The sequence below is a fragment of the Psammomys obesus genome, unplaced genomic scaffold (genome assembly GCF_907164565.1).
Source record: "Psammomys obesus unplaced genomic scaffold, mPsaObe1.curated_primary_1811, whole genome shotgun sequence".
Classification (NCBI taxonomy): Eukaryota; Metazoa; Chordata; class Mammalia; order Rodentia; family Muridae; genus Psammomys; species Psammomys obesus.
In genome coordinates, this window is record NW_026585504.1 from 29,602,734 (window position 1) to 29,674,048 (window position 71,315).

Genomic DNA, 71,315 nt, shown 5'->3' on the forward strand with positions numbered 1-71,315 from the left:
GTACATGTTAACAAGATCTTTTCATGTTATGCTGGAGCTTGTTAACATTTAAGGCTGTCTTTTTGGCTGCTAAGCCCTCAAACCAGTTGGTATATGCCTTCAGAGACCCTACCTCCCTACCTGAAGAGGTTTCCTATTGTATTGGTACCCTCTGGGTATCTTATAGATGCAAAAACACATACAAAAGACATGTGAGTGTGCCTAAAGGAACAAAGATGGGAAGCCAGTGTGCACAGGGTGAAGGGTCAGGCACAACTGTGAAACCCTGGGGGAGTTTTATGGTTGGGCAAGGCATATTATGATATTTAACGAAGTTATTAAGGAAAAAAAATCTCACATCAGGCTATGCCTTAAATGTTACAACAATGTTTAAAGAGTTTAAACAGTCAGAATAGCCAGAAGCTGGAAACAACCCAGATGCCCCTCAACTGAAGAATGGATGCAGAAATTGTGGTACATCTATACAATGGAATATTACTCAGCAATGAAAAATAAGGAAATCATGAAATTTGCAGGTAAATGGTGGGACCTGGAAAGGATCATCCTGAGTGAGTTGTCCCAGAAGCAAAAAGACACACACGGTATATACTCACTCATATAGACATACAACATAGGACAAACCCACTAAAATCTATGCATCTAAAGAAACCAAGCAAGAGAGAGGACCCTAACTAAAATGTTCAATCCCCACCTGAAAGGCAAAGAGGATAGACATCAGAAGAAGAAGAAACAGGAAACAACCTAGAAACCTGCTACAGAGGGCCTCTGAAAGCCAGAAGAAGAAAACAGGAAACAAACTAGGAACCTACCACAGAGGGCCTCTGAAAGCCTCTGCCCTGCAGACTATCAAAGCAGATACTGAGCCTGATGGCCAACTGTCGGGCAGAGTGAATGGAATTTTATGTAAGAAGTGGGAAATAGTAAGAGCTGGAGAGGACAGGAACTCCACAAGGAGAGCAAAAGAACAAGAAAATTTGAACAAGGGAACTTCCCAGAGACTCATACTCCAACCAAGGACTATTCATGGAGGTAACCTAGAACCCCTGCACAGATGTAACCCATGGCAGTTTAGTGTCCAAGTGGGTTACCTAGTAATGGGAAGAGGGACTGCCTCTGACATAATCTGATTGGCCTGCTCTTTGATCACCTCCCCCTGAGGGGGGAGCAGCCCTACCAGGCCACAGAAGAGGACAATGCAGCCACTTTTGACGAGAACTGATAAACTAAGATCAGAAAGGAGAGGAGAACCTCCCCTATCAGTGGACTTGGGGAGGGGCATGCATGCAGAAACAGGAGGGAGGGTGGGATCGGGAGGGGAGGAGGGAGGGGCTTATGGGGGGATACAAAAATGAATAAAATGTAATTAATAAAAAAACAAGAGTTTAAACAGAGATAGCCTGAGTGGAAGGAAAAGATACTCCCAGAAGTAATAAGGTTATTGAATGAAAACCCAGTGTCAGGGGTAAGTTACCTCCCTATAAGCTGTGGGCCGGGAATGTCTCTAAAACCCCCGACCCAATAAAAGCTAGTGCCACAGCTGTCCGTTGCCCGCCAGAACTAGATGCTAAAATCTCTGTTACTGAAGTCACCACACACTCTGGTTGGAGCACATAAAGAAATCAGAAACAGAATTCCCCCTTCCTGTCAAAGGGGCTACGGGGACTATAAAGATATTCACTGAGCGATAAAGGCCACTAGCATACATTATTAAATTTTCCATCTATAAAGAGGGCCTGTTAATGTCAACCGAGTGCCAAGCAAGATAGGTCCACTGGTGTAACAGTGGTACGACTGTGATGGATGCAATTGTTTCCTAATTGGATTTAAGGCGCATGTCACAGACAGGAACTCACATTTAATATTGTGAGACAAACAAAAGCTCCTGGTTGGGAAGATCATCAGCACGAGTGGGGAAACCACTGCCTTTTGTTTCGTTAATTAGCTCTAATATGCCTATCTGCCTGTCAAATTGCTTTCTAAATACTTGTGTCTGTGACTATAGGTTATTACTGATGTTGGCCTTGGTTAAAGAAGCTTCTTTTTGCAGTGGATGATGATTACTTCGGACTCATAAAGTACAAAAATAGAAACGATAAGCGAATAGAAGTGTAGTCACGTAGCTTAGCACCCCTCCAAGGCTCGGGAAACGTCTTGAAAGAAGTGGGTTAGAAGAATGTTAGGACCAGAAGAAGCAGCTGAGCGCGGTGGAAGTCTGACCTGGAAGCAGCATGGCTGCTGCTGTCTCGGCCCAGGAGAAAGGTGATGAGGTGGCTCGGGAGGCGGGTGGGGCTTCTCCCGGAGGACACACGTGTGGTTAACAATTGTTGGGAGTAGGTATCAGTGGTATATTTGCCATAAGACTCCCAGGATTCTGTAACTGATGGCTCATTTGCGTTTCTTTCAGCCCACTTAAACGTATTGATTTACTAGCTAGACTGGGTCAGATCATTTCTTTGGTGTGTCATTAGTGCCTTATCGAAGGCAAATACATGTCTGTTCACATTGCCCCCACGGAAAGTCGTATAGCATCTGGTCGCCTCAGTCACTAGAAAATACTGACAGCTACAAATCAAGGGAGAAAAGCAGAGGCTACTTTGAGGCAAGGTAAACTGGGCCAGAGGCCTGGTCTTACCTATAAGTCCATCACAGCCTGCTCATCACCCAGTGAACTCAGGGTATATTTATCCAAAGGGCAATCACAAGAAGAGGTCAGCTCCACACAGCTGCTTCCGGGGTGGAGGCAAATGCTGGTTCTTCTAGGTGCTTGCTGTCGTCTTTCTTGCTATAACATTATCATGAAGTGGTTCTCTGCTTCTCTCCCTTGCTAGGATGGAGGTTTGTTAGGGTGCAAGATAGAAGGGTCGTTGTCCCTTTGTCGAATGGCAAAGGCCACTATAGGCTACTATATCAGAAGTAAGGGCAAGAGACATCTCGGAAGGCTTCAGACCTTCATTGTGTAGGTGAGTGTGTTCATGTTCGTGCGTGCACACAAATGTGCTAAGAACTCAGATATGTCTTACAAAAATGGAGGCTGCCCGCTATAGAGAAGACAACTCTATCCTTGGTGACACGTCCACCAACAGCTTCCCCCAGTCAATTCTACGTAGAGCTCTCTGGGAAAGCCATGCTGCTCTCCAAAAGTGATCGCTGGCCCTGAACCTTTCAAATGTGTTTCTCAGCTTTTCTCTTCTCTCGGTGCCTGGCTAACATCATACGCTTGTCAGTTTTGAGTTCTGGTATGTGGTATAAAATACTGAATGAACATAGTGAGCAAACGGGCTCTAGGCCTGAATATAAGAGAGAGGACATTTTGCCCAGTCATGCCTGATGTGTCTAGGAATGTGATAGGTGTCTCCAGTGCTCTGGAAAGTGAGTGAGCAGGGCAGCTGTGACATTCTCTACACAGTCCTACTGCTGTGGTGGGGGAGGGGGTGTCCAGCGAGTCCAAGAGCATCGGAGGATACAGAGCAGTGTGTGAATTAAGAGACGGCCACGGGCATTTAGGCTAAAGTCTCCACTGTGCCACATATGCAAGCTGAATGACCTTGCATGAGGATGAGGTGCTTCTCAGGACCTCGCTTTCTTCATCGGCAAAGTGGAGATTGTCCGTAGGGAGAGCATGCGCAGGCTACGATGGTGCCGACGGGGCCAGGAGTTGGGTAGTGGATGTGCGCAATTGTCCCCCTTGCGTCCCTTAGGCACCCTGTATACAAGCCCTGCGGGTGGGGCTGGCAGGGCAGGTCCAGGTTCGCCCAGGGGTCGGCCTTGTCAGACCTCCCTGACGTCCACACCTCATTCCTCATCCGTCTCAGCTTTCTTCCTGGTCGCGTCTTCCTCTTTCTACCCCTCCGCCTTTCCCCAGGAGTCCGCCTGTCCGCTCAGTGGACCTTGGAGTCCCTCATGTCAGTCCATCCTTCTCCACCACTGTCAGCTTCGCCAATGCTCCAGGGATGACGCAAGAGAGGAAACACACTTGTCCCAACCATCACCCCCCTCCCCGACATTTATCTCGGCCCTGTCTCTCTGGGCCACCCTTCAACCCTCCCTGCTCCCTGAAAATCGCTCTGTGTCTCTTCAACGCACATTCACAGTCTGGTCTGCTTCTGTTGCTTCTGTCTGTCTACAAGCTCTGCCCAAGGCCTCCTGATAACTGCCTGATTTTCAGCCTGTACACACCGACCCTGTCCTGCAGAGCCCTAAATTCAGGAGCACCCATTGTCTGTCCCTCCCTAGCTCCTGCAACCCACCCCTATTTGGAATCTGTGGAGAATCTGAGCCCCAAAACTGCTGTCCCAGGCCGCCTGTGAGTTATCCTGCAGTGTTCCAGCCCTTTGAGACTCGCCTCCCTGTTTTCTGTCTCACCGTGAAATCCATCTAAGAACAGAATCAGGACTTTGACAGGAAAACAGAAAAGCCCAGAGCCTTCCACCAAAGCAGCTATTTTCTCAGTATAGCTTCAGTGATGATGGGCATTCCACCAGGTTTGAGACCATCATAAAAAATTGTTTTTGTTCTATGTGGTTTCGAGTGTTTGTACTGTGCATGTGAAGGCCGGGGTCAATGCTGAGTGTCCGCCTATGTGGCTCTCCACCTTACTTTTTGAGACATGGTCTCTCGTTGAACCCAGCGCTCATCAATTGGCCTATTTAACCTGCCACAGAGCTCTGGAATCCACCTACCTCTGCCGCTGGTACTAAGTTGGAAGGTGTGCTGCTACCCCTGGCTTTTTATATGGACTCTGGAGATCCGAGTTCAGATCCTCATGTGTATACAACTGGCATTTTACCAAACCATCGCCTTCTAAATGTGCTTTTATTTATTAACTTCTACATGATTCGATCAAGTGACTATTTATACAGATTTCAGCCATTTGATAAGTGATCACTAAAAGAAAAGCCGTCCGTGAAAAGAGCAAGAGGCCTTCATATTGTCTTCAAGATCTGTTTTTCCTATAGTTCATTTGCATTCATCTCAGAATGCAAGCTACAAGCTACTCTGCCTGCTCAGATACTTCAAAGAAAAATGCCTCCTTGGAGTAGCTACTTCAGAAAGGTGGGTTCAGGTATCAGTTCTAAAGCACAGTTCTAAAGCACCCATTCTCCTCTCTTAGCTAGTGAGAACTCTTTCTGGTGAAAGCGACTCTCTTCTGTACCAGGATCTCTCAAACCTGGGGACCACTGGCATGCAGGGATGGAAAAACCTTTGGCAGAGAGGGCGAGTGTCCTGGCCATGATAGACTGTTTAGCTGCATCTCTAGTATGAGCACCTCTATCATAACCACCCGAGGCTAGTAAGCTTCTAGAAGGGCAAAGCCATTCCCTGTTTGAAAGGCTTTGTGCTGGCTAGTCTTAGGAAAACTTGACACACAAACCAGAGGTTCTGTAATCTTAATGATGGAACTGCAAATTGAGAAAAAAAAATGCCTCCGTAAGATCCAGCTGTAAGGCATTTCTTAATCAGGGATTGATGTGGGAGGGCCTGGCCCATTGCGGGGTGCCATCCCTGGGCTGGTGGTCCTGGGTTCTATAGGAAAGCAGGCTGACCAAGCCATGTGAAGCAAGTCAGTAAGCAGCACTCCTCCCTGCCCTGTTTGAGTTCCTGCTGTGACTTCCTTCAGTGATAAACGGCGATATGGAAGTGTAAGCCAAAAAAATTTTTTCCTCTCCAACTTCCTTTTGGGTCATGGTGTTTCATTGTAGCAATAGAACCCCTAAGACATCCCTGGTTCTAAACCCGTGTGCATGTGCACACACCCTCAAGGGCACACTGGCTGGCCTGAGTTTGATAAGGGTGCTGTAGTCACTGCAATGAGAACGGCCCCATGGGCTCTTATGTTTGAACAGTCACCAACTGGCTGAACTGCCTGGGAAGGATTAGGAGCTGTGGCCTAACTGAAGGAAGTATGTCATGGGGGCACACTTTGAGGCTTCATGAGCTTCCTGCCATGCCTTCTCTTGTGGTTTTGAGACATGAGCTTTTAGCTTTTCTTACCTTTCAGGCCTTTTCTTTCCCATCATGGACTCTAACCCTCTGGAAAATGTAAGTTGAATTAAATACTTTCTTTTGTAAGTTACCTAGGTCATGTCTTATCAAAACAATACATAAGTAACTAATACAGAGGTTGGTACCAAGGAGTTGGCCATTCCTGTGACAGACTGGACATGTGGGTTTTGGATGAATATGAAATATGAATATGGAACAGGGTGGGTCTGTCGAATAGTTGAGACAAGGTGACAGGGTCTGAAGAGTAACCTCCTCATGGAATGTATTTCCTGGGCTAGTGTGCATAGTTCCTCTGGTGCCTTCTGCATGATCCTCCTGACCCTCAATCCCATGGACTATCAAAGCAGAACCCTGGCCATTCCCAAAGGTTAGCATAGTTAAATGTCATCTTAGTGTTTGAGTGTCACCTTTGAGTCCCTTTCAGCAGATACTTGTTGAGCCCGGCCGATAGGTTCCTTGACACATGCCGGCTGTGGCTGTCCACTACCCACCATGGCAGGAATTATCCGGGATGGAGTCAGAACAAAGATGTTCAGGCCTTCTGCCAGCACCTCTGTAACAGAGCCTGTACCTCAGCAAACGCTTCAGGTGGTTTCTATGCGCATTAAATCTGGGAAAACATGACATGAGTAACACAGGGAAGGGGAAAGGCTCCCCCCCCACGTTAGAAGTTCACATTATGGTTGGGAAGATTGACAGAAACTAAAACAACGGGGCAGAATGTGGGTTTTCATCACCAAGCACATTTTGGTGGGAAATGGGTATTAACGACCAAGTCATTCCTCCGCTATGCATGGGTGAGACTCAATGTCCTCACCTATAACACAGGGACATGTTTCCTATCCGCCTGATAGGATTGCCCTGAAGACTGAAACAGAGCACAAGAAAGCACCACAATGGCACTAGGCACCATTTAGTGATAACGGATTCTTGAGGCTAGAGAAATTCAGAGATGAGAGAGCACAGGACACTTAAAATGGTGTCGAAAGATCCCAAGTACGGAGCCAGGTACTAGAGCGAAAACAAGGTGGGAACCTGCGCCCTTTGGCCAGTCTCCAGGCCTGACCACAGCGAGCGAGCACCTACCCACCACCACCCACCAGCTGCCTCCTGACAGCCTGCAGAATGTCCACACCATGGGTCTCAGAAACACAGGGTCAATGGGTGCTCTGCAAAGGACACGAAACAGATGCGGTCGCCGTGGAGAGGCTGGCAAGAAGCCCAGCGGTCGCAAATAATCGCTGTGGTTCAAGGCACAGGAGGAAGGACATTTTGTCATTTTGCAGGCCTGACCTGTGGGCATGGCCAGACCCTGCAAACCAAGCCAAGGATGGGGGTTCATGGGCAACAGTTTCAGAAGACTCTCATAAGCCTTTTTATACACTAGATTTTGTTCTCTTTAATTGTCCTGTGCTTGTGCCAGGGAGGGGGCTATTGCTTTTTCATACATTAAAACAAAACAAAACTGCAGAGGTAGGATTTGAACCTAGACTGTTCGTCTTTCCAAAGCCCACACTCTTCCTTGTAGGCTGCCCTGCTGCAGACTTTGAATCTCTGGCCTTTCTCTAAGCAGAGGGAACAATGTGGTTGGACTTTTGTTGTGAAACCCCAGCTCTCTGACTCACTGATGTCTGCCATGCTTGTCCTGAGCTTCTCCAGAGAAATGCTGTCTTCTGGCAGGAAAAGATAAAAACGGCTGATACACATGAGTCACCGCAATCACTATAATTAACAGTGATTCAAGAGCCAGATGCCGAAGGAAAAGAGACTCCAGACCCCGCTTTTAGGCCTTCCTGACTTTGAGCTGCACTCTGCAGCTAGGCTCCTTTGTGTAAATGAAGACACAGTACCTGGATTTCATGCAAGCTCTAAGGTACTGGAGCCAAGGGAGGCTGAACAAATTGCTGTCCTTATGATGGAAAACCGTATACCAGGACCAGAGAGTTGACAGGCCGTGAAGAGTGTGTGGGTCTCTGCTAGCGCGCTCAACTGCCCTCTAAAGGCTAAGCTTTCCCACCTGCTGAGATGAGTCACAGTAGCTACAGCTGTAAAATACAGCTGTACCAGGGGTTCAACTACTGCCCCCCCTGATCCCGGGAAGGTATCAGTGAGCTTTTCAAAAAGGCCAGACATCAGAAGAAATCGATTAAAACAAGCCTTGAACCACAATACACACCACACTACGAGCGAGCCCCCAGGACGTCACACAAGGGCAATCTCTCCATGGTGCAGGTGTAAGGTTGCTCCAGACCGTTCCCAGAGCCCAACAAAAGAAGTCAACTGTGGTCAGGAACCCGGACGGGCTGTGCCTAGCGGCTATCAGTGTTGATAGGCATGATTCCCTGTTTAGAAGAGTTTCAACTGGCCTTGAGATTTGAACACAATACAACCAACAGACTCCTGCATTATCTTTTTGAATAGACTTTAATTGACAGCCAAGTGAAAAACAAACAAACAAACAAACTGCAGGTTACATTTTTAGCATTATCATCAATACACTGTAAGATTGAACATCCACACAGTGATGTAGCTAATATCATACACCTCCTAATTTTAGTTGACAAAGAGCACATCATATATATATATATTTACATAGTATTTCAAGCAACAGTAAATAATAAACCCTTTAAAAAAACAAAACAACACACACACCTTTAAACAATGAATTTCCTCACAATAATATATCTTTCCCCCCTCCCACAATACTTGCAGATTCAAAGATACTTAAGTTACTTAAGAACAGTCTTACCAGTGAAGATCCTGGACCAGCCCCTAGTTTCTCTTAAAGTCATTTTAATTTTTACAACTTGAAGCCACATAGCCAGTGTGGTCTGTACACTCTGAAGACACCCCAGATGACGGAAATGAATTCTTCCACTTCCTCTGAATGAGAAGGAAAGCACAACTCTGAAGACGTATCTAATTACAACTGAAAAGTAAGTCAAGAACATTTTAAACAATCTCTGCTCTTACAGTATCATTTCTTAAGAGCACAGTGCTAATGTTAACAGTGAATCGCTGAACAGGAAGGCTCCTTCAGGTTTCCACACAGGGCTTCTGGTTACTTCTAATCCACTATGCAGTTACCTGAAACCTATGAGCTTTGACAGTCGCCTGGTAGAATTACACCCTGCCTTCCATGTTTGCAGTCTGACCTCTGGAGGCCTGCACCATACTTTTGCCCCTGGTGCCTTTCTCTCGGATTTCTTTCTTTCTAGGGCTGTTAGTAAATGAGAACCATGACAAAAGTTTCCATTAGCAGACACATACACATGCTCTGACCTATAAATATCCCGCCAAGGAAAATGGAACAATCGCTTCGATCCTGGTGAAAATGAGCATAAAGGGGAAGGGGAAGGTAGGGAGACGTTACCAACAACGGCTCTTCTAGCAGTAGAAAACTCAGACCGAATGGCAGTGTGCTTTAAAGACACGGTGAGCCCCTTTTCCAGGCCTGGGAGTTAACTGAGAGCGGGCAGAGCACAGACTCCCGCCAGCAAACCTGATGGGCTGGGCTGTCGTCAAACAGGGGCGCTGCCTCAGAAGTTGGATGACGGTCCGCCGACGCGTCCTTCCGTGGGTGATCGGGAGCAGTATCAAAAGCAGATTCGGAAGAGTCTTCACCTTCGGCCTGGGATGCCGAGCTGTCCCTGGGTTGGGCCCCTCAAAGCGCCAGCTGGAGCTTGGTCATGTTTCTCTGGTGCATGTTGTGATGGCGGACCAACTCGTCTGACCGCGCGAACTTTTTCTGACAACTGTGCCACCGACAGCTGAAGGGCTTTTCACCTGTTGACACAATTGCCTGTCAGAGACCCTCGCAGCAGAGCGCCCGGCCACAGGTTCAACTATCAAAGGCCCGAGTTAAATCACCACAACCCGCCCCAGACTCCCCTGGGCCATTCCCTAAGCTAACCAACTGACTCTTCGCCGGCCGCCTGGAAGTGGCAATGCCTTTTGCGAGGGTTTAAAGACCAGAAGCACTGTAAACAAAGTAAAACGGGAAACGGTGGAAATGGGAGAGAAGTCTGGTTGGTGGGAATCTCTAAGGAACTCAAGAACTCAGGGATTCTGGGAAACTTCTGTTTCATCTCTAAGGATGCTCGGAGGCCCTGCCAATGGGTCCCTGCTGTTCTGTAAGTGGGATCTGAGCTGCAGGGGCCTCTGAACCACACCACCCTGCACGCTGCTGGCTGGTGGCTGGCCAGCAGTAGATCTGGGACTGCGGCTTTAGTCTCTATAGAGAGATGAGTAAAATAAATCATGGATACCAATTTGAATCCCATTTGCTTCTTTTTAGTGCAAAGTGTGACTCAGAAATGAGCTGTGTGAAAGGGTCATTCCCAGTTGCAGCAACCCTTCTGGTGATCCATCTCGGGGGCTCTTACTCTCCTTAAAGCCAATAAATACCTTGCGTGTAATGCCTAACACACAGGCGTTACCTGCAGAAGTATGTCTGTTGCCGTGTGTGTCCCTCAAAACAGCCTCACGAAGAAACGTTATCCTCACTCTACAGATGAGGATGTATGGCTGCTGCGGCCAGGTCCAGGCAGGATTCAAACCCAGGCACGGCTAATCCCAAAGCCTACACTTGGCCTATCACATCCCCAGGGCTCGCCGAGGAAAATACCACAGGAGCCAAGCCCTGTGCCACCTGGAGGACCTTCCCAGGGGATTAATAGCCTCATTGAGAAATGTCGGACTGAAAGACAACATGTCAAAGATACCCAAAGAAGGAGAATAAGACTCTTATCTCTCCAACACTGGGACACAGGTGCTTTGACGTATCTTAAGGCATATCCTGCCTGTGCTAAGGACCAGGGACTTTCTGAGAAACTTAAAGTGTCATGGATCTCTGTCTCCTACTCACTGTCCATCTGCTTTTCCTAACCCGGCTCCTGCCTGCCACTCCCACCTCCTCGTGGACACTTCTCACTTCTTTCTCCTATCAGTCCTCCCAGTGACACCCAGCCTGGCTGACCCTGGCTGACTCTTCAGTTCCCTGGCTTCCTGGGGTGGCTACATGAACTCATACTCTTTCTCCAATAGAAAGACTAGGGATGGGATGGGGTCGGAGCCATCACCACTGAGGGCAACATCCAATTGCTTTTTGGCTCGGGCAAATCCCCTAATCACCACCATCACTCATCTGTTAAATGAGGATTAAAAATGCCCACCCTTCTCTTCTTCCATTGATGCTCTAAGGATGGGGAGCTAACCTAAGAGACAGCCCTGCCTCCTGCTATTTTCACCATGAAGCTCATTAGCCTTATCGGCAAGCAGAAGGCTTCAGCAGCCACTGGCTGTGTCAATCCCCCGATTCTCCTCTCTGTGCTAGTATAAAGGAAATATATCCGTGAGTTTATGTTAATCTGGCAGAAATCTAGACTCCTCACAGAGCTTTACTCTAAGGAAGCAAGGAGTACACTCTTCAGTCTGGGGTGAAACATGTTTTACTCTCGGCAAAACAAGAGTATCTTGAATTCTGATAGCGCTGAGAGGTTGATTGCTCCATCAGTGACACAGCAAACTGGGGACAGCAGGGATCAGATCATCTCTCCGGCTTGGTTCCGAACACCCTGGATATTCTCTTCCCTAGCCCTAGCCCAGCGCTCTTCAACCCTTTCTCTGAAAAACATTCCCATTTATCGTTTAAAGACACTGTCACTCTCTGAATGGATTCCCAACTCTAGAACTTTTACATGAGTCTCTCTCACTACAAACAGTTTCATTCGACAGTAGCTTAAGAAAATAATGAAAAATAAATGTGAAGAAAAGTTTACGCACTTGTTTTACCTGTATGAGTCCTGGTGTGGGTCTTCAGGTGGTCGGACCGGGAAAACTTTCGCTGACAAGTTTTACACTGGAATGGTTTCACACCTAAACGGACAGAGAAGGTCTAGACTCGGCCCTAACAATGCGGGGCACAGCGAGACCCAGAAGGCCGGCTTTTTGGCAGCTGGAGAAGCCCGGCAGATCCATCACATCAGCCAGGTCTGTGTCTACCTGCACATCTCCTTGATCCCGAGGCCCAGCAGAAGCCACCTGATTCTGTAAGGCAGCCTTCAGGAGCTGCTCCTGACTTGGAGAAAACCATTCCCTAACCACAAAATCCAATTCTCACCAGCAGCCAAGTGTTAAAGAGACTGAGAAAAGTGAACCACTACAAACCAGTTTCTCTCCACTGCCCTGGTTCCTGACTGCTCATCAGGGGATCACCAGCGTGCCGTGGAATCTGACTTGTGCTGTGGTTCTCATGACAAATATGAGCTGTTTCCTTTCTTTCTTTTCTCTTCTTTGTAAGGAAAGACTTGGTGTTTTTTTTTTTAATTATTATTTACAGTGTGTGTGTGTGTGTGTGTGTGTGTGTGTGTGTGTAATATGTGTGTGCATTGCCCTCGGAGACTAGTAGAATGTCAGATCCCTTGGGGCTGTGCTTATGGGCCTCGTGATGTGGATGCTGAGAACCAAACCCAAGTCCCCTGCAAAACCAAGTCCTCTTGACAGCTGAGCCATCATCTCCACAGCCCCTCTCCTTTTTAAAAGAAAAGTCTCCAGATGAGGGGAAGAAAGTTAGAAAAATTAAACGGATAGATGACCCTCTCATCCGGGTTCGGCAGAGAAGACAGTCACAAACTCAGCTCTAACTCAAGCGCCTGTGACTGCTGGCTACGAGAAGTGAACCTACAAACCTGTGTGTCTCCTTTGGTGCCTTTTGAGCTGGTCTGAGCGAGAAAACCGTCTCTCGCAGTCCTTGAAGTCACACTGGTATGGTTTCTCACCTTAGGGAAGACACACATCATTCTGAGTACCACGCTGGAAGTAGAACGGCATCACACGCAAGCCCTCCTAAACACAGATGAGGGGATCCTAAAATGCCCAAAGCACTTCCGGGGAGCTCACTAGGGCAGTGCTGTAGATTTCTAAGAAGATACAAATCCCACCTGCACACGCGCCCGTGGACACAGTGGGGGAGTGAATGAAGTTCCCTCACTGTGAACTGGAGCCAATAACCGGACAAGTTCAAAGGGGTCATGGACAGATTGGAACAGCCCATCCACGCAGAGGGGATAGACTGGTACCTAGCACTGAAGCAATGTTCAAAAAAAAAATACATATATTACCAAGGGCTATTTAGAGAGGCCAACAAACCAAAACAAAAAGAGTTTGTTTCAAACTCCTTGGTTGAGTTGGAGATAGAATTTTGGAGAGATACGCCTTGAGGCTGGCCTCGTGACTTAAGTGTCCTTTGTTTTATGGCCTGAAGGGCTGGTGTTCTCGGCTACTGACTTATTGTTCTTGGGCCCAACATAAACGACTCCATGCTTGTGAGATTCCCCAACTGAAGCATTTAGCAAGATTGCTGTCCTTTCATCTGAACCGAGTCAGTGATAGGATTGTGCAACCCTGGACTCAGAAAGAAGGGCCCCACCCCGTCTCCACAGTAAAAATACAACCAAACCCTGGGCGAGGAGTCCTCTGGGGCACGTTGAGCTTCTGCAAGTGTTCCCACCTCCTCAAGATCTGACTCACTGAATTCTGGGATGGAGATCGAGCTACTTGGAGACCAGTAGGGTCTTTCCTTTGATGAATAGCTCCAAGTTACCTTTCCTGCCTCACTACCGCTGATGCTTCTCTGGTCTTCCTGTGTGTCTCCTGACCTCACCGCTCCTGAGCCCTCCTCAAGCAACACCCCTCATCATTATGTGTCGATTCCCACCCATCAAAGTGTTAAATGTACATCCCACAAATGCCATTTGCTCTGCAATGCTCTCGCATGGTTTGAATAACTGAATGTCCCCACACCAACTCATGCATTTGACCCCTTGGTCTTAAGCTCATAGTGTTGAGGGGTTGTGGATCATTTAGGAGGTGAAACATAACAACAAACAGTGGACTTTTGACCCTTATAGCCTGATGGACTTCTGGCTCCTGGCTCCCATCTCTCTCTCTCTGCTTCATCCAGAGACATGAACAATGGGCCTTATTCTCCCACTTCCAGAGCTTTAAGGATGTTCCCAACACAACCTTCCCTGCTGTAGTAAACTGTGCCCCAAACCATGAGCCAAAAATGAATACATTTGTCAGGAGTTCAGTGACAGATGCAAAAGAAATACCTAGAATAGCCTGCTTGGAAACTTCATGGCCTTCTTCATCAAAGAATCGGTTCCAGAACACCAAAGTGTACCTTTGGACCTAACCTTCAAAGTTCATGGTGACCTTGCCCATCAATCACTGAGTCATCTGACTGTCCTATCCCAGGTTTGTCTTCCCTGTTAAAGATGCTAACTGTCCTTCAGGAATAAAACTATCGTTTATTCAGGCCTAGAAACCTGAATCCTCTGCTAGGTGTGCTACAGCTACAATTGCTGTAGGACAATTTGAACTGAAGTGCAAGGCTCAAGAATCGTGCAGTGAAGGCGTTATCACCTTCGTTGTCCACACAAAGCACCTGGAGTTCAGAGGGATGGTGAACAATTAGCTCATGGTCTCACCAGGTAATGGGGAATGCAACGTATAAACACTTTTTTCATTCTGCATCCTTTGCTTTCCACCACCCTGTTCTGCTTTCTTGAACATGGTTCACCGATTTCTTTAATAAAGGATGGGAAACCAGCACACCAACGGCCCCGAAGGCCTGGGCAAATTACCTTGGGCTGACTTCTGAAAGCGCCAGCTTTCCATCCCACAAGTCCCCTGTGTCCTAAGGAGTAACTAGAGTCCAGAATGGGAGCTCATGAGCCACCACTGCTCATGTCTAGGCATCAGACACACTCACCAGTGTGCTTCCGGCTGTGCATCTGTAAGTGGGACAGCTTGAAATATCTCTTATTGCAGCCCGGGTACGCACACATGAAAGGACGTTTCTCGCTGGTTTCAGAGGCCGACCGGACAAGCGTGGAGGCCACTCCAGAGACACGCCGTACATCCTGCAGGCAGAACAGAAGAGAGATGGGGGCCTTGGGCCACGTGTGAACCCTCATGCCAGTCCCATGGGAAAGTGGGCACTGAAACATACCAAAAGAAGAGAAGGAAGGTATGGCATGAGACAAAAAAAAAAAAATTTCAACCTCCATACCCTAGATGCCTGTGTCAGACATCATTAATGGATGACAGACTAGGAAACTCCATGATGCTGCTTTCGGATGTCATTACTACTGATCACCAGAACTTGGATTTGAAAGGAAGCATCTTTAGGGTCCCTCGGATAGATCCTCTAGAGAAGAAAAATTAGTGCCTGGGAGAGTCCCCAGTCCATCCCTCACTTGAGACACAAGGTCTAGGATTCTGGAGCCCACACTGTATGTACGTCCTCCCAACTGGAGACGTGATCACATGATTATGGACACAATCGAAAAACGGATGAGAAAGTTCTTACTAGAGACACCGAAACACTGAATGAGGCCAGAACCGACCTGAGCTTCACGTGTCGGTAAGTGATAAAGAAAGCATAATGCAGACATTTACCATGAAGCCTGTCTGGCATGCAACCCCGAAAGGAGTCATGACCCAGAGGCTGAGAATCAATGCTCTAAGCTCCACAACTCCCTGCCCCGCGTGTCTTCCAATCCACCACACTGGCATTCTTATACCTGGTTCACTTGCCTTGCCCTGAGAGGGCACTTACTTGCAAGAGAATGTTCTGTAGTGCCATACAATATTGTATTGGTAGGTCATAGTGTATGTCAAACCATTTGCCTTTCTCCCAGCAATAATGGTGCTATGCGAGTAAATGGTAGGCCAGTAGGCCAGTGGTTTTCTTGGCATATTCTAAAAGAAAAAGAGTAAGTAGGAAAATAGTACCTAGAAAATAGTACCGGGGAGACTATACTAAAGGACCAGACAGCGGATCTGATAAAGTCTGGTGGGAAGACAAGAACAATGAGCCTTTTTCGTCTCTTTTTATTCTAGATAAACATGTGGAAATAGGACTAAAAACAAACAAACAAACAGCTGTTACTGTCAGCCTGCAATCTGGCGAAGGATGCTGATAATGTCTGTTGTGGGACATTCATATGACTCCTTCGAAGCTCTGTCACATCTCCACATGTCTGTAGCTCATTTATTTCTCAGCACAAGAAGAGCCTGGGATGGCAGGGCACACTGTCTGGTTCCATGAAGTACAGTTCCTTGCCCATACCACATAGAGCCTGGCCCACATGTAGCTTATTTCCTGGGCCTTAACTTTCCTTGAGATGATACTCCAGCCATTTCTCTTGTGTTTGTAAATAGCAGATGTCGAGTCCCTGGTAACCGTGGTTCTGACTACCCAAAAGAGGCTTGGGGCCTCCCCTGAAAACCCTTCACTCACAGAGACCTCACCTTCCTGTTTCCACCGATAAATAACATTATTTAATTTCCACTAATAAACAACATTAATCAGCGAAACAAGGGTGGTGGCGTCCTATAAAATTTGTATTACACACCTCAGCTCCCGCTTACCAGCCATGTGGTTTTACACAAGACTCTTCTCTTCAGTTCCCCTCACTCTAAAATGCCTACTTCTTAAATGTGCAGTGAGGATCACAGGAGAGAACAAAGGCCGTGCCTAATCGTGCAGGAGTGATGAGTTCACATTGCTAAGTCAAAGAAGTTAGCCTGAAAATTCAACACAGAGTATCCAGGATCCTGAGAAACAGGAAGTGACTGCTGGGGAGAGAGGGAAGGGAAAGGGGCATGATGCGCAGGAGTAAATGGAGTATAAGCATTTTGAGACAGTAAACTACTCCATATTAATACTAGATATATAGATGGATGGAGGGAGGGAGGGAAAGAGGGATGAGTGGGTGGGGGATGAGTGGATACACATCTGTGTATCAAAGCACACGGAACTATATGACAAAGCAATTCAGTTACACATAATATTGTTTGTTTGTTTGTTTGTTTGTTTGTTTGTTTGTTTGTTGAGACAAAGTTTCTCTGTGTAGCCTTGGCTGTCCTGGAACTCACTCTGTAGATCAGGCTGGCCTTGAACTCACAGAGATCCACCTGCCCCTGCCTCCTGAGTGCTGGGACTAAAGGCGTGCACTGTCCGGTGAGTCACAGATGTGTACTGACATCTACTGTAACAAGTGAAGCGAAGCGTGCCAGGGACATCATGTGAAGGTGGACATGGAAATACTACACATTTTGTAAATATTGTGTGTAAACCCAGAAGCCAGGTAAAATCCATGTTGTAAAAGCCTGTGTCTAAATTTAACCACACCGCTGTTGTTGATGCTATCATCAACACTGGGCCAGACAGTTCCACAAGCACTTCATTAGACACAACAACTCCTGCAAGTCAAGGGTCCAAGTCACGAACTCAAGCGCCGATGACCAACATGCAGGGACTGTACCACCCACCGAGGAAGGAGAAAATCCTAAAGGGAGAAAGGGTGAGATTCTGCAGGAAGTACCATGGTGGCAGTCAGGCAAGGCACCAACTCTGCCAGTGGGGCATCTCTGATGGCAAACACCTGCCAGACGGTCCCACTAGCGGGGTGCTGCTGTAGGGCACGTGAGCAGAAGACGCAGTGCTGTGTCTGGGCCCCCCAGCACTCACCTGGATGCCTCGGAAGACGCCATGGGTGTGTATTCTGTACTGGGCACCACAGAGGATGGGGGTCGTGTGGTTCTCGCTCTCATACCCTGTGCTGTGGCTGCAAACAAAAGGTTGAAGTTGCTTCGGGGCCACCTTTTGGAAATACCGAGCCTTACCCGAATACCGAGCCTTACCCGCTTACTCTGGAACAGAGCTCTGTGAAGGAGGCCATTTCACCTATTCGTCATCACCTTGCAGCCACCCCACCTCACTGCGAGCCCCGAAATTCACCCTCAGAGGCAAACTGTCTGGTTCTGGTTCTGCGCCTCACGCAGACAGGCCGAGAAAAAGCCACAGTGGCAGGATCTCATCCCAGGCGAGTTGTTTACCATCGGTGCAGCAGGCTGACAGCGTGAGCATCTCAGGAATGAGCAGAATGCTTCAGGCTCCGTGTGAAGTGCACTGGGGTTTTGTCGGCACCTCATGACTCAGTTCTTACCAGATAGCACCAAGAAAGTGATGACATTTACAAGAAGAGATGTCACGTCCCCAGAAGGGCACGGGTAGTGCATGTCTTCGGCTCTTAGTCCACTGATCAGTTTTGCAGATCAAATTGACTGTGTGTGTGTGTGTGTGTGTGTGTGTGTGTGTGTGTGTGGTGTGTGTTCAGCTGCATGTACATATGGATGAATGTTCATATGGAGACCCTAAACAGATACCCTGTTTCTTCCTTGGTCTCTCTCCCCGTGACAGTCACTCACTGAACCTAGAGCTCACCAATTTGGCGAGGCTGGCTGCCTAGCAACCCCCAGGGAGCCCCTGCCTCTACTTCCCCAGTGCTGAGATTACAAGCACACCTGGAATTTTTAGATGGGTAGGGGGATGCTGAGCTGAGGTCCTCATGTTTACAGGGCGAGTACTTTTCTGACTGAGCTATCTCCCCGCCCCGAAATTAGCCTGACTTTTCAGGCTGTTCTTTTTGAAGCTCTACATCCCTCCGGCCTTGCTTGTAGTCCCAAGATACCAGAAAGCAATGCATTTCCTAGGAGTTGAGGCAGCCTGGAATGAAGGACAACTGTCTAGCACTCACGGATGGCCACTTAACTCTTTATGGGTACTCTGCTCTGAAAAGAATGCTCTCCTTCAGGTACAGTTCTGGAATGGTTTCTGCAATGATTTTATTTCCAGTCCAGCCGGCACAGAATTCTTACCCATACTTGCAATATATCAGCGTATACTGAGAGCCTGCGGGGATAGGGGTGAGGTAGCTTTCACACACATCTCTGTGAAGCAGGTATTCAAAAATACCTGTAAACCCCACAAAAAATAGCCCCAAAGTGGCCATATTATCCAGAAATCCTAGGTATATTCCTAAGAGACATAAAAGCTTATGTTCAGGATTAAAAAAAAACAACAACAACTTGTATATATACCATTCACTAGAAGAATTCTTTATTCTCAAAAGCCAGAAATGAGAATCAACTCACCAGCCACCTGATAAAGGAATAAATAAGGAAGTATATGCAGGTAGTGGAACATTGTTTGGCAAGAAAAAGCAAAATATTGATATGCTATAGAGACTTTAAGAACTAAGGCACAAACAACCATACTGCAAAATTTCATTTATACAAAATATCCAGAGTAAGCCAGTATCTTAGTGGTTGGTTGTGACACAATTCTGTAACTTTATCAGAAACTGTTGCATTGTACACTCTAAGGGGGTGGGGGGCTATATGGCATGTAAACAATGAAGCTCCTTTGAAATGTTTCATAGCAAATTGAGCACCGCACTGCACACCTATAATCCCAGCACTTGGGAGGTAGAGACAGAAGGATCAGAAGTGTAAGACTAGCCTAGGCTACATGAGACCTTTTCTCAAACAAACATACATATATACGAATAAACAAACAAAATAACAAAAATAACAGGCTTTGTAGTAGTATCATTAAAAGCCTCCAAGTAAAATTAATCGGCTGCTAGGCTAAGAACCTGCCCCTCTGCCTCTGCCCCTGCTGCCCAAGCATCGTGGATACCAGGGTACACACAGGTGACCTGGTGGGTCAGCCCACACTGTCTGGTGGACTTGGGGAAGGCCTAGAGCTGACTCATATCTAACTCCCCAGAGGAAAGAATTCCTGGAAGAGAGAAGTGTCTGCCAGGATGGCTGTAGCGTCCACACAGCCCGGGGTCACAGCAGCTGTGGGGTTTCACATTGAGTTCTGGCTCCAGCATTTTAGAAAGAAGGGTCTGTCTTTTCTGGACAGTTTGGGGAGGGAGGCGGCTGTTCTGTTCCCCCGGCCTATACTACACAATCTCTGAATGTCCCTCAGCAAGCGGTCTGATGCATCTTGGCAGGAGAAGGTGGGGCCTCAGATTGCTAAACCAGGGTCAAACATGCAAAAGTTGGGGAGAAACACCAAACTCAGACAGCATCTGCCTTGTCGACCCTGAGAGTGTGCTCAGCGGGTGAGTGAGGATGTGACTGCCTTCCTGACACACTGTTCCGAACCCTGGAGCCCTGCGAGAGGAAGAGCGGATTCAATGACTCCGCAGCAGCACCAAGAGGACAGGGTGGGGATGGGCCACAGAATGCTGTGCCTCAGCAGCTGGGAGACCCTGGTTTTACCTGGTTTCACCATCTGCATGAAGCCAAGCTGTGACATGCACATTTTCCTGGGCTAAGAGATACCTACGAAGAAATCTGAATTACTCTAGGGGGAGAAATTAACAATCTTTATTGACAGCTGTTCTCCTGGTAGTAGCTGAGCTCTTCAAAGGTGGAAGCAGTGATCAGGGAAAACAGATTGCCATCAAGACACTTGTCCAGTGGAAGAAAGTGTTGTGTCACTCAAGGGAACGACACTTGAGCACTGATCCTCACGCAAAAGAGATAGAAAGCGTCTGGGAAGGACATCTGCTTCTTTCCCGTGTGTTTGTGTTACTCTTCTGATTCTAGAATCTAGAAGGAGGACTCTGTTTTAGTGCCCATGGCTGGTGACTAGTTTTCAAAACGACCATTTCATTTGGTGTCAGTCAGCTGAAATTTCCCTCACTACTGGCTTCTGGTGAGCCACATAGTAAGTGTTATTAAATTTCAGCCATTTCTGAGTATGTCTTGTGCTTAACGCTAAACGTGACCTTGAGTATAGCATCTGCTCCTCTCTCTGTATGTCGTACTGCTGGTAACTGTAGTAAGCACAGAGCCCATAAACATCCCAGGATGGCTGGAGTCTAAACCCTTTCAGCTCTTGGAAGATAGTCTTCCAAGCTACTCAGTTATGACAACTATGACAAGGTGAAACGGGGTCTAAAGATTTTAGAACCAGAACATAAATCCAAGAGTCTGAAGAAGTAGGCCTCATCTGGAGGGAATTCCATCCAAATTACTCAAAATCAGCATGCTGGTCAAGCATATGTCACTGTGATTGTGGTCCACAAGGCTACCAGTGCTTTCAAGCCTGGGGCAGAAGCCTGGGCTGCTCAGCTTAGAGTGAATGTGACCACGACTGAAAATGTGTTCCACTGCCCTCCAGCAACAGTGCCTTTTCTCAGTCTAATAAAATCTCCAATTCTCCCATATTCCATCTCTATCAGCATGAACTGAAGAAGGTACCCATGGCCTGAGCTTACAAGATGTAACTGTTTTAGGTAAGAATCAAGCACTACGCATTATTAATGTTTCAAATCCTATCTGACTTGTCTCTGTGAGTCATTCCCAACTGCTGAAATCGTTCAGACTCTGGATTTGGCTTCCAAAACATTTGTCTTCCATCCCTGTATCATCTCTACATTTGAAAAGCACCTTCCCGGGGCTGAGGGGATAGCTCAGTCAGTAAACTGTACGCCACTGGAGCACGAGAAACTGAGTTCAATACCCACAGGCCATGTGAAAATACAGCATAGTGATGTGTGCTTACCAGATCAGCCCTGGGGAGGTAGATCTCTGGGGCTCACTGGCCAGCAAACCCCAAGCCAATGAAGGGACTCTGTCTCAAAGAACGAAGTAGATGGCACTCAAAGAGCAACTCTGATGTCCTCTGGCCTCCGTGAGCATACACATGTACTCCCAAATGCACACAAGACACAGATGCACACAAGAGATGCCCTCACTAGTTGTTGATACATATTCTCTGTCGCGTAATATATGACAAAAATTTCTCTGGGATATTGATGTGATGAGAATCCAGAAGATCTCTCCATGGGACAATCTGAAGGATGTCATTATAGACAAACAAGTCTTACAGACAGGGTCCAGTCTGCCAGGGCAGAAGTTCGCCTGAGACAGAAAGGCTCGGGAAGATGATGGTGGCCAGTGCAACCACTGAGCGCTGAGACCCAAAAGCTGGCTTAGACGAACAGGTGGAGCCAAGATTTCTACATGGACCACTTTCTTTGCCAGGGCCCATGACTCTGCTGCGGACGAACCAAACCAAACCAGGGTGAGGGTAAGACTCACAAAGGCCGAGAGCTGCAGAGCCTGCCTAGAATGACAAGAAGCATAGCAACCATGGCGAACATTTTCCTAGAGGCACAGATGCACATTCCAAATAAAAGGACCACAGGACAACGCAGCGACAGAAATTGTTATTTACAGAGATGAAACTAGGAAGTGGGTTCTAGAGCAGAGTGTGAACCCTATTGTGACAAGAATGCAAGGGATTCCCTTTTTCAGGGTAGAAATGAATGCAATGGCTTTCCTACCATCCGACCGGGATAATGAGGGAAATAAAGAGAAAGTGAGATGTATGCATAGCCAGCTATATGAACCAAGCAAAGTATTTGAGCAAGCCTGGCCTTTCTTAGGCTAAGAAAATGTTGCTTCATAAAACAGCATTCCTGAATGCTGAATGGCAGGAGAAACGGGTAAGATGGTTCTACGGCTAATATCCTCAGGAGGGGTTTATAGGTTTACAGGGTTTACAGTAAGACGTAATTGGCAGCTGTGGTTCCAGGTGGCCTTGGTACAGGCAGGTGAGGGTGAGAAAGAAACCTGTATGATGCAGTTACTTTTCCCAGCCTGAAAGAGCTTGTGTTCTAGAAGTCAGTCATTAGGATGATAAAGACACTTTAGACCATCTTCGGTATTATTGTCCAGCCAATGATAAACCATTTAGACCCTCTTCATCATCCCCACAGAACTTCTAAAAGAACTATCAAAAATACCTCTTTGTAATACAGGTTCACCATAGCAATTACCTTCTCCTCTCAGAATGGTAACCCAATCACCAAAAAGAAAAACAAAAAACAAAACAAAACAACAACAACAAAAACACCTTGGGCTTGTGTCTTGTCTATGAATGAGCAACTTTGGTTCTTTATTATTTGACATTCAAGGCCCTTACTTGTCTCAACTCTTCCATCACTTCTCTCATTCTCCATGAATTTAGAGTGTATTGGACAAGTGGACAGTTGTTTGATGACAAAATGCAGGCTCGGTTCTTTTTTGGATAAAGCAGAAGCCACAAACTCAAACATCTCTAATGGGTCCAGGTTATAAGGAACTAATGGTGCCTCAGGAGAGAGTAATCCTAGCCTTGCTGCCTCTGTTTCACATGTCTGCCAGCCCATCACTGTCGCCATGAACCTAAGGCTCTTCCCATTCTTAAAGGGCTTCTCCAAGATTCCCTGAATTTTGCATTCTTACAAATAACTTTAGTTTTACAGCCTTTTTCCTGAGCTAAGAGCGACCAATATGCATCCCCTCCTTCCAAGGCTGAGCAGTGAAGCACCAAGTATCAAAAAAAAAGAAAAAAAAAAACCCATCTTGGTTCTGCTGTGTTCACCTGCATGTCAATCAAATAGAGGTAGACACATGCCTGATCCTTTGAAAACTGGGTACCAGCCCCTGAAAACTTGGAAGAATGCTATGCATGTGTGTGTGTGTGTGTGTGTGTGTGTGTGTGTGTGCGTGCCTGAGTGAATGTATAGGCACCATATACATGTTTGGGGCCCATGGAGGTAAGAACAGGGGACAGGTCCCCTGGAACTGAAGTTACAGATGTTGGTGCGCCATGTGTAAGTGCTAAGAACCAAACCCAAATCCTCTGCAGGAACAAGTGCTTTTAACTACCAAGCCATCTCGCCAGCCTCCGGGGATGCTATACTTCCACAGGAGCAATGACCACTGCTGTGATGGCAGAGCCTAGTTTACAACTGTAGGTGTTGGGTCTGAGCTTCACTAGTCCACTAACCGATAGGTTTAAACACGGATGTTACAGTCAGAAAGCCATCCCTGTCATACCACCAGTTCGAGAGCATTGGTTTCTCCTGACTGCTGTAGTAAAGAAGCACAAATCGGGGTGGCTTAAATCAAAACAAATTTATCCTCTCACAGCTCTCGGCACAAAATCCCATCATTTGGTGGGGGGGAATAAAGCAGGGGGGGCTGTTGCAATTTCCAGGCCAAACTGGGCTACACAGTGAGTACAGAGCCAGCCTGGGATAGAGTGTAAAACTAAGAAAGAAAAGAAAGAAAAGAAAGAAAAGAAAGAAAAGAAAGAAAAGAAAAGAAAAGAAAAGAAAGAAAGAAAGAAAGAAAGAAAGAAAGAAAGAAAGAAAGAAAGAAAACAAAACAAGGTCAAATTCAATCCAAGCCTCAAGGTTCTGGGTAGGCTTCCTTCTTCCACTCTGAGGAGCTTCTTCCCTTGTCTGTTTCAGTTTCTGGTATTTTCATGTCTTGGTCTCTGTTTCTACAGACTGTACCTTCTCTCTGCCTCCCACTACTTCCCTGTAGTCACATTTCCCCATCTCCCTCTTCTAAGGACACCAAGAGGGGCCCCTTTCCAGAGAATCCTGGGCCATCCCACTCTCACCACCTCAAGACCTTAGCTGAGCCAGTTGCCACATAAGTCAACACGCACAGCTTCAGAAATTCTAATCCGGATTCTAGGTACCTCTAGGAATTTACCCTGTCTTACCAAGGGAGCCAGTATGTTCCAGTTCCTGCAGATTCTGCTGAAAAAGCTAAATTCATCTGGACTCTACATCTCCAGATTACTCTGAGGATACATTGTTCTGGAATCTGAAAGCCTGCTTCCCAGGCCCACCTCTATCACTTTTTTCCGCCCTGTGGCAAGTGAGTCATCTCATTGTTTCTGTAGCCAAGATTCACCATTTGCAAGATGAGACTAATAACCTATTTTGCAGTTTTGTTTGAAGATTAAAGAGGTGAACTATTTGGGGAGCAGAAGTTAAATATCACTGGATAACCACATCCTAGCAATATTCAGGAGGTCTGTGAGAGTCAACAGTTAGTGACTCACACCCATAAAAATTATTTACTCCATGCTTCATATGAGTCTGGTGGTGAACATAGATAAATTTTGTATTTTTGATCTTGAATACAACCCTAGAAACCGTTCAAGGTGCACCCATTACCTTAGTCCAATGACTTAAGTCTCCTTGGTCCCCGCTCCATGTAAAGTGAAAATTCCAGTGCCAGCCCTACAAAACTGCTAGAAGCCCAAATCAGGTCAGGGAAACATTGTGCAACACTTGGAACAGAATAGACACTAAATAAATGTTCACTGTTGCTTCCATAGTTACCACTGTCATTTCATTATAAAGTATTCTGAGGTTTAAGGAGAAGTTGAGTTTATAAGTCCAATGTCAGAGAAGGGACAAATGGCAGAGCTGAGGTCTGAGTCCAAACCAGTTCATCTCTGTTCCCTTTACAACTAGCAGGACAATTTTTGTGGTACAATTCCATCTTCTATCATCATGACACTTGAATGACCTCCAGCTCTTTCCTCCAGGGTCTGACTCAAGTCAGGCATGCTGATGTTTTAACAGTGTAGCCAGGGTAAGGGAGGAAGGAAAAGGGGATGGGTGTCGACAAGTTGAGCTGCACACACTGTGACTTTTACTATGAGACTGTATTTAGCTGGGTATAAAAGTTAGTCCAGTACTGGGGGTAGAGAGATGGATCGGTCAGCAAAGTGCTTCCTGCAGAAGCATAAAGATCTGAGTTTAGAGTCTCAGCACAGATTGGAAAAAAAAAAATTAAATCTAACACAGTAGAGTGTACCTGTAATCCCAGTCCTTAGGAGGACAGAGATCCTCTAGGGTCCTTGAGAGCCACTGGCCAGCCAGCCTAGCTGAAACCGGGAGTTCTGGGTTCAGTGAAAGAGTCTGTTTCAAAAGGTAACAATTGAGGGAGTGGGTAGTAATTGAAGAAGGTGCACGATGCTGGATTCTGACCAAATACACAAACACACAGGGGAGGGGGTGGACAAAGCTAACTCATTAAAATGCCCCGCTTACAGGTGACTGAGCAGTCCAAACTGCCAATTTTTTATTAAATATATATATATTTATTTAATGGGATACATATATTTAAATATATATAAATATATATATATATATATATATTTCCATTGAACCATACAGAGGCCGTTACCAGCAGAGCACACACTTCCTGGCTTCATTCCCTGCAGCACCATGGACTGCAGAGCAGCTTTCACAGGAATGCAATGTGTCCTAAGTCTGCTTTTCCAACACACCTTTAAAGTACATCAGCACATGTCCTTAGAAAGCTTACAGAAAGAGGAAAGTGTCCTTCACAGAACACAAATTATAAACCCTCTTCTTTCTAAAAATGTGTACACCGAGGTCTGGCTCAGGAAAGACGCAGAACATTCAAAGAGAAGCTTCTTTAGAAATGATTAATTCTGATATTCCACAGGCACAAGAAGATTAATAAAAAGGAATTGAGGGTTTACAGATGAAGAAAACCAGAGCTTCCCTAAAATCCCTTATCAACAGAAGAAGTTTTTTTAAAAAAAGAAAAAAGAAAGAAAAGAAAAGAGAGAAAGGAGCTTTTAAAAGGCAATTAGTATTTAATATAAATATTCAAAAGAAAGCATCTTGGCCCATTGATTTTTCTCCTCCACCTCTAGTTACTGACCAAATGCTCAAGGCCCTACACTCACACACCATCATCACCTTTGCCTTCTCACCTCGACAAAGCTCATCAGGGAAGCATTCAGACAACCTGACAACCTGTAGTTCTTAAGGATCAGACCATGGAATTTACCCAGAAGGCTCTCTGCACTCTCCATCCTCAACACCCAGGGCTTAACCGTGAGACATGCAAATGAGTGGCTTTCCTTTTAGTGTGGACAATAAATTTTGCTGCAAGCCCTGAGGCCCATCACCCCCTTGCCCCTTGCTTAGCGTGAAATTTCTGAGAAGAAGAAAAAAAACAAAAGAGTAAAGGAGCCATGTTAAGAAACTGTGGGCTTTTCCGAAGGCTATGCACAGGAGCTGAGACTGAGCTCTGCATCACTTACCAAAATATCCTTGCCTGAAGCGAAAGAATCCCATGGAGAGCTAAGCCTCTAGATCTAGTTATCTGATGGTAGAAATGCGGGACTTCAAGGTCTGAGGTTGTAAGTCTGACAGCAGCGGCAGCCTCCCAAGCAGCTGCCAAGAACCTGGCTTGTTCTCTCTCACATCAACAGATACAAAGGCTTCAAGAAAGGACAGTCAGCAGAGGCAAACAGCGCGAGCCTCCTGAGGAGTGCTCACCACCAAGCAGGATGGACCAGCCAGCTCAAACTGATCAGGTCTAGAACACTTCAGGCCAAAAGACCCCAGAGCCAACCCTAGGAATTCCAGGAGTCACCACTGAATGCTTAGAGGTAGAATGAAGACGCAGCTTCTTTGTAGCCAGAGGAATTTCAAAACCCACTTTCCTAAATGCAGATGAGATCTTACTGGGAAGACAAAGGGCTGCCCGATTATCTCCATTCAGACTAGTGACAACCTGGTACAGAAGCTTCTAGAGCGACATGAGCACAACTTCATTCTGTCTGACTGTGGTCACCTGAGAGCAAGGTAGAATCTGCACTTACACATGGTGTTAGCAAGGCCATATAACCACACTCATCTCTTCATGAAATGATTTTATTTATTTAATTTATTTATTTATTTATTTATTTATTTATTTATTTATTTATTTATTTATTTATTTTTGCTATTTAGGAAAACAATGCATTGTGTATACACACACGAGAGTGGTAAGGCCCAAGTATGGAGATCAGAGGAAAACTTGTGGAAGTTGGTTCTGTCTTTCCACAACCACTGAGTCCTGGGTTTGGGTCCCTGAATTTGGCAGCAAGTACCTTTACCTACTGAGCCATCTTGCCAGACCACTGACCTGCAAGTGTTTTGGATGCATGTGCGAATATGTATTACTTGTGTTCCTGGTTCAGAAGAGAGTTGGATCTCATGGAACTGGAGGCACAGATGGCTTTGATCCACCATGTGGGTGCTGAAAACCAAACCCTTGTCCTCTGAAAGAGCAGCAAGTGCTCTTAAAACTGTTGAGCCATCTCTAGCCCCTCATTTAGTATTTTTCTCATTATTTATTTTTTGAAATTATAATAAAATTTCCCCTATCCTTTCCTCTCTCCAATGCCCCCATTGACCCTTCCTTAATCTCTTCAAATTCACAGCCTCTTTTTTCATTAATTGTTGTTACATATATAAATATGTTTAAGTATTACATATATACATGTTTAAGTATAACATATATATTCCTAAGTACGCAGATAACTCTCTGTTCAGTCTGTATTATATTACTTGGCTGTGTATTTCACTGACCATTTGACATTACATAACAAATCGCAGTGCTCTTCTCTGGAGAAGAATACTCCTGCTCTCAGTTGCCTATATGCCTCTTTGTGTAGGGTTGAATATATATATGTATTTTTGAGACAGGGTTTTTCTGTGTAAACCTGGCTGTCCTGGAACTTGCTCTGTAGACCAGGCTAGCCTCGAACTCGCAGAGATGCACCTGCCTCTGCCTCCTGAGTGCTGGGATTAAAGGTGTGCGCCATCACGCCCAGCCTTGAGTACTTCTTAATGAACCTTTCCCTTGAGACTGAGAAAGTGTCCACTGACATCCATCATTCACTCGCACTCCATCCTGGCTTACACAGGCCATAGCGTCCAGTTCCACATCTGGAGAGCGAGCACACTCACTCCACCATCACCAGCTCTGGCATTTGTTCCACCCGTACTTTCATTGCTTAAACCTTGACTACATTTCCCTTTTGAAAGTTTCTTTAGAGATACGGCTCATCTGTCTCCATTCATCATGCAGCCTAAGCATCAATCACTACAGACTCAAGTGGTTCATAGCCAGCCCTCCCCTCCCACTGTATAAATCAGTGCTCAGGAACCATCAAAATCCTCACCACATGCAAAGCTCCTCAAACTTCTCCTAGCTGATCTCATCATATTTCGCACTCAGAACAGAGCTAAGAGATGCTCTATTATCCACTGGCCCTGGATGCTCAGCAGAAGGTTTTTAGATGGAATTTTCCTTCCTACATGAACACACAGACACGGGAACTCATAGTCTCACAGACCACACAAGATGTATCAGGACTTGCTTTATACATCACTGTTAACGGGGTGCTAATTTATCAGAATCCCTATTCCATCTAACTTGCTGTGTCCTTCTGTATTCTTGAAGGTTTGGCTCTATGGACAGATGTTCATCTTCCTGATGAGCAGCACCCTGAGCCTAAGTGACAGGTGAACCCCTCATCTCCTGTGATGGAAAAGATGAAGGGCGGGACCTTCCTGTTCTCACAGGCACACAGCCAGCTTGCTCTTCTAACTATCTGAAAACTTCCAGAAAAGAACCAATGGTCTGGATCAGCACAAGGTTCTGGAGACTGAACTCCTGCAGTTCCAGTTGCAATAGAGGCGCCTGGGGGTTGAAAACTTCAAGAAAGTCCTTTCTGATCCACCCTTCAAAATCACCTTGAAGAGCTCAACAAACGAGCCGGTGAGGCTGCCCCAGCGGGGACATGCTTACCTGTCATGCAGGCAGGCCTGGGTTCCATCTCCAGGACAGAAAAGCAAACAAAACCCTCAAAGAAACAAAGGAAACCCTACATAATAATTCAACCGAATCACACTCTCAAAGGGATTATGACTTATATAGTAACAATAAAACCTTTTTTTTTTCAAGACAAGGTTTCTCAAACCGAAAGATCTACCTGCCTCTGCCTCCTGAGTGCTAGGATCAAAGCTGTGCACCACCAGTGCCCAGCTAATAAAAATCTTTCAACATGAGGAAAACAGCCACTGACAAGAGGTAAAACACAGAAGAGACAATATCTACATGACATGCAAGGAAAAGACCTTGCAGAAACAAGCAACACTTGAGAAGCACTAACACTACGAGATGAGCTATTCCAGCTTGTACCCACAGCCTCTCGGCCAAGCCTAAGGGACCTCTTCCTTCTCTCCCCTGCCTTGCTCCACCATCCCCTCCCAACGTTCACTTTCTTCTTTTCCGTCGCCATCATCGGCAAACAAATATGCCATACTCTGTTGCCTAGAAATTAAAACAATTAAAAAAAAATAGGAAAGGAAAGCCACCCTCTCCTGACCTCTTCCCCAATCAAGAACCTTTGTCTTTGTGTCTGGCTCTCTTTCATGCAGACCTGCCTGAAGAAATTGTCTGCATGGGTTGTCTCCAGCGCACCTCCTCCCATTAGCCCTTGGTCATGCTAGGAAAGGACACCACACCTGACCTACACCTCAGCCCCTCAGAATCTCTTAAACCCATCTAACAGACCTCCCCCCAGCCCCAACCATCCAGGGATAACTGCTGTTAACAGCCACATATTTTCCTTCTGCAGATGCACACAAAACAAACGTTGCTTTTTAAACATTATCTAGGTGGTGAGATGGCCGACAGTTTCTCCATAACGTTTTAGCGCTGTCTGAATTATTTTTAATGAGAAACATGTGTTGTTTTCTAATCGTGGTGGGGTGGGATGATTTCATCTCAGATAAAGCGTGTACCTCTGCCTTAATGAAGCCCTCCATCCGTGGCTTGTTTCAAAAGTGAGGAGCTGGGAAGAAAGCTAAGACAAGTAAGTAGGAGAGACACCTACGAAAATATGCAGTAGCCCCTCATTTCTGAGAAACGTTTGGAAGACTTTTTAATAGTGTACATGCTAAGTCAGTATTTCATTTTCCTAGCTAGAGATTATTATCTTGCCTTGGGCAGATGACGGAGAGAAGAATAAATGGTGGGGGGTGTCTCAGAAAGGCTAGGAGTAGCCAGAGCTGAAATACTCCTTGAGTCATAATGTCTCCTTCCCTTGTCTGTTGTGTCCTCTCTTCCTGTAACAGTTCATTCTCTTCGCTCCACCCAGCAGAAGTGTGGAAACCGCCATGATCCTCATTTCCAAGCTGGCCCCTTGGTACTGCTTTCCTCTCCCATCTTCCCTTTCTTATCTTGATCTAAACAAACCTGTCATTTCTCTCTCGTGTTTATGAGAGGAACATAATTCTCACCTTAGCACTCAACAGTTAGAGATGTAGTTTTGAGGCAAGAAGCCCACAATACTCAAAAAAGAAAAATAATAAATAGAAATAATTTTATCATAGTTTTAAGGGAACATTTTCTAATAATCAACACTCTGGTGAAGACTGAGAGTCCAATTTTATGATAGCTTGTCAATACATATTTACTCAACCTGTTGAGTCCATCATTTCTTGAGATGGGAGATGGTCAAGGGTCAATGAAAACATAGGAAGTCTGGAGGAATATAAAGCACAATGTCAATGACACTCCTCTGGGCTACTGGTTTGGGGCGGGTGGTTGTTACCTTCCCCAGATCAACCGCATTTTTTTTTAAATGCTCTGGTTTTCACAAGTACGTAAGAATTTAAAAATTAAATGTGCTCACTGGTAGCTGCTCAAAGAGAAAAAGAGGGGGAGAGTAAGAACAAGAAAGCAGAGTAAGTCCTCCTCCTGTCCTCCTGTAGCCAGAGGGAGGAGGACACTGCCCTGAATCCTGAGGCTCCAGCGAACCCAAAGTCTGCTCTTCAGAGAGTACACCTGTCAGACCTTAGCCAGGTCCAAGGCAGGGCAAAAACAGAAGTGTGGTTTGAGCAGTGTGACTCGGTGGAAGAGAAGTTTAGGTAGCATGCGAGAGATAGTGTTCCATTCCAGAGACCCTGAAGGAAGGGAAATGCTTCGGCAGCATAACGGAGCCTTTTGGAAACGAAAAATGAACAGCATGGGGCAGAGGGTCCAGGAGCAAGCTAAGGAATGTTCTCTTCACCGAGCTGCTCCTGTTCCAGGAATCATGGCTCCCCACCTTTGCTTTGGCACCTGAAGTGCCAGGAGCTACTTAAGAGCAGGGCAGGTTGTCTGTTTTCAAGAAGTAAATCTCTGGGACAGGTACTGTGTGCGCAGGCGCTGAAGGAAGGTGCAGGGCTGTGCCTAAGCTCCCAGCCAGCGCCTCAGCTATCTCTTTTGGCAGAGGTTCTCGGGGATGAGACCATGTCTAGTGGGGATTTTCTCCAGCTTTGACAGCCCTGGCCCCACCAAAACACACAGTCTTGTTTCCCCATACATCACTCCTTGGGAGTCTTCTGGGTTTTTCCTTTCCAGCATCCACAGGTCAAATACTGTGTGTTCCCAACAGTCTGTGAACTTCTTGGAGCAGCAGAGGGACATTGATTTTGCTCAGCCCTCCTTTTGAGATTCTATTGTGTTAGATTTCCCACTCCCCCTACCCAGTCCCCGGAGAGTAACTTCCTCCTTGTTCTAATAACTTGGACCACAGTCAAGGTTGATGTGTTTCTCATTCTGCAGGCTATTTTCTTCAGAAGAGACAAAACAGAGGCCAGCAGGGTAGCAGAGGTTTGTCAGCAGTCTTAGGAAGTCAGCAGCCGTTTAAGAATACACAAAGAAAATGTTTTCAAACAAACACAAAGTAGACAGAGCTGGACGTCAGAAACAGAAGTGTCCAAATGCACAACTTGTGCTCAACGACTCCCCAGAAGTGTTGTGCTAAGAACCCGCTTTAAAAAAAAAAAAATTATTTCCTTGCCTCAGGAAATGACACAGTAGGTAAAAGTACTTGCTCTGCAAGCATGAGGACCCGAGTTCAAATCCTCAGTACTCAACACAAGAACCCACATGTGGCACCCTGTGCCTGTAACCCCAGCATTGGAGGCCAGAGACAGGCAGATGCTCAGAGCTTGCTGCTTGCTGACCATTCAGCCTAATCAAAAGAGCAAGCTTTCCAGGTCAGGGAGAGAACCTTCCTCAAGCCAACAGTGTGGAGAATGTTAGAAGAAGATGCCCAGTGTTTTTTTTTTTTTTTTGCTTCCTCTGCACTCATGTGCATGCAAAACACACAAACACACACACGTTGAATTTCATTTGTCTATGGGAGAAGAAAAAAAAGGGGACTTCACAAAGTGCCTTCTGACTGGAACTAAAATACAGGATTCTCCCATTCAAGGTGATAAAAGCAGCGTGGTCCCAAGGGACATGAGGAAATTCAAAAACAGGCAAAGAGATGCTACAGAGATGACTCAGCAGCTATGAGCAAGGATTTAATTCTCATCACCCTTGTGGTAGCTCACAACCATCTAGAACACAGGTTCCGGGAGATGTTAGGTCCTCTTTTGGCCTATGTGGGCACTGCAGGCATGTAATGCGGACACACATTCAAGCGAAACACCCATACAATAAAATAAAATCTTTGGGGGAGGGGGACGTGAGACAGGGTTCCTCTATATAGCCTTGGCTGTCCTTGAGCTCACTTTGTAGATCAGGCTGGCCTCAAGCTCACAGAGATCCATCTTCCTCTGCCTCCTGAATTCTGGGATTAAATGCTACCATGCCAGGTCAACAAAATAAATCATAGATAGATAGATAGATAGATAGATAGATAGATAGATAGATAGATACAGACAGACAGACAGATAGATAGATAAGACAGACAGTCAGACAGACAGACAAGCAATCTCTTCCAGGGTGGAAAAATGGGTTCAGTCTGAGATACATGGTATTTTAATTTTAAAACTGACATTTTTATACGTGAATACTGACTATTTTCTTGAAATTACGAATCCAGTTGTGTTTCTCATCATTGAGGAAAAATAAATTTCTTTCACCCAGAGCTCCAAATAAAGTCAGAGTATTTAAGAAATCCACTTTTATGTCAGAACTCTTTTTCCAAGACGGAAGTAATGGATAAAAACTCTTCTCATTTTTTTTTTACATAAAAGTAACACGATCACACTTATGATATGATTTGCAAACCCTGCCAAGTGATGCCTTCTACACAGATAAGCCCTGTAAGATATCCAGTCAAGGCCAGGCATGGTGTCATACCTGGGAGCCAAAGCAGGTGAGTAAGTTCCCAGCCAGCTGGTCTACACAGTGAGTTCCAGGCCAGCCAGGGTTACATAGTGAGACCCTTATCCATAATTCTTGGAATCAAACAAACCATGAAACCTATATTCTGGCATGAAGAATATTTTTAAAGTAAAACATACTGCTTACTTGAAAATCATACTCTGGCATTTCATCTGGGGAGAATTAGTAAATTGTGAATGGTGAAGGACGAAACCAAGAAAACTTAATAGAAACGGAGAGAGGAATATTTCAAAACTATGGAAATTTTTGTTTGTGTTGTTTTCAGATGCACAGAGAGTGGGTAGAAACTTGGATGAAAGCAGAAAAACTGAAGGACAGGGAGAGGTCTCAGAAGACAAAAGTATGACTCCTCTGATGGCCGAAGGATATCCAATAAGAAGGACAGATCCAACAAAGGAAGGAAGATGAAAGCCAGTCCTGATGTTTAAGCATAGAAAACAAAATCAAAAGGTACCTCTGGAAATGTCCCAGAGTACAGGCTACAGGGCTGGCGAGGCACAGAAATTCAAGAACAGAGTGAGTGGGGATGAATGTCTTTGCAAAGTTTGCCCACAGAGTCATAGGGAAAAGTCAGCTCTCCCTAGGAAATGTAAATCTATGGAGAAAAGCAAAGTTAGGTAAGCAAGGCTGAAAGACCTGACTAACCTACAAAGAACACATTTGATGCTACAAATAGAATGCTCTGAGAAACAAGGATATGAGCAGGGTTCCTGCTGTATGGGTTTTTTAAAATTGTGCACGGATGTTGGTGAGAAAAATAATCACCAACTCTCTGTGGTCTTCAAAAGACTACAGTAAATAAGGAGAGGGCTGAGACAGGGGTAGAAATGTCTTCCCTGTCCCCATGTCAGGCCTAACTCCTGACATGCCCCAGATGTCAGTCAACAAAGCCATTGTCCACTCACTTGCTCTGCCCTTCTGTCCATTTCACTGAGCTGGAGCTCCCAGCAGCCATTCTAGAAGAGAAGAAAGGTAGGAAATGGGGAATGGAGGATGCATGGTTCCAGCAAGGCCCTGGCTCCCAGAATCCAACCAGAAGTTCTGAAGCTAATGGTCTTGTCAAGAGTGCTGAAATATGTCCCTAGTCCCACTGGTTGGGGTCAAATGCGCCCTCAGAAAGTCTAGACAGAGTCTGAGCACTGGAATCAGATCTGGGCTTGGATTCCAAGCCTCCCTGTCCCCTCCCCACCCCCTAACTGGATGGGAACTTTGGAAGTGATATGAGGTGTTTATTATTCTGTAACAAGGGTGATGATGCTTAGAATCCAGAAGCCGAGGTGTGGTGGCCTAGAAGAGCACCTGACATCAGCTCCTTAGCGCTCTTTGACCGCTGAAAACCAGCCCCATCCGCCTTCCTTTCTTCCAGTTTTTTTAGGCTCACAGAGAAGCTCTCTACATGTCTGGCAGCCGTGTTGTGTTCTCCCTACAGCACTGGTGTATCTTGTGTGAGCAAAGCCTTTCAGGAGTGGACACACCTGACTTCGGGCTGATCAAATCAACACCACACCACTACAGTTCAGACCGTAGACTTTGTACATGCGGAGCATTTCTTGATAAGATAATACAAGGGTTAACATCAGTGATATCGCCAGTGAACTGTAAATATTCAATGAAGTTTCATGGGCACCACATCTTTGAAGAATTCTAAAACATTCAACAAGGAAAGGCCACACGAAGACGTTCCCAATATTCCCTGTTCCCTTGTTCCAGACGAAAACATCCCATTGTACATTTTTTTGGAAATTTTAATGTTAAACATACCTCTCCCACTGAGAGAGGGAGGAAAGTCTCTGAGGGGCACTAGGAGCTATGGCCCCCTTTCTAGGCCTAGGCCTGTTCTCCCTTCTGAAGCTATAAACACCCTGAAAATGAGTTAAACAGATATAAAGTTTCTTACCCCTTTAAGGTGGCTCCTAGGTTCATCTGATTCCAGGTCATGCATTCAAGCTGGGAGGTCATCTGGTATAAATTGTCACTGTGAAAAACACCCATCGTTAGAAACATAGCCACATGCACAAGGACAGACTGTTTCTCTAAATGAAATGGAGTATTTGCTTTACAGCACAAGCTTCCATCTTTTCTACAATGATGAATATATGAATCTGAAATGGTTTTCATTTCATTCTGATTTCTGCATACACACACACACAGAGCAGAAAAGGTGAGAGTGATTTAATTTTATATATATGCCTCAGTATAGTGAACTTTGGAGTTTCTGAAGAGATATAAAACCTTGGAAAGGAACGGGTAGAGGGAGTAGGGCTTTGAAAGGTAACACAGGCTGGACAGCTCAACATTAAAGTTAAAGGCCTGGAGCTAAGAGTAAAATGACAGAGGATTAATTATTCGTGAAAAGGCCGTTACATTTGTTTAATCAAAAGGATAAGTATCACGTGATCATGAGGGTCCAAAAGGTCAGAGTGATGGATGATGAACGGGCTAATACCCAAGGATGTGACGAGCAAAAGAAACAGGGCAAGAATCCCAGCACACAGCCGCGGAATTATTCTGCATTTATTTTATAATCCTAGTGCATGCCAAGTAAAGTTTTAAGAAAAAATATTTGAAAACAGCTCATGGTTTACATTAAGACCCCAAAGGGGAAAATATACCTCCCTGTAAGACAACCAAGAGCTGTTCTCTCTCCACTGCAGATCTCGCTTCTAACACATAAACCAATGATCAGAAATCTGCAACAACCAGGCCCTATTAGGGAGACATTAAGCACCGAACCGAAAGGGTTAATTACGAAAGCGGAGGCCCAAGAGATTAATGGTTTGTCTGGAAACCTTCGGTCTAAGTGTATTACAGGAGAGAGTTTTCACCCTGCCTTCACAGCCCAAGTGAACAAAGATAAGAAGCATTCGATACCTAACGCATGATACCAGATCACAAATCCTGAACAATCTCCTATCTTGTCCCGACATTCTTTTCTGTTGCTTCATCTGGCACAGGCAATAGGAGTTTTTAATTCAGAAAGCAAGCATTTTCTGGGCCAACTGAACTGAGAACTTGCGGAGGGCTTACAGCAGTCACACGGCTCTGAATCACTGAATACTGTGCATGCTCGCCGGCTCTCTGCCCCGCTTGATAAATAACGGCAGAGTCCATCTGACTCTCCTATCTAGCAGCTCTCTGCAAATTATTTAGAACTCCTTAAGGCCAGTACTTGGGCTGAAGAGGAAATCAGCTTCCAGGAGGAGATTTTTTTTTTTTTTTTTTTTTTTGCATATGAAAAGTGACTTCAAACTCCCAAGTATGTGTAGCTTCATTAATCAGTGTGTATCTGGACCCTATCATTCATCCCTGGGTCTGACTAGTTATTACGCTACCACAATATCCTACATATCAATGAAGAAGAAAAAAAAAAAAAAAAAGATTAGTCTCTGCTGGAGCTTCTCCATTCGCAGCGGCAGCCCGTGCTGGTCTGTGCCACTACATTTCGCAATTCCACGAATTCTTTCTGCGAGGCTGATGTAATTAATTCCTGAAAGACCCCCACTTTTATTAGAAGTGCCAGCCTGCCGCATTTACCACAGCCCAGTTTCTTGAACTTTCTTTGGGCTGACAGTTCATTAATAAGCGGCCTCCTCCACAATCTCTCCTCCGGTTTTTGTTCTCCTGTGCCTTTTCATCAAGCAATCCATTTATTAATCTTGCCATTAATCTCAGCCAAACGGGCATTGTTATTCCCCAGGTAGCTCTATATTTTTGTCACTGATTTTTAAAAAATTGTTCACCAACTAAAACCACTCAGCTGCAGCTGACAATTTTTCCCTGGACCCCATTGGGACGTGGGGTCTCTCTGGACTGACTTGATCTTTACATGAGGTCCAGAATATGATAATTTTCAGGAGGGCTGGGAAATAAGGTGAGCAGCAGAAGTTGGCGCATAAGGATGACTAGATCTCAAATATCTAACTTTACACTCAGAGATGTTCTAAGACTCAATGCACAGTCCGGATTCCTAACTGCATCGCTACAGAAAGATCCCAAACACAAATATCTTTAAATGCACTTCCTTGATCCCCAGTAAAAGAAGTTTCTCAAACACCGAACATAATATCTTATGTGTCTTCCTACAAGTTATTTAATAATAATTTTTTCAAAGCTTCTGTATTGCACTGTCTGATCTGAAAACCACTAACTGTGTAGGGCTATTGAACCCTGGAAATAGCCCTGCTGTGATGAAGTTTGGGCTCTTCTGGGTCAAGTACAATGGTCTGTAACACGCTTCTTTTTCTTTTAATGTAGTTACTAGCACATTTCAAATACATGTATGGTCTATTGTATGTTTCTACCGCACAAGGGGTATGACGAGTGGCATTTGGCATGCCCTGCTCCTCTGGAAGCATTTGGAGTCAGTGCCTACTTCTTGCTGTCATTTACCTAATAATCATACTCTCACAGTAATATCATGATTTTTAAAATAATACTACCAATTTTAAAAAGCTATCTTTTCATGGTGATCTTCCTCTATTAGAGACCCTTAGGGATCGATGGGATTATGTTTTGAGTCTACGTGAAAATCTGGGCAAATTACTGTTGAGCTCTCTGTACCTCAGATTTCACGTGGCAAGTGAGGCAACTGATCTTAGTCTCATTTTATAGGGATATTGTAAGGCTCAAAGACACTGATGTTCAGAACGGCTCTCCAGAGATGACTCGGAGGGCGTACGGTGTTCTAACCTATCAAATCTTATCAGGCACATCTGCGCCTTCTGGGTGTCGCTGCTGACAACTTCATGGAGTCATCACCCCATCATACTCCTGGGCATGAATCAACGGCTGCTTCTATGCTACCATTTACACAGTAGCAGTACAGAGAGAATCTGGAGGTGAAAGACACACACCCAAAGGAACATCGGGACCATTGACTCCTGGAAGCTGCAGGGATGCAAGATGGCTGCCCTATTCTTTCCTTCTCACTAGGGACAGTGCATCCTTCCTGCCAGATTGACTGGCCTCCCAACCCTGCAGTGTGTTCTGGTATCTCAGCGGCAGCGCTTCAGAATAAGGAAAGTTGGGAGATGGATTGGGAGAGAAGGGATTGCAGGAAATCTCCAAGCTGCTGGTAGTTTTCCTTAGCCATATCCTTCCTTCTGCCGGAGGGTGGGCTGGCTGCATGGCACAGCTTTCCCTCGAAAGCCAATGGGAAGCAATGGCAACAACTGCCACTGCACAGAGAGCACGGTATGAACGTGAGCAGAAAATACTGGCTCATGCGAGAGTCAGATTCTGATCTCTTTGGGCAATCGGTCAACACCCACCTCTCCTCCTGAAAGCCTGTGGAAAGCGGCAGCATCATTCAGGGAATATTGACCTCTGGCAAACGAAGCATTTACTTATTAAATAGCCATGGTCAGTCTCCACCACTCCTTCCCTAGAGGGGATGAGATTAAGCAGGTGGTTTGGCTCAAGGCAGCCCCTGTGGTCACGTAGACATTTCAGCTCCAACCATTAAGCTCTGCCTGGTCGGAAGTGGACTCTGAGGATACAGGCTGCTAAAATATATCCCCAAAGTCATGATATCCTTTATATTTTAAGGAGATTTTTTTTAAGTCGGTTGTTTCCTATGTAAGAGATGTTTGAAGTCAGAGGCAAGGGAGCAAGGAAAGAAACTTCTCTAGCTGGGATTAATGCGAGTTGGAGTAAAATAAAAGGAAGTCAGTCCTAGCAAAAGGGGGAACTTAAAAGGAAATCAGTAGTAGATCATATAGTTTGTTTTGGCCAGGATTGCAGAATTGCTGTGTTCTTGACCTCTACACAAAAGAAAGGAAGGAAAAAAAAAAAAAAAAACTCCACTATTATCTAGACCAGCACTCCTCCACTCTTGAAGTGCAGTGGGCTCAGGCACGTTTTCATCTTTAACTGTGTTTACTATGTTCTGCTGAACAGGCAGAAAGGCTCCTCTCAGAACCCTCTAACTAACCCATTTGAGATCACAGTTTCTTCTGCCATCGTGGCTGGGGCTGAGCAAAGGGAATTTCAGCAGAGCTTGTAAAGCTTCCCCCATCAGGTTCAAAGACAGTCAAACAGTGTTTTGGTGTTTTAAGTGGAGATGCCCAGCGTTGGTGGTAAGACTTTGGAGATAAGGGCTCCTCCTATGATGGCCTAGCCCTGTACCAAGGGAAAAGTCTCCGTGGCCTCGATTCTACCCTTCAAGCAAGCTGCATGAGGAGAGGTTTCCACACAGCCTTTCCCTGTACTGGTCCTCCCTCCACGGCGCCATGGAAGCTGACTGCCCTGAACTTTCTGCCCAGCAGGCTACGGTGAATAATTATTTCATAGTCGCTCTCTTGGTATTGTATTTGCTCTCAAGCTCACCAGCTAACCAAAGGAAAACCCACTAGGGATTCAATTTCTAATAATAAACACTTGGTTAGTGCACAAGTTACAGGAATATTTGGAACTAGATTTCTCCCCCTCCCTGGAGACGGAGTCAATTCAAGCCTGTGGCTTTGATAACGCCACCCTGAACAGCCAGCCCTTCTGCTGGCCTCTGTGGGAAACAAACAGCGCTGTTGTGCCGTATAAAAAGATACTGTACGATGCACATGGGTTCACAAGTGAAGACAGGTGAAGCTAATGGGCTTCACGGTCAGGGGCTCCACTGAGCGCACTGTCCTCCATTAAAATAGTTGGAGCGCAAGCTTGTAGAATTGAAGTAGCGCTACCTGATGAAGAGCAAACACGGGGCAAATGGAAATCTTCTCATTTAAGCCCGTAGCACAGCCAAGGAAAGCCATGTAAAGCTACAGGCTAGAAAAATGACTCTCACTGTGTTCCGTGACCCCCACAGGAGTCACATCAAATATCAAATATCCTGCCTATCACACTGCAATTCAAAAATTGTCGCAAAATTACAATTAAGAAACAGCAATTAAATCACTGTATGGTTGGGGGGGGAGGTTACCATAAAATGAGGAACTGTATTAACATGTCAAAGCATTAGGAAGGTTGAGGACCACTGGGCTAGAGAGATGGCTCAGCCCTTAAGAACACTGGTTGCTCTTCCAGGAGAGCAGAGTTCAATTCCCAGAACCCATACAGAGGCTCACAGACACCCATAATTCTAGTCCAGGGGCATGCATCTGACACTCTCTTCTAGTCACCGCATGTACATGGTACAGAGACATACATGCAGACCAAACACCATACACGTGAAACAAATAACTGCAATGTTTCAAAAGAAAGACATGTAAAGCTAATAGGAAAGGCAAAAGGGTGGGTTAAAAACTAGAGTGTGAAAAGATGGGTATCAACGGGAATATGCTTCAAACAGTGTCCAGCCCTTTTCAAAGTAGCCATGAGACCCACCATAGGCCACAGGCCACGGGGAGTGGCAGCTCCTACAGTAGAAGTAGGTTAGTAAGCAGAAGAGGCAAACGGTGGCACCTGCAAACAATGCCCAGCTGGCTGCCTTGTCCGGCAGAAACTGCAATGGGTTCTGGTGTGTGGGGCTGGACTGCATTACAAACCAGGTAAGCCCGGAAGAAGTCCTCCCAGGGCAGCCCAGATGAGAAGAAAGATCTGTGCTCTGGAGTCTTTAGGAGGCGTGTACTGTACTGGGTATCACGCAGTGCTGTATGTCCAATGGGAAAGAGGAAGCTGAACAGATGTGCAGCTTGGTCTTCACGTGGGTCCCCTAACAATGGGAGCAGGGGCTGTCTCTGACTCTGTGGCCTGCCTTCGGATCTCTTTCCTATATCTGGGCTGCCTTGTCTCCCCTTGGAGGAGGAGAGGGGAGAATAGGGGAAGAGTGTGAGGTTGGAACTGGGAGGAGAGGAGGGAGGGGGCCTTGATCAGGCTGTAAAGTGACTAAATAAATTAATTAATGGAGAAAAGGAATAAAAATGCAACTTAAAAAAATAGGAAGCTGAAGGAGTCTGGAGGATACTGCTTTTGACAATACTCACCAGAAAACATACTGCCCATGATTCTCTACAGGAGTAACATGGACATTTTCTCCCACCACTATGGGAGAAAATAAGAATGACACATGCCATCTTCTGAGAGTAGCACTTAGCCATGTGAGAAAAAACAGGGTGCAGAGAGTAGAAGAATGGACTGGATCCTCATTATCTGAATTTGAATCCAAAATTATGGTCCTCACTGTGCCCCACTGGGGGAAGGAGGAATCACCTCTCAGTTTCCTCCTTTGTAAATGGAGGTGAGAACCCACTGCCCACCTCAAAGAACAGTGAGTGATGTGGATGAAGGAAACCAATACCCATAAGGTACTCTACACTGGTACCTCACGAGTTGGTCTGTGCAAGCATTTGTATTTAGTATTTATCAGTAGAAGATCCTGACATAGAAAGGGGCATAATCCAAGCAAGTGGTCCAGATTCTCTCATGTTCAAAGTACAAAGGGGCTTTCTTTGGACTCTCTTCATCAAGTTAGCTTAAGTTTCTAAACTTACCTCCTTCTCAGTAAAATGAAGATTATAGCATCTACTTCAGAGGTAGTAAGAAAGATTAATGGGCTAGCTGAGCACTGGAGAGAGAAAAGAATGATGTAGGGGATAAAGGAGCTGAAATGTTGAGACTTTCTTCAAAGCGGACTCACAGCAGTACTCTGCTTGTTTAATGGCAGAGTTGTGCCCTTTCGTGTATCTCAAACTAGAGATGGAAAATAGATCCCAAGCCTGGGGAGACAGAAGTCTGTATGGGCAGAGAGGGCTGTGGTATGGGGAGCAAAAGAATAGCAGCTAGGCAGACAAAATACGAACAAGCCTTTCTCTCCCAGGTGTTCCCAACTTCAGAAGGAAAAAAGATACTTGAGCTAAGGACACCACCACCACTGAGCATCTAAAGAAGGTGAAGATTTCAGCAGTTAAAGTTTGCTTCCGTTTTCTGGGCTACTTAAACATTATAGTCACGTAAGTGTCTAAAGACCTGTCAAATGTTTTTAGGACAAAAAAAAAAAAAAAAGAAGTATGTAACCTCACATGTAAACTTGCCTACTCATCATTCCTGTGGAAAGTTATCGGGATCTGGAAAAAGGATTACCAATACTGTGAATTTAAGATAAGAGGAGCATCAAAGACTCAAGAGAACGCTTCAAGGGAGTAACCTCTTTTCCTACAAGGGTCACAATTGTTCTCACTATGATTCTACTTAGGAAAATTCTGTACTAGAAGAAAACGGTGTTTTTATGAGATCAGTGTTAAAAGCGAGATCAAAGCAAGTTTTAGAATGTCATTGAAAAAAACAAAAAGATAAGAAAATGTTTATGGAAGGTGAACCTGAGAAAATTATTTCAACAATGGTCAGCCCAAAGCTGGGCTAGAAAATGTGTGTGCTTTGTATATAAAATAAGCTCTTGATGTAGGGTGATATAGTTCAGGGGTAGCGTAGATGTTTGGCCCTGCAAAAGGTCCCAGTGACAAAAACCGTAACCATCAGAACGACTTCTCCCATCTTGATAGTAACCGTAGATTCATCCCCCAGTCAAAACCCCTCACAGTTTTCCCCAAGTCAAAAATCCATTAGTGGCAACTTCGTTGGTAAAAAACGATACTAAACTGTATCTACTGTGATCACTTTATCCAAGATACCTTCTTGTGGCCGCTCAGCCCTTCTGATGGACACTCAGTATGGGCAGAGATTTGGCCAAAGGGGGAATGAGAAATGTGTTTGTGGCAGTGGTTGGGCAACAGGTCTCTCTCTCTCTCTCTCTCTCTCTCTCTCACACACACACACACACACACACACTTCCATCTTGCTCCTCCCCAGTCCCCAAAACGGTACAGGCCCCATCTCCTCAACAATGCCCACTCCCACATCACGCTTTCTTCCTGAGAGGACCAAGGTCCTCACACCGGGAACTGTTCCAGCAGCCTCCTTCAGGGCTACTAGAATAACAGCGGTGACATGCTAGCAATAGACAGGAAGGATGTCTGTGGCCCATTGCCACCACTCCCCAGAAGGGAAGCGGCTTCCAGCGGGGAGTGCGTTCAAATCTTGTACTCGTTCTGGTGATTTGCCCCCCCTCCCCCGCAGTGCCAGCCCGGGACTGCTTTCCCGCTAGGGCGGGAAAAGAGGCTTAGGTCCCTCTCCGCTCCCTGTGCATGCATTTCTCTCCCACATGCCTAAAGAAAAATGATGCTGAACCCAAGTTCCGAATAGATGGGCTGGATTTTTTCACATCAAATGGAAACGTTTTCCAAGTCAGAGAGCAAACCTAGAAGAGAACGGGCTTTGTGCCTCGATACCCGGATTGGAAGGCCGGACCAGCCCCAGAGTCAATTTCGTAAATACACCTGAGAGCCTCAATTTCGCCGCAGCGCTGCAGGCTCCAGAGTCTGGAGCAAAGTCGAGCCGAGCCGAGCCCCTCCTCCACCCGAGGGACTGGAGGTCCCCAGGCGCGGCCAGTCCCCCACCCAATCTCCCACGACAGACGCTTTTCCTTCCTTCATTACCTCACTACCTCCTTCCCTTGACGTCAACCTCCCGGAGCTGAGGGGCGGGAGGATGGGGATGGGGATGGGTTTGGGGCGGTCGGTGTCAGGATCCCCGCAGTACCCGGGGTGGGTGGGGGGAGGGGGCGGTGAGGTAATGCGCACCCAATCCCCTGCAGCCAGGACCAGCGAGCAGCACCTTCCAGCCTGTCGTCGCCGACCGGTGTGTACGCATCACGTTACCAAGCAACGCTATCTGCGGAGCGGGATGCCGGCCAAGTTCACCCAAAGTTGAAGAATAAATTTGGGGGGGGGGTGGAGGTAGAGAGTGGAACTCGAGACCCAGAGAACGGGTAAGGGAACAGACTTTCGATGAGGAAAAAAAAAAAAAAAAAAGGCGATCTTCCTTCTCCCGGGAGCAAGAAGGGCATCCCCTGGGCATCTTCCCGACCAAAGGCTCGGGGTCTAGCCCCAGAACGCACAGGGCAGCCACAGAACACTGCCCCGCGGGCCAAAACTCTGGCCCGGGTGGCCAGTTGGTGCGGAAGGCTTTCACCAGAAGGGTGGCAGGGGGGTGTATGTGGTCCTGAATTTTCGGTCCTGGGGAAGTTCAAGGGTCTCCCAGTGAGGACCGTTAAGAAATAATACAGCCGGGCCTGGTGGCGCAGGCCTTTAATCCCGGCCCTCGGAAGACAGGAGGCGGACAGACGGGCCCCTCCAATTCGAAGGGGGGCAAGTGCCAGGGCGGCCAGCACTGCCCACAAAAGCCCTAGTCCCAAAAAACCAAAGAAAAGAAATAACCCAATTTTTTTGCCTTCGTCTGCATCGGAGCAAGCTGTCCCGGGCGCCTGTCTCGACCTAAGCACTACCTAAAAGGCTTCCAGGCCCGCCTGCTGGCAGGGTCGGGTGCCCCCTGGCTCGCCTGCGCCTCGGGACGGCCGGGGAGCCGGCGGCCGGCCCGCCCCGTCTTACCTGCTGTAGGGCGTCCTCAGCAGCAGGGCCTGGCTGCCGGGGCAGCTCTCGGTGGGGGTGTGGCAGCCGTAGACCGGGGGCGGCACGGAGTACTGCTGCTCGCCTGCCGGGAAGCCGAGGGCAGCGGTGAGCGGGACCCGGGGGTTGCGGGGGAGGGGGAGGGCACGAAGGGGAGGGGTGTGATGCGGCGGGGGGAGGAGGGCGTGCGGACCCCCGGACGGGGGCGCGCGGGGAGGGGGGGTGGATTCGATCCTTCAAACTGGGTGCAAGCAGCTATTCCTTCTAGGGTCCCTTCTGAGGCCTTCCCCTCGCCTCCCCCCTCCCCCGATTTGCTGTGGGGCGGGAAGCGGTCGCCGGGCAAAGACCCCGCACCTCTCCCCGGCCACTTACCCAGCGAGCCCTGCTGACCCATGGGGTCCTCGTGCTTAAAGGAGTGGTTGGGGAACTGCGGCGCGTGGTGCGAGGGCGTGTGGGCGTAGCTGGGCGCCCCGTCGAAAGCGACCGTGCTGTACCCTGAAAGGGGGGGGGGGGGGGGGGCAGGAAAAAAAAAACCACAGGGTCAGTCAGGTAGAAAGAGCAGGGGCGTCGGCGCCCCCAGAACCCGGGTGCCAGCGGGTACCTGACCCCAGCCGGCAGTGGGGGTGCGTCACCCCCAGCAGGACTCCCCCTCCCCCCCTCTCTGCGGTGGGAACTCGGCCCCACTTTTCCCCTAACCGAGGTGCCGACCTCCCCGTTGCCCCCAGGTGGTTGGAGAGAGCGCCCAGCCCCGGGTGGAAAAGCCGCTGCCCGCCCCGGCGGGGCGGCGGGGAAGTTGTCTTCCTTAAAAACAAACAAACAGCGCCGAGGCTGGCTCTCACCTAGGGGCCGCCCGGCCCGGAGCGCTGAGGCTCCTCCGCTGACCCCGCTTTGACTCGGGGCTGTAAATCAGAGGCCCCCGCGCACCAACTTTCATTAATTACTCGGAGCCAGTTCAACGGTCTGGTCTGCGCTTTACGCGGAGAGAAGTAAATTGCCAGGGCGCGTTACCTCTCCGGGGCGCACAGCCTGACACCAAGACGCCCACCGCCTTTGGGAAAGCTTGTAGGGGAAGAAAGAAAGGACCTTTCCGGTTGGGTCGACTCCTTCTCTCCCCCCAACTCCCCAACCTACCGGAGAGCCCCGGAGGGCTCCGTTCTGACCACTGCTGTGCTGACCGACTTTCTTGCCCTAAGGGCCAGACAACTTAAGAAATAAAAATAAAAATAAAAATAAAAAAACTTACTGTTGGGTCTTTGTGAGTTTCACATGAGTCCCATTCACCTCCCTGTCCCCTCCTATCTGCCCTTCGCTCTTGCAACCTCCCCCCTCCAAAAAAGAAGAAAGAAAGAAAAAAAGAAAATTCCTTTTAAAGCGTGCAAGTGACACTGTCCCTGGGCAGTAGAGCCTCAACTCCTTGCCTCAGTTTCCCTGCTGAGAAACAGACGCTAGTGCTCCTTCCCTTCTCCCAAATGGATGGAAGGCAAGACGGAGTCTTGAAAACCTTATTCTTGTGTTATTACTAAATTTCGATAAACACGTGCCCCACCTGTTTTGCCAAAGCTCTGGCCGGTGCGGAAGGGGCACCCCAAGGATCCTCCTAGAGACATGATGGGGGTGAGGCCTCCCCCTCCCCACCCCGTGCTGGAGCTTGGAGGAGGGAGCCTGGACCTGTAGGGTGGAACAGGCCCAGTCTGTCGGAGGATGGCCACCCTCCTTCCCTTCAGGGCCGCCACAGCATCCCCAGTGGCTACCCACTTGGCAGTCCCTAAATCCCAGTAAATTCTACAGGCCGAGGTGGGACTGAGCCCCCTCCCCTGCCCCGGCTGGGCAAGGTTTTTCCACGAGCGGTCTCGGGGAGCATCCATTCATTCAGTACAGAGGAACAGGAGGCCGGCCACCTCCAGCTTCCAAACCCAGCGGGGACACCCAGGACCCAACCAGAACTACCCGAGCTTCTCCGGGGTGGCTCCGGGAGCTGTCAGTGAACGGTCTGGACTGCGGTGAAGCGAGGCAGGGGGCCCCACGCGAAGAGCCAAGCTGTGTCCCGGCCTCAGTTGTCCCCAGGATGCTCTGCCTGGTTAGTGACCGAGGAATCCCGCAGCTTCAACCCGGGCTACCCCAGAGCGCTCGTTTCTCTGATTTGTGAAGTGTGTGTGTGGGGGGGGGGGGGGGGGCTAACATCCAAACCCCAACAGCTCTTGGACTTGGCTTAACAAGCACGCATGGCCTTCCCGAGACTCCCTCCTGTGGGAGATGGCCTGACCCTACCTGAGGCCTACAGCTTCCAAACGAAATACGGGTCCAGACACCCACCCGAGCCTTCCCGGCCGCTGCGCGGAGTTTGTGAAAGAGCACTTAAACAAACAAACAAACAAAAAGAGGATGGGAGGAAGCAGAAGCAATAAATAAATTTTCTCTAAACGAACCCTTCTCCATTCTTGAGCCAGTGACCTCAGGCCACGCAGCATCCGAGAGAGCCGCCGGCAGCGAGGGCCGCGGGTGGGTGCCGGGCTGCTGGCACCCCCGAACTCCGGCCCAGGGCTGCGGGATCTCCCCACTCCGCTGGCTCGCGGCTGAGTCCCTCCCTCGGGGCTCCGGGGAGGGGCGGCAGCGAAGGCCGCGGGGCCGGAGGGAGGGGGAGCTCTCTTTAATTAGGGGCTTATCGGAACCGGGGCTGATTAGGAACCCGCTGTACCCGGGCTGAGCCGAGCCCAGGTCGGAATGAGGGGGGAGCGGGAGTGGTGGCCGGGGATGGGGGGGGGGGGACTGCTGACTCCACCAAGTATCAAAAGCGTTCAAAGGCTTCTTGTTCAGGCCTTGGAGGGAGAGGCCCTCGAGGCCGCGTTCCCACGGTTGGTCCGGGACCAGGGAGGGGGAGAGCAACCTTGACTCTACCGGGGATAAGAGTAACGCTCTGGGCTCTCCTCCCCTGGCCCTGGGGAGCTGGGGGGTGGGAGCGGGGGGGGTATCCCTACAGCGAGCTAAGCCCGGAAGGTGTTCCGGAAAACCCAGCGGCAACACGGGACAGGGCGGGTCCTCACTCCCACCCGGCTACCGTCCTTGATACCACCGGAGGGGGGCGCCTTTGGCCCCACCACGGCTGGTCTCCCCTGGCAGGACCAACCGACGGCCAGTGATCCCCAAACTACAAGGGCTGGTGGGGAGGGGGTGGTCAGAAGCTGACTGGCAAGGCCCGCCCTGGGTTCAGGCTAGGAAAATCCTCACACACACCCAAACCCCCACCCCACCCCCCATCCCTGCTTCTGGGTCCCCACAGATTATCCAACCATCTCACACTCACATGTTGTTCAGGCCCTGTTCAGCTGGGCAGAGAACACCCATTTCAACCACGGAGCCAAATTTTCCGGGAAAAAAAAAAAAAAGAGGGGTTCAAATCCTAGCTCTGCCTCTACCTAAGAGGCCTCTTGAAGTCTTTATCTCCTCGAGCCTGGATTTCAAGCACCCAGCATTAAGAGGCTCTCTCCATCTCTCTCCATCTCTGTGCGTCTTTTGAAGGTCCCCATGGCCACCAGCTGTCTTAATGGCCAGTCCACACACCCCACACAGGAATGTTTTGGTGTTTGCTACATTAAGATTTAGAAAAATAAGAGTGCCGGCTATCTAAGAAATGGGGGGTGCCCTTAAGAACCCCAGGAAGGGATGAGGGAGAGCCTTATGCTCCGAGGCCTGCGTCTGGGTCCGCTCTCCCGTGGCTGTGGCCATCGTCACGTTTTCCAGGGACACCTGACACCTTCTACTGATCGAGAACCCCCAAACCAAGCCCTGCGTCTTTAAAAGGATCCACGGGAACCCCAGAAGTAAAAGGAACGACTATCCCAAGAATCTCGGATCTGGGGGGCCCTGACCTCGTTGCCATGGGGGCTGGGAGGGGGCATGGTACTCCTCACTCCCGACCCCAGCAGCCAAGGAAGCCCTGGGACGGTACCCGTGCAACCCACGTGTTCTAACTAGGAGGGGGGATGTGACCCCGCCCTGGCCTTTTCTTGCGTGATGTGAAAACAGCCGGGTGTGGTGGGGAGCCCTGGGCCGCTGTGTCCTCAGACCCCCGAGCTCGCTCTTGGGCAGCAGCAAACAGCAACCTGTCAACTCCAGAACAACCGAGGCCCCAGCCCCAGAGCAAGGCTTTCCAGTCTCGATCCCACCTACCTGCCGTGGGCCTCTAGCAGAGCTGCGGCGTGGAAAGTAAGAAAGGCCTTCACACCAGCACCAAAGCACCCTCCGCGCCCCGGTGAGCCTAGACAGACCCAGGAAGACGGTGGCCCCTTGGGATCTGAACCAGTGTCTTAGGATCTGAGGGTTATAGGTCAGTCTCCAAGGAAAGGGCGCGCTCCGTTGGGTCAGGCCTGACAGAGGCTGGGCCTCTGCCCCAGAGAGGTGTAGGCGGGCTGCGTGTTCTGTGTTTGGAACCTGGTCGGGCTTCCTCCCTCTGGCCTAGAACGTCTGTTCTAAACCCAAACTCCCCATTGCCCATCTCGGCTCCCCTCACCAACCCGGACCTTTGCCAAAGGAAACGCCTGCCTCCCAGAAATCGACAGCGTGCTCCCAGAGCCTCGGCGGGGGCACCCGATTCGTCCCACAGGTCTTGTCCAAAGCGCTAACTTCGTTTATGAAAGACCCGGGACGGGAGGACCCCCCGAGCGTGCTGCAGGTTGCTCCTCGGGCCCGCTGGTTTCGGTTTCGCTAGGGCGCGGGGTGGTCCAGCCTGGGCTCTGCGCCTCCCGCCAACAGGGGCGCCCGCTCTGCCCCCGCCCCCCGCTTCCCACACAGTTCACAAACCCCCAGACCCAGGGCAACAGGATTTCTTGGTCCAAGAAAAGCATCCGCCTCTGTATTGGGAAAGAGTTTTCTAAGACACTGACTCCAACCCAATGAGAGATCCAACGGCCAAGAAATCAAATGTGGACGGCGGCGGCTCAGTGGCCATGGTCCCGCCAGGGCGCTAACCACAGGGAGGTGTGATGTCCCTGGCAAGAGTTAAAGATTATATACTTACTGCATACAAGTACATACAATGCTGTATGCTGCATCCTTGTTCATTGACTGAAGACTGCCAACACTCTTGTTGTTCCAACAGCCCCAAGCCTCGTGAAAACCTTTCCCCCAGCCCAACCTCGGAGTGTACGTGACTAGCAAACACCCAAGGAGGGCCCCAAAGGAAGAAGGCCCCCCTGTCCCGGTCTGCCTCCGCAGACACGGTTTCGTACCGGTCGGAGCAGCCGGGCTGCCTTCCATCCCCGCGGGTCCCGCGCGACCTGGAGAGGTCCCCACAGTGCTCTGCCCCTTCCACTAGCTACTTCCTCGGAGACTCTCGGCCCCCCCCCCCCAAAGGGGTTAGGGCCTCGCTCCAAAGCTCCCCGCTGCTCATGGTGGACTTGAAACGGGCCAGCGCCGGGGGGGGGGGGGAACTAGAGTCCTTCGGGCTGGCCAGAGGCATCCCGAGGGATCCCCAAAAACTGGTCCCACTCGGCGTCCTCTGCCTAGTCCCGTCAACCCTGGGCGGCGGGAAAGGTCAGATGCCTTGGGGCGAGGCCCTGAGCCTCTGCTCTTTCCCCTCCTCCTCCTCCTCCTCCTGCGGTGGGGTCCCGAAATCTCCCGCGCACCCCGGGGGCCCAGACATCCTCCCGCGTCCTGCGAACTGTCGGGCTCCGGAGAGGAGGGGGATCGCCAGTAATTGACAAGAGCCCGGCACCCCGCAACCCTCAAGCCCCCTCGGGAAGGCGGCTGGGTGGAGAGCCGGGAGCAGGAGGGAAGAGGGGCGCGGGAGACGCCGCCGCGCGGGCCAGGGCCGAGCCACCGCCGCCCCGGGCCCCCTCACCTTGGTTGCGGATGGCGGGCTGGCTCTCCAGGCAGCTGGGCAGGTAGGGCGCGTTGGGGAACATCCTGGCCTGGCCGGAGGCCGCCTGGCCGGGCGGGGGGGGCCCGAAGGGGCCGTAGCGGCAGGCGCCGGCCGTCCCGGTGAACTGGCCGGAGAAGTGCAAGGTGAAGGCGCTCAGACACTGCTCCTCGTGCGGCTCGGCGCCGCCCCAGCTGGGCTCCTGCTTGATGAAGGAGTGGGGCGGCGGCGGCGGCGGCGGAGGGGGCGGCGGAGCGGCCGGGGGAGGCGCGGGCCCCCCGAGCGAGCCGTAGGCCGAGGCCCCCGGGGCCGCGAAGTCCAGCACCGGCGCCCACTGGGCCGCCCCGCTCACGGGCAGCCCGCAGCCGCCGCCCCCGGCCAGCGACGGCACGGCGGCGGGCAGCAGGGCGTTCAGGTCCCTCACGTCGGACCCCATGGGCTGAGCTCGGCTCCCGCTCTCGGCGCCGCCGGATCGGGTCCAGGGGCCGCCTCGGGGGGTTCGATCCCCGGGCTGCCGGAGGGGACGCGGGGACCCCGGCTCCGGGGCGCACGTGGAAGCCGGTCCCTGCGGCGGGAGGAGGAAGTCCAGGATCGCGGCCGGGAGGAGGAGGAGGAAGAGGAGGCGGCGGCGGCGGGCGCGGGCTCCTGGGCTGCCGACCTCGCTCCCCGGCGGGTGGGTGGGTGGATGGGTGAATGAGTGGGTGGGAGGGAGGGCGGGAGAGGAAAAGGGGGAGCGGGAGGGCGGGTCCGGCGGCGGCGGCGAGCCCCCCGGGGGTGGGCGCTGCCTTGAACTCCTTACCCCAGCTGCCTGACTGGCCCCCCGGGCTTCCCAAAGCTCAAATAAGTGGGGACCGCGGCGGGGCGGGAGGGAGGAGGAGGAGGAGCCAGGATGCTGAGCTGCTCCATTCACGCGGCCTGGCCGGGCGGCGCGCGCCGCTCCCTCGCTCGCGCTCGCGCTCTCTCTCTCTCTCTCTCTCTCTCTCTCTCTCTCTCTCTCTCTCTCGCTCGCCCCCGTCACTCGCGGCGGGGGTGTGGGGCGGACCCGAGGGGGCGGACGACTGTGAGGCGCCCTCCTCCCGGGCCCCGCCACGCGCTCTCAGCCGGCCCGCGTGGAAAGCGTCCCCCCCCCTCCCCCGGCTCCCCCCAGCCGGGCCTTCCCCAGCGTGGGCTCCTCCTCGAGGCCAAGGCCTTGCTAGGTGAGTGGCGTGTCGCCGCCGCGGCGTCGGGCCGGGTGGGTCATCAGAGAGGGGGGGGTGGAGGGAGGGGCGGGTGGGCCCCGAGAGGGCGGGAGCCGGGGTGGGGGGGACAATAGCCCAACTTTGAGTCTCGTCTCCTCCCACGCCCGGGACCCTCGAGCCTAACCGCGGGGTCACTCCGGGCTGTTGGCTCCTCGGGGTTCACGTGTTGGGATTCAAGGTGAAACTGTTGTCCTTCGGGATGGGGAGGCGTGAGGCGTGACGTCACTGGGACCGCCAGGGAGACGTTTTCGGTCACCCGGTAGCTGGCCCTTCGGTGGGGTTGGAACCCCTAGGGCGGTCGCCGGCCGCCTAAAAACCGCTCTAGGTGACGCTTACTGGCGCTTTCCGGCGCGGGGTCGCTAGACCTTAGGTTAAACGGGGGGGGGGGGGGGGGGGGGGGGGGGGTGTTGGGCGGGAGCTGGGGGGACAGGCGGGCGCTTGGCAGAACCGCCCAGAACCAACTTTGAGGCTGGTAGGAACTTGCGGGAGCCGCGTTGAGGAGTGGGGATGGAGAGGCCGTGGCCACGGAACCCGGCCGGGAGAGGGTGGCCCGGGCAGCTGCTTCGCCGAGGAAGACCTCCCTAGTGACGAGGGACCCAGCACGGATGAGCTGGGATGGACCGGGAGGCTGACCACTTAGACTAACCTAGGAGGTGGGGGGGAGGAGGATTGGGGTATCCTTGGCTAGAGAGAGGCCTCTCGCGGCGTTGGAGAGTTCCAGGGGCGGCTTCTCGGAAACAGCTCCCTCCTCCGCCCTGTGCCTGTTGGGGACTCTGCTCTTGTAGAACAGGTGTTTGGGTCGATTTTTTAGGTCTCCTAAGGCAGCGGGATCTGGGTGGGAAACAGCCCGCGGGCAAGGAGAAGCCTGCGGGGGTGGTTTCTGCGCGCGGGGCAGGCTCCGGGGGTCTGCGAGCCCAGCAGCCTGGGCGCCCCCAGAACCGCGATGGGGCTGGAAGCTTTCCAACTAGACGACAGCGCAACAACCGTCGGGGGTGCTGGCTGGCCGCGAACACCGAGAGAGCCCGGCGCCCCGGGGGTCCCGGCGCCGTCTCCGATTGCTGCTCGCTGGCTTTTAAGCTCCCGTGGACCCGTGAATCCGGAATCGCCGCCGCGCGGGTGCTGGTTTCGGGACCTGAGGCGCGCTGGGGGCTGAGAAAAGCGCGGCCGCGGGCAGTTGTCCACCCCCCTGGGGCTCGCCCAGTCCCCGGAGGTGGAGAAGAGCCCGAGGGGGTTGGAGCGCTGCGTTTTCCGTGGGTACCCTTTCCCTGTCACCGCGGCGGACCCCGCGCGCTGCTCTGAGCGTTTGACCGATCTGTGATGGATTAGAAACTCGTGCCCCTCTTCTCGTCCTCCCTTCTTTTCTTCTAAACACAAGCGCGGGGCCCTCAAGACAAGCCTCTCCCTGCACCCAGCCCTCCGCTCTCCCGTCTCTGAGCCTGTAAAGGGGCTCGGGGGGGGGGCCTTGGTCTTCTTGGCGCGAGCGGACGGGCCCTTTGGGACGCGACTTGCCAAGCCCCGCTGGCCCCGAAAGCCCCGCGCCCCGCTCCCCCCTCCCCTCTTCCCTCCTCCTGACTCCCAATTCCCACTCCGAGGTCGTTTCCCTCAACTTGGGACTCCGCCGCCGCCGCCGCGGGAAGAGGGGCCTTTCGCGCAGAGCCAGGCTTTCGTTACCAAAGGAAAAGTGGAGAGAGTTTTTTGTTGTTGTTGTTTTGTTTTGTTTTTTAATCTCCACAAATTTGGGGGGACATGGGTGTGCAAATAGAAGTGATGGGCGGGGAGGCCGATTGGATTTCAGCTCCTGAGAGTCTCTGCGTTTCAGGAATGAGAAAGGACGTACCTCTGCCTCCACCTTTAAAATTTTGTCGTTTTTGCTTCGGAGTGGGTTGGGGAGAAGGGGAGGCGGTGGCAGACAGGGGCCCTCAGAAATGCTCAACGCCTCTGTCCTTCCCTTTTTCAGAGTTTTTGAGAGGGAGCTCGGAAAGCTTACGGTGGATTCCCGATTCCTTTCCCAGGAATCAGTGTTTTGCCCTCGCGCCCCGAGGTGAAAAGCAGCACGTCGGCAGGGTGGAGAAATCAGTGCGGGGAAATCCGTTCAGCCGCTGGGCCCTGGGAGGCCCCTCTGCTCGGACCAGCCGCTGCTGGTAGCCCCTTCCCCTCTCTCGGGTCCCGAAACCCAGGCAGCGGCCAGCCAGCGACTCCCACCTCTCCGTCCTGGGTGACTGGCCTTCGCCTGAGGTGCCCCCCAGCAGCCCCAGCTACATGACCTGGGTGCCCTGAGCTGACCGAGAGAGCTACGGTAGGGCCTGGCGGGGGGGTGGGGGGGGAGGCACCTGCAGCCCACCCTGAACCTCCTCCTCCTGAGGCCCTCCGGGCTTCCAGGAAAACGAAGGTCGCGGTGAGCTTCCTTACACGATTCCTTTTCCCCCCACCGTGGTGGGGCAGACTCGGCCTTGAAAAGATCGCTCGCTGCCGGCCCCTAGGACCTAGCCGGCTCCTAGACTCAAGCCCGCAGAGGGAAACGAGGCCCCACAGGAGGGAGGAAAAGCCAATGGCACAGCCCTGTGGGTAAAGGCTTGGAGGCTTGCAAATTGGATTCCAAGTCACCCAAAGGCTGTAGGACCCCATAGGAGTTCTGTAGTATTTTGGGGCCTCAGTTTCCTTCTTGATGGTCAAGGGGGAAAACAGGACAGTAGGGATCCACCTTTGGGGGTGGTAGATTAATCAGATAATAAGGTAGTGTTGCGTTTACAGCCAAACTACGGGGTTTTGATACTTCCGTTGGCCAGAGACGCATAGAAAGGTTTTTTTTGTTTGTTTGTTTGTTTTGTTTTGTTTTTTTGGCCAAGCTCAAGCAAACCTCAGAACTTTCAACGTCCAGTTCGCACTGATGGAATATAGAAGAAAAGAGACGCCCTGACAGTTAGGTGGCTTCAGCGCGTGTCTTAGAAGGGGCGTCATCACTACGAGATGAAAACACCGCACCTAGGTGGAAGGGGGAGCGAGATCTTCCTTCAATTCGGTCTTCTCTGCCGCGGCTGTCAACCGCATCTGGCTGGGCCCCTAGCCTGGCGGCTCCAGCCCCGGCCCCAGGGACCAGCGCGCACGCCAGGGCCGCGCGCCGGCGGGTCACCCCGCGGCTGCTGACAATTGAATAAACAAGCCGAAGCCCTGCGATCTGTCAGTGGCCGAGGCCGCCAGCCAGAGCCAGGGCCAGGGAACGGCGCGAAGGGTGACCCGACCTCCACGCCACCGGTTCCCGGGTTAGCCGCTGCCCTGGGGTCGTCGGGCGCTCTGAGCCTCAAGGGCAGGGCAGCCGCGCCGTCGCGGTTCCCCTCCCATCGGTCCGCCCAGGCCTGCAGGGAAGGCGCGCAGGGCCGTTTCCAGGCTGGCGCAGTTGGCGAAAAAAAAAAATCACAGATTTATTTTTGCAAAATAAAAGAAAAAAAAAGTAAACATCGGAGGGCCTTTTGGACACAGTTCATCCTTAGACTTCTTTCATTTGAAAATTATCTCGATCCATTGTTTACTTTTTTTTTTTTTTAATCAACCTCCCATCTGGGCTTCAGACCCTCCTCCTGGGCTGGTTAAGGCGCTAGAACCAGCTAACGCTGCCCGCAAAATTTGCCCTTTCCACCCAGTTCGTGGTGCCTGGTTCGGTGTTTTGACACCACGCCACGGGTTCCCTCGTTCCCCAAGAGCCCCCAATGAAAGGGCTCAGCAGCGCGGCCTCTGTTATTATCCCGTAAATCTTTTTAAATTCTGGAACTAATTATATAGAGGATATGTCTCAATTTGTTCTGCATTAATGCCACAGTGGGGATGGAGACCAGGCCGTGGCCAGAGCAGATATGGAAGCCCATGAAATTGATGAACTGAGAGGCGCTTCCAGTCCAGGGCGCACCATCTGGAATTCCAGTCTGAGGTTACAATTAGAACTCCTGACCCCGGATTCAACTTTGCAAACAAGGGAAAGAAATGTGAGAAGAAGAAGAAAAGGAAGAAGAAGAAAGGGAAAAAGAAGGACTTAATTCTAAACCTGGAGGGAGAGAGGAGAGAGAATCTTCCCATCTGAGGAAATTCCTTCAAAGTATTTTTATAGGCAGGATTTCATCTCATCCTCTTCGCTGCTGGATACACTCAGTTTGTCACTTTTCTGTCAGCCTTGGATTTAATTGTACATGAATGAATTACTCCTCAGAAAACTAGCTTGCTAAATCTAAGTATCACGTTGTGATTTCCCCTTTGATAAGTAGTATAATTGCAGAACTGTATGTAGGCTCGTTCTTTTCTCTCTCTCTCCTCTCCTTTTCCTTCCCTCTCCTCCCCTTCCTTTCGTTTAACTTTAATCAGAGATTTTATTTGTGTTGTAATTCTATTTGGGTTCTAAATTCAGTAGAAGCAATTTCTTCTTTCCTCCAGTCACTTGCTCCTTTATTTTTTTTTTCTTTCTCTCTCTCTCACCTCGACACCCAGAAGAAACGAAGGACCAGGCAGTACTGGGGAATCTGTTAAATTTATTAGCATAAATGCCTAGACAAAATGAGTTATAAATCACTTGGATGTATTAAGTCATAAAGTATCCCAATGAAGTCAGCCTCATGGCAGTGTCCTGGGGTATAAAGGCTCATATATAGCACAGGTCCCTGCTTGCACTCGCCCTGAGCATTCGGTGTAGGAATATGCAAATGTTGAATATGGAAGGTGGTCTCCGGGCAGGGGGTTTGGCTTCCAGTCTCTGATAAGGGAGAGGTGCTCTGGACTGTCTGCACTGGAGTCTTCAGCAGAGTTAGATTTTGTTTTGTTTTGTCTTTTTATTTGTTAGGGGGGAGGTTGTAGAAAAATCTGCAAGGTATGTTTGGTGGGGTGGGGATTCAAAGAGGGGGGGGGGGAAATCAGTGTTTTCCTAAGACCAGCCAGCTTCATAAAATCTCAGAAAGGACCCCAGTGCTTCCTGCACATAACAGATCAGCTTTAGTGGAGAGGCACCTGGGTCTCTGTCTTGTGCCCAGCTGGTTGGCAGGCAGGGAGCTGTGTATTCACCGGAGGTGGGTGGGGAGGGGTGTGGTGGGAGAGTCAGGGAGATGGACAGGATTCCTAGCAGTTTACCAAGACAGAAATGAGACAAACCAAGCCAGAGAGAGGGCTTAGCTGGGAGTAGGGTTTACACGCTGCTAGGCTGGACATCCTGAGTTCATCCCTGGAATGGGAAAGCCGGCTGACTTCCACACACAAAGGCTGTGACGCGCACCCCCAGCACATGCAAATACAATCCAATACTCTTTAAAAAAAAAAAAAACATTCAAGGAGCTATCTCATAATCATGACTGTAAATCTTGGTAAATTAGGGCATCTTTAGCTTCGAGAAACAAGTGTCGTCAAGATTTTTCTTTAAATCAAGACACTCCCGTGCGTCCTCAGAGATGAGCTCATCAGCTGAGGGCCTTTCATTCTTGCACCACGTAGTGACCTTTGACGGTCATTGCCAGCACTGGAGAGACTCAGAATGCAGGGATAGCCCTCGTTTGCCCTCAGCGACCATCCACACCAGGAGGCATGAGCTTCCAGAAAGTCTAAGTACCGTAAAGGAACAGGGCGGCTACAGGCACCAGGCTACAGGATGGAAGGAGCTTGGGAGAGGAGCAACCTCGAACCCTCATTTCTTGTCACCTTCTGCCCTGTGTGAATGCATTCGGCGGCGAGTGAGAGCCCATTTGAAGGGTCTGGAAATCAAGGTCTAGAAAAATCTCCCCGCAGGCTTGCAGTTAGTTACACTTCTTGAGGCGGAGCTAGGGTGACCCACCACTACCACCAGCTAAGTGACTCTGAAAGTAACATCCGGAAAAATTTAGTTTTCCTGTCTTCAAGGTAAAACATGAGATCCCGACCTATTGCTCTTGGGAAAAGTAGCCGAGGTAAAGGATGGCCGTTTCTTATCCCCCACCCCCGTAGGCACTCCACAAGGGTGGCTGCTCTTCATATAGGTATCCTATAATCTGTCCTGCTTTGCTTCTTATTAACTGGCAAGTTCTAGGCTTAGCAGTATGAGTTAGAGCAGAGGAAAGGGCAGGAAGTAAAAACTTTGTTAGAAGAGTTTAACCTTAAACAAAACTCTTGCCATTTCAAAGGAAATTGAAATAGTTTGTCCTGAAACAGGAAATAGAGGGCTTTTCTTTCAAAATCAAGCAAAGTTTGTCGTTTTTTTTTTTTTAAACTAGAGGTCCACACAGACTTGTAAAAACTGAAATTGCACTGACTACACAGCCAAGCACAGGCTGTGAATGCTATGTGCATAATAATGAGGAATTCTAAACCAGGTACAGAAAACGCAAAGCTCCAGAGCTGCCCCTGCCGGTGGTCAGGACCTTGAGGAAATAATGAAAGTCCCTCAGCTTTCAGCACTGTTATCTGTAAATGAGAACGATATCTGTAAATGAGAAACCAAAGTGCTAGACAATGCAGAGGATCGTCTAAAAAGAAGACTTTTCCTCAAAAAGAAGACTAAGAAAACTGCATATTTCAGTGTGTGTGTGTATGTGTGTGTGTGCGTGTGCGCGCAGCTGTGCTCACCAGCATGTATGTGGAGACAGATGGTCTACAGTAGTGTTATCTCTATACTCTCCACTTTATTTTTGAGACAGGGTCTCTCCTGAATGGGACATGCAGTGATTTAGCTAGAATGGCAAACTGCCTTGGGGACTCGCCCATCTCCTCTCTCCCATGCCCAGTGCTGGGGTTGCAGGCTTTCCTCATGATGCCAAGCTATTTTACATAGGTGATCAGGATCAAAACTCAGGTCCTCATGCTTTCACAGTAAGCATTTTACCCACTGAGCCATCTTCCCAGACTCTGCTGCTGCATTTCTTGAAGTGAGCAGGGCGCCTTGCTCGTGGGACAAGTGAATGAGAGCATACACATAAACTTTTAGAACACTGCCTAGGATAGACTGGGTGCCACCGTCTCTGGCCACCTTTGTTCGCCAATGGACTTTTACTATGCAAACACCTATCAGCAGAAAAAGCCCACTGTTTCAGGTCAGGATGCTAAGGCTTAAGTCCTCCTGTGCTCTTATTTCTGGTCTTTGGGTGAGTTCTGTCTTCTCAGAACCATCATTTTCCTAACTCTGAACGGGAGTGGACGGTAACGCCACTGCATAGATTTGTCTTGAGAACAAATAAATACATCCATGAAAAAAAAGTGTTATGATTCATTTATACTTCTACATTTAACACAATGCAAAGAAAAAAAAAAGATGAACACATGTTAATTGAATGATGGAACAAAGAGTGAATGAAAAAAATCAGGCAATAATCCTAAAAATCCCAGCACATTAAAAAAGAACATATATATACATATACATATGCACATATAAAGTGCTTGTGTGATGCCTGGCATATAATAGGGCATTAATAACTGGTAGTTATTAAACTTTCAGTTTGGCTAATAAGATAGTAACCTTGACTAAAAAATAAGTCAGCCAGCTGCAACTTGAATTACACAGCATTCACAGAACTCTGTGTTTTATGCATCACAAGCGTACATCCTAACCAGGCACAGAAATGAGTTTCCATCTTCCCTCTGCTTTTAGTTCTATGCTGAAAGCTCATTCTTTCATGTGTGAAGCACTGTGCGGTCATGTCATGGTATTCTGACTTTTGACTCTGAGCCCTTTACTGACTCCTCGTTGCAGTGACTCTGTACAGCATCCGGAGAATACCCAGCATCTCTCAAGGACTCCGGCAATCCCATGTTTTCCCAAAGAAACAGGAAAGTGTTCCCAACAAATGCAGAGGAAAAGCGGTTATGCCCTGTTCCTGGAGCTACCACGCAGCAGTTATTGAGAGCCCTGTAAACAAGCTAGAGCATGGCATCGGCCTCCTGTTCAAGAATTGCAAATGTTTGTAGGCAGCCACTCGGGAAAAACAAGACAGGGTCCCTGGAAGTCCAACACGACTCCATAGTGCGTTTATCCAGGACTCCATAAATGACTTCAGCGGGCCTCCCATTGTGGTCATTCTTCCCGATCTGAGACAGCCCCCGTCACTGGAGAAATCACACCCAAAGCCTCTACTGACGTTTTTTCCCTCTGCTGATACAGAGGCTAATTATAAAATTTCCCAAGAGATAATAAATATTATACTCCTATCAACACGTGTGATGCAAGATAAATAAGACGCACATAACTTAGCCTCGGCTCCCTATGTCGGGCACATATTTGTCTTTAATTATCTCCCAGCCGGGAATGGAATGATCATTATCAGTGATGTTTACTCTGTACCTGGAAGATCACTCATTTGAGGCAGGACTGTCTCAGTTTGAGTCGTTACCCCCAGTTAATTATGAACTGCTCTCCTTGTGGTCCTGAAGTACCCTGATTTGGGTGGTAAGTAATACGAATACCCCATTTACTTCAGATTTTTATTTTATGCCTGGCATGGTAGAGCAGGCCTTTAATCTTAGCACTTGGGAGGCAGAGCAGGCGGATCTTTATGAGTTCGAGTCCAGCCTGGGTCACAGAGTGAGTTCCAGACCAGACAAGGGCTGCATAGTAAGTCTATGTTTCAAAAGGAGAAAAAAAAAAAACTAACTTTACAGAAAAGGAAGTCTTAAGCCATTGACGATGGTGAAAGACCACAGTTAAGTGGGGGTAGTGAGATGAAAAGATTGTCTCATATTAAGTTATTAAAACTCAAACTCAAGGGATGATGAATAAGTATGTAACCGAGCAGAAAGGTGTGAATCTGAGCCTCAAGCAAAAAGGCTTTTTTTGTTTTTTCCCTTTTCCTGGAGATAAACTTTTCTGGCACTAAAACTCTGGAAAAACTTATCACACCAGGCTTGCACACAGTGACTTCAACAAGAGTGTTTGAAAGATGCTGTGACAGTCTCTCCTTGGTGATCCCTTCCTTCAACCCAGGCAGAAGAGACAGAACCTGATTAGTTAATTCTTAGAGATTCCCCATTGGCGATCCTAAGGGGCATCCTTTATTCTTAATGATCAGATTATAACAGATTATAACCGAACATGGACCCACATGTGCCTAATGACCCTATACCAGTCCCCAATTCTCTAAGAAGAATTGAGGAGGCCTCACAGGAGAGGTTTCTTAACTGACCACTAGCTCTCCAGGGGACATCTTGGGATGCCTAGTCCAGTGGCTCTCAACCTTCCTGATGCTGTGACCAGTTAATACAGTTCCTCATGTTGCGGTGAACCCCCATGTCCCAACCATAACATTATGTTCTTTGCTACTTCATGGCTGTACTTTTGCTGCTGTTAGGAATCGTAATGTAAATATTTTTGGAGATGGAGGTTTGTTGGGGTGGAGGGGGGTGAGTCACGACCCACAGATTGAGAACTAATGGCCTAGATCCTGATGTGGACAATAAGATGCTGCTACTATTTAGTAGACAGAGGACAGGGATGCTCCCATACCTTCTAGTGCAAAGCACAAGGCAGCCATTGGGAACACAGGACTGTCCAGCCTAACACATAGCAAAGCTGAGCTTGAAACCCTGCCTTAGAGAACCATCAGTAAAAGAGACAGTGCGTTCATGTCTTGACTGGGGTGGGGGAGGGGCTGTGAAATCAGAAAGCTTATGGAAGGAGGAGCCTCAGTCCAGTCTCTCCACTCCAGCTCCTTCCCAGTGGAGCTCGGATGATGCCTTTCCCCAGGCTAAACAAAGGTTGGTGAAAGAATTAGGGAGGTGACAAGAGGCAAGGCCTGTCGTTGGATGCGCGCCACAGAGGGAACTGTGGAGACACTAGTTTAACTAGGAGGCTCTAGGGTGGAGCAATACGACAGCCAGAGGACATGCAAACTCGGGGCAGATGCTCTGAGATCCCTAAATACTGCTAGCGTGTTTTGAAATCTCACAAATCAAAGGCAGCATAAACTTTTATGTTCACAAAGATCGTCTTTGGAATACTGGCTTGTGGTGTGTATATATATGTAGATAGACAGACACATATTTTGCTTCCTCTCCCGCCTGTCATTTCTCACCACTTACGTAATGGGGATTCACATTAACATGGAAAACGTGCGCCTACTTTAAAATACAACCTATCAAGGCACAGAAGCCCCTGTGCCCCAGCTGTAACTCAGTGACACCGTAGAAATCTCTGTTAAGAAATACCCTGACCCAGTTCTCTGTGTCAGGCTGCAGAGTAGCCTTCTCTGGAGTCATGAGACGCTCTGTGAGGAAAGACTACAAAGCCGAGCCCCTCGGCATTAGCCTCAGAGTTCAGCCAGGAGTGGGACAAAAACCTTCATCACCGTGTTGACATGTTTGCTTACGGTGGAGGAAAATACTGCTGTTACCCAACTCTGCTTCCCAGTGAGCTCACTTGCCTAGAGACTCCTATTTTATGTGCTTCTTTGAGGATCCCCAAATAAATTAGCGAGATCCACCGAGGCCTGCCAGCATATACGCGTTACCAAAGAAATCCGAGATGTTGATAAATGATCGTAATTTATCATATCCTAATAACTGCTTCTTGAGAACCAAATACATATCACCAGCTAGTTTACACACCTGACATTTATTGCAGCATTCCCACCAGCACGTCCCATTGTCCTGTGCGATCACCCATCATTTTCACAAATCACGGGGTGAAAACACTTGAGGGAAATTCGGGCCAGGGGAGAAAGATGTCACCCTTTGGGGAAGGGTAAACCCACTCTAACGGAAGAAGACGACCCATGCAAGGTTTGGAAAGCCAGCGTCCTCCGGTGTGATAAATCCGTGGGACCAGAATCCAGGAGTTTGCCCTGGGACCTTGGAGTCAGTATGAACAATTGAGTCGTCTTCCAAGTAAACACAGTGTATCGTTTTATCGGACAAGCAGGGACATTGTGTGCTCAAGCTCACTGTTTCCTTAAAGAAAACTTTCTTTTGTAAATGCAGCCCTGTGTCCATCACAGATGGATCCGAGAGGGAAGCAGTCCACTCATCCTGACCCTCACTCAGTCAGCCTTCTGCTCAGAAATGAGGGGGAAGGAGAGAGAGAGAGCGCTCACAGCAGGAGGGTGGCATGTGTATAGTGCCACAGAATGGAGTCCTTGTGTGAATTTCATCCACTGAGCTTTTGTGAAAGATGGATCCTGGAGGTAGCTGGTCTTCGCTGTTACGAAGGAAATATGGCTTGTGCCTTGAGTATTCACGAGGGTTAGAAGAGTCAAAGTATTGAAGTCTTTCACCTTTTCTAACTAAGCCTGTCACCTTTTTGACTATCACCCAGTTGGATGCGCAATAGAAAACGGAATTGAGTCTTGTTTGCAGCAAGTTACAAAACGCAAGAGCACAAAGTTTTACCCCTCTTTCTCAGGAAAGAAATTGTATGGGTTGCCCAAGCCAGGCTTGTGTGAGGGGAGAGTTAAGCCACCTTGTTCCAGAGAGCATTCACTTTCCCTTACTAAGTAAACTTCACAGGCTCAGCAACCGAACCCGGGGCATACAATGCTGGCTTTCAGATTCTGGTTATGCTATAGGATTTGGTCACTGATCATAATTGTGGCATATTTTCGTATAAGAAGTGTCCTCAGGGGCCAGGGAGGTGTCTCAGAGTAGGTATAGGCACTTGGAGCACAGACCTAGTAACCTGTGTTTCATTCCTGGAACCTGTGGTGGAAGAAAGAATAAATTCTGCAAAGCTGTCCTCTGACTTCCAAACATACATACACATAATAATAATAATAATAATAATAATAATAATAATAATAATAGTCTTATTTTTAAAAGCATTACAAAAAAAAAAAAAAAACTTCATGTAACCAGATCCAAAAATTCTCTTTAGCTCTTCCCTGTGTTACTCAAAGAGACTAATGGCCACACAAATTTCACAACGAGTCTGTGAATAATTAGCTATTCGCAATATTGTCAGAACTAGAAAAGCATCATTACACTTCACTGGGACACCTAGCATGTTGATGGCGTCTTCTCCTAGAATTAATCACTGACGCCTGAAGCAGAAGCTGATGTGGTTTGGAAGAGACTTGGAATGATGGGCTGATCCGACCTGAAGAACCAATCGCTTGAAGGTTCGCTGAGTAACATAGTCAAAGGAAGATAAGCAGAAAGCCTCAAGGAAACAGCTCATCTTCTCTGCCCTGGGTCTTTGTTGCCTGTTTGATGCTGATGACATTCCAACAGCCTTTGGAGGGGAGTATATCACAATGTGCAAACATCACAGACATTTACCAAAGATCACATCCCGAGACTTAAAACAAAATACAATTAAAAAAAAAAAAAAAGCAATTTCTCCCAATAAGCTCCCAAAGGACCCCAAAAGCATTTTAAACGTGTCCAGTAAGACATTAAAAATAACCATCCTGGACACAAGTCAGTCCCTTGGTTGTTTTAATGTACTTTTGTCGACAAACAAGGGCAGTTTTAAAAACCACTGCCTTGGCTGACTGTGGAAGGGTCTCTAGAATAAAAAGTACTTGGGTGACCCCAGAAGTACTGGGCAATAGTGACCAAAGCTGTGGATGAAGCTGGAAAAGATTTTTTTTTTAATCTGATGATGTTTGATGTCAAAACTAAAATAATTGCCACAATCAAGACATGTTTCTAAGCTGAAGTTTATAAACAGAAACAACCCTACTGGGAACTTTAGTGATTCTTTAAAAGAGTTTTCACATTTTTCTAAGTATGTATTAACTCAGTCCTGTTCGTCCCAAATGGCTTTCTATGGGGCTGGGTGCTGCTTCATAGAAAAGGGTAAAAATGTGTTTTCCTTCTTCCTCTGTCCTCCTTCCGGTCCCTCTTCTCTTCTTTTTCTAGTAATCTTCACTCTTACTAGCCATCACTTGCTGCATGCTGGAGACTCTCCATTCTCTTTGCTTTTCACAACTGCCATCTTAATAAGAGGTCATTATACCCATGTCCTTGACAAGGACTGGGATGGCCACTGTTCTCTTTCTAAAAAAGGGTAGGCAGAGCAGCAGTTGTGGGATTGGATAGAATATTCAAAATCCAGGATACCAAAAAGTAAAATGGAGGTGACTGAACATCAGCGATGAGATGCAGCCAGGTCATGCAAGACCAGAAGTGGAATTCAATTGCTTTGTCACAGAGTATTTCTTCCATACGGTTTGCACTGAGGTCAAACTCCTTACTTCCTACTCATACTAAATTCTAACACTCCCCATTCTGCATCCTTGAAATGGATTTTTTTTTTTTGCTATTGTGTTGTTAATTAAAATGAGGAACCATGCCAATGCATGGTGTGGGAATTTTCTCTCCATCTCTGAATCATCCTCTCTCCAGAGGACAGGCCAGGTACTTGGGAATCACCAAGCCTCTAGCACGTATGTTTTGGTTCTGTTTCTTTTTGAGGTCTGTGGGCAGAACACAGAGCCAGCTGTCAGAGGCCATCAGCCCTTGCCTTCCAGGGTTCAACCCAGGAAGCAAGAGTACCATTCCCACCCCAAAGGCATATTTCAGAGATGTCAATAGATCCTCCTCCTCATTGAGGCTTCCTTCTGAACCTTTAAGGAGATACAAATACAGCTTTGGGGCTTTATTTAGGTCACTTGGCCCCTTTGCAGAGCAGGTTAACAATGGCACAGAGATAATAATAGGAAATAACAAGAATTACTTTTTATAGAGCACTTACTAAGTGACAGCCACTGTTCAGCATGTTTTCTAAGATTCTATCACTTCATCCTCATAGAAATGCCAAGTAAGAAGTCATAAAAACAGCTCTTACTATGCAATCATGAAGACTAGAGTTTGTATTTCCAGAATCCATGTAAATGATGGATGGGAGTTCACTTGTAATCCCAGCACTTGGAAAGCAGAGACAGGAGATACCTGCAGCAAGCTGGCTAGAGAAATTAACTGTATTGTTGAAATACAGTACAGTTCAACTAAGTGTTCAACTAAGAGACTCCGCCTCAGTGAGCAGGATGAAGAGGAACTGGGGGAGATCCCTGACGTCAGCCTCTAGTCTGTACATGCACGTGTTCACGTGTGTACACACCCCACATGCATGTACCCCCACACATGCCAGCACACGTACACAGGAGAAAAAAATTAAGTCATAAAAACAAACCCTGTTTTAGAGCTAGAGATGTGTGACTCCATGGTAGAACACAGGCCTGAAGCCTTAGACTCTTCTTAGCCCCTCCAATCAATCAGTCAATTAATCAGTCACTCAATCAACTAAATCTCCTTTTCCCACTATGAGACAGAGAACTTGTCATTTATCCAAATCTAGCAGCTGGGATGCATCAGAGCCCAGTAGGATGTGAGTCTATAGTAATCCTGACCACCGTGCCATGTTAGAGAAGTGAGTGAAGCCATCCGTTAGTCCTCCGGTCATCCGTGTGGAGTCATCCATGTGGGGTTAGGTTCCTGCAGGAGACAGAAAGAAATTCAAGTAGAGCCACAGAGAGATAGTAAAAGCACAGTCTAATTCTTAAAATGTAGGTAAGACTAAATAAAACTAATAGGGGTGTTGAATTTCCAGGATCTGGCCAGCAGGGAACATGTCCTCATCTGTGTGGCTGAGAGGAAAGACAAGAGGAGAGGGAAATTTTTAGAACCCAGGCGAAGCAAGTGAAGTTGCTACAGAGAGTGGAGAGGATGAGCTGTGAGGAAGGCTGACCTCCTGGAAGGAATACAGTGAGCACATTTCTCTTCTTCCCTCTCAACTCAGCCAGCATTTATCACTGGCCAGATTCTCTGGAGGTGGAAGGCTGGGTGCTATCAATACCATCCATGCAAATGAGTGTCAGGGCCAGAAAGTCATCGAGAAAGGGGACATGGATTTAGACCTTATATATTTCAAAATGGCTTTGGCCTTCTCTTCGCTGTGTAGCTGTTTGGATCATTACAGAGGAGCTGTTGTGTTGACTCTGACTTTAAAGATGTTTTTTGCTCTTTCACACATATTGTTCATTTTTAGAGCTCTAAACCCGTCCTTTGCTTCAAGCCCATATACGTAACTAGTACTTTCTCCTAGAAAGTTGACAGGACCGTCTCTTCAGAAATCCCCCAAACTGCCTAACTGAATTCTCATAATTTTTTAAAAGATATTCACGTATTTAATAAATGACCCAAACAAAATTTTCCAGTGACAATTTATAGAACCAGAAGAAAAAATTGTCAGTTTTTAAAGTACTTCCTTTTCTCTTACACTGTGTTTGACTCAACAGGGTTTTCACTGCTGTTGTTCTGTGTTTTGTTTAATTTTATTTTATTTACTTCTATATGACAAGATTTTATTATATAGCCCAGACTGGTGTCAAACTTGAAATTCTCCTGCCTCCATCTCCCAAGTATAGGGACTATAGGTCTGCCTTACCACATACAACATAGGTGTGACATTTTAAATTCCATTTAAAAAAAATTTTTTTTTGAGCAACTAATGTTAAAGACAGATACAAACAATGCACAACTGAAGGATCATTCAAAATTTGTTCTTTCTCCTCAAGAGCTAAAATGTCCCAGTGAATGTAAGGTCCCAGGTTAACAATGTGAGACCTCAACCTCTTGGAAAACAAAGAAGCAAACAAACACAAACGGCGATTGGATACTTAACAAAAACGGTGAGCTTTCCTCTTCAGGAGCTTAGTGTGGTAACATAAAGATGGCAGATCCGGGAGGAAAGATTGCCCTCTTCTGGGACTCGCCACCCAGTGCACTGTGGCCCCCCGAACGGGGTAGCTGGTGACAGAAACTCTTTTGTGAGTTGTAACCTCGAGATGGAGGCGAAGTTGGTTGGCAGGCTACAGTTTCCACGGTCCGCTAAACACCAAAGATGAGCCTGGCTCGCAGCCACGAGCCCAGTCAACAAACCCTGCTTCCATCAACTCAAGGCTGCTCTGACTTTTGATATTTTAAACAATGGAAATGAAACCCCCACATCGAAGAGAGAGAACAATGGTGTTTTGACAAATGAAACAAAGACAGACTCTTGACTGACCATTCAGGTCAGAAAAAAAAAAAAATTAAGGCAAAGACTTAGGAGACCTTCTGCCTCCTGCCAAGAAGCCAACGCTCTCGAGGGTGGTGGGGGAGCAAGGGTCAGGCTCCAGCAAAATGGTAGACCTGCTTCGTGGTAGCCTTTTGGAGTCAACAGTTTTGTTAAATAGTTTGTTTCTCTTTTTAATCTTTAAAAAACATTTACTTTCATTCTTCACTCATTTTTATTTTTTTATGCATGTTGGTGTTTTGCTTGTGTGTAGATCTGTACGATGGATCCCCTGTAACAGTTACATACAGACAGTGGTAAGCTGCCATGTGGGTGCTGGGAATGGAACTGGGGTCCTGTGGAAGAGCAGCCAGTGCTCTCAAAGATGAGCCTCTCTCCAGCCATCAAAGATGTGTTTTAGTGTGTCTGTGTATGGAGGTTGCGCCACTGTGACTCTGTGAGGTCAGAGTACAGCTTGAAGGAGTCACTTCAAGTCCTTTGTGTAGGTCCCAAGGCTTGAACTCAAACAGAGTTACCCTCTGAGCTAGAAATAGTCTGCAAGAGACACTTATTTTGGGACTTTAAACACAGTGATAGTAAAATGTGTGTGCTTGGTACCATGCAACCACAAACCCCTGGAGATTTAAGAAGAAAGGCCTGGGTGAATAGAGTTTGTGAGACTTGTGGGAAAATGTTCTTTTGTCTTCTCGGAGATCTGCTGAAATGGTTCATACAGAGTTGTGGCCAGGAAACTGGTATAAACTAAGAAACCTCTCGCTGCCCCTTTGGGACTGGTAGTCCTCTAAAGATGGAAAGGTCATTCATTCATGACCTTAAAATGTCATATATACCCACATGTATATATGTGTATGTGTGTATGTGTGTATGTATGTATGTATGTATGTATGTGTGTATGTATATTGTAATGTATCAGGAAAGTGAGCTGGGAAGGTTTCCGTGAAAGCCATTAGTGTGCGTGCCATTCCCCACCTTGACCCCCACAAGAATGTGTAAATTGTAGCACACGGAATGTAAGCGGCTGGAGCCATGTTTCATAAATCTGCCTTGCAATGAGACTCGCAAAGCCTTTCGTGAGAGCAGGACCAGGAAGGGAGAGAGACCGTGAATTTCTAGTGATTTATTGAGCCAGATCTGGCAACTGACAGTGTCCTCACGATGCTTTTTGATGATACTATTTTTTAACAAAGGGGTACTTTCTCGTGTACCCCATCCCTGAAGTAGGTAAAAGGTTCACCCTTCTGCCTGCTGGAAGGCCTGAGAGTCTTAGGCTAAATCCTGAGCAAAGGGGAAAACACACCCACTTCTAAAAAGGGACCTGATTTCATGTGAGTCTTACAAGTTTGGCATGCCAGAGAGAGGAGAGGTATAACCATGGAAGCCTGAACCTGTTGCTAACTCCCTCCTCCCTCCCACCGTCTTTAATGGAAAAAATGGATTCCTCATACTTTTGTGTCACACTCTGATACACAAGAAAAGACTAACCAGTATACCCGCAAGTCCCCTCAGCACCCAGAGCCACTTCACATAAACCTCAGCTTCTGTCATTAATTTCCATATTGACCGTTAAGCTTAAAAAAATAAAATGAGCCGGTGGTGGTGGTGGTGCACACTTTTAACCCCCAGCTCTCAGGAGGCAGAGGCAGGCAGGTCTCTGAAGTTGAGGCCAGTCTGGTCTGCAGAGTGAATAAAGGCTACACAGAGAAAACATGTCTCAAAAATCCAAAACAACAACAAAATCTCCCCAGCTGTAACTATGTCATTGTCTCCTTATATTGCTGAGATAGACAGATGCCCTGTTATTTGGTGTGTTTTTGTGTCTCCCATTTATTCATTCACCAAAGATTTGCATGTAGAGACTGGAGTGGTAGTTTAGAAGGTAAGGGTTTAATCCCTAGAACCCATGTGGTTTTACAAAAGACAGGCTGAGCCCTAGGGTTCTCTGGCCAGGAAGCCAAACCTACGCGGCCAGTAAGAGACCCTGTCTCAAAGATGGGCAGCGCCTGAAGACTAACGCTGAAGATTATCCTCTGGCCTCCACGTATGTGCAAAGCGATGCACACACCCTGACGGCCTTGTACCTCATGCACACACATATGAAGGTCTACATACAGATGGTGTGGCTGAGGTGAAAGTTGCAAAAGCAAAACAGAAATCTCTGTGGCCCCCGGGGCCAGATCTGTTTCCAGGGCTGCTCCCACAAGGTTAAAGGACATTGTTGTTCCGAGCGATAGACACTCTGATAGCCTCCCCAAAATGTGCCCATCCTGACACCCGACCAACACTGGAGGACGTGTTTCTTGGAACAGCGAAAAAGACTCTGCAGAGATAATGAAGTTGACACATCGAGACAGAAGGCCGGTCACGGGCTGCGTGGGTGGAGTGCAGCGTGGGCACAAGGATCCTCATGGCAGTGAGGGAGGGTCAGAGCCTGAGATACAAGGGTACAGACACGAGATACAAGGGTACAGAGATGCCGTTCCTCCAAGCCACCACGAGCCGAGGAGTGAGGACAGCTCTGGAGCAGGGAAGGCCAGCAGCGGAGACCAGGAAGGCAGGTGGCCAGTGTCTTAAATCTAACCCAGTTGGGACATCTGATTCCCCATACCTGTTAGGATATATACTTGTGCTGTTTTAAGCCCCCTAAATCTATGGTCATTTCTTATACCAGTACTGGAAAACAAGGATAGGGCCATCCCCATCCAGGAGCAGGAGACACCCCTTCAGTCCCTCAGTGTTCACACTGGCCAGGTGCCCACTCCTAGTCAACTAGGGAGAAGCAGTTTATTTGCCGTGCTCCAGGGCTACACTGCAAGATACACCAGAATGTGATCTTCCTGGCATTACCGTATAGACAAATATTAATTACTCAGCTATTTCTTTCCCGTTCTCTTAGGTATGTCCCCTAAAGTAGGCCACTGAAATTGCTGTGTGTTTGAAGCCTCTTTCTTTAAAGTGAGAGTAATGAGGAAGTTGTCTCTAATGATGAAGTGACCTCAGAGAACTGTGAGGATGTAACGAATTGGACGTGAAGCATGAGCAGTAGCGGGTGGCATGGTACGGGCTGTCAGAGGTGTCATGCCTGTTCTCCTGTACTTGGGTTTCCATGACAGTTTCTGGCCACTCTGTCTTCAGTGTGGGAACATGCAGAA

The 71,315-nt window shown here is 48.3% G+C and overlaps 1 protein-coding gene across 3 annotated transcripts; it reads right to left on the reverse strand.

Moving 5' to 3' along the window:
* Positions 1-9,597: 9,597 nt before the first annotated feature.
* Wt1 (WT1 transcription factor) lies at positions 9,598-47,570 on the reverse strand. 3 transcript variants are annotated; one of them, XM_055604186.1, is made up of 10 exons: positions 47,561-47,570; positions 45,507-45,629; positions 45,117-45,219; positions 35,636-35,713; positions 34,644-34,694; positions 17,546-17,642; positions 14,780-14,930; positions 12,693-12,782; positions 11,797-11,880; positions 9,598-9,789 (listed from the first exon to the last, which is right to left on the reverse strand). In XM_055604186.1, the coding sequence occupies exons 1-10, from the start codon at positions 47,568-47,570 to the stop codon at positions 9,668-9,670; spliced, it is 909 nt and encodes a 302-aa protein (XP_055460161.1). In that variant the 3' UTR covers positions 9,598-9,667. The 3 variants fall into 3 exon arrangements, with proteins under 3 accessions (XP_055460161.1, XP_055460150.1, XP_055460169.1); XM_055604175.1 differs by having other exon boundaries at positions 11,788-11,880; XM_055604194.1 differs by lacking the exon at positions 34,644-34,694 and having other exon boundaries at positions 11,788-11,880.
* Positions 47,571-71,315: the final 23,745 nt, after the last annotated feature.

What these genes read in the sequence shown, in the direction of transcription:
- Wt1 (XM_055604175.1), bottom strand. An exon ending in GGGTCAGCAGGGCTCGCTGG is followed by an intron (nt 45,220 to 45,506) that starts GTAAGTGGCCGG and finishes GCTTCCCGGCAG; the next exon opens with GCGAGCAGCAGTACTCCGTG. An exon ending in TGGACAGAAGGGCAGAGCAA is followed by an intron (nt 17,643 to 34,643) that starts GTGAGTGGACAA and finishes TTTTGTTTGCAG; the next exon opens with CCACAGCACAGGGTATGAGA.